General features: G+C 42.8%; 1 protein-coding gene across 2 annotated transcripts; it reads left to right on the top strand.

The window, feature by feature from the left end:
* Positions 1 to 21367: 21367 nt before the first annotated feature.
* On the top strand, positions 21368 to 64805 carry enpp1 (ectonucleotide pyrophosphatase/phosphodiesterase 1). 2 transcript variants are annotated; one of them, XM_024419722.2, is made up of 25 exons: positions 21479 to 21901; positions 36289 to 36364; positions 36878 to 37003; positions 42230 to 42355; positions 43536 to 43599; positions 44884 to 44981; positions 46574 to 46653; positions 47213 to 47332; positions 48597 to 48706; positions 48935 to 49000; positions 49133 to 49205; positions 49364 to 49472; positions 52967 to 53098; positions 53730 to 53761; positions 53907 to 54034; positions 55285 to 55354; positions 58118 to 58205; positions 58692 to 58876; positions 59126 to 59165; positions 59298 to 59452; positions 60136 to 60271; positions 60474 to 60548; positions 63389 to 63524; positions 63617 to 63761; positions 64160 to 64805. In XM_024419722.2, the coding sequence occupies exons 1-25, from the start codon at positions 21764 to 21766 to the stop codon at positions 64310 to 64312; spliced, it is 2661 nt and encodes an 886-aa protein (XP_024275490.2). In that variant the 5' UTR covers positions 21479 to 21763; the 3' UTR covers positions 64313 to 64805. The 2 variants fall into 2 exon arrangements, with proteins under 2 accessions (XP_042177449.1, XP_024275490.2); XM_042321515.1 differs by lacking the exons at positions 63389 to 63524; positions 63617 to 63761; positions 64160 to 64805 and adding an exon at positions 61063 to 61997 and having other exon boundaries at positions 21368 to 21901.
* Positions 64806 to 65104: the final 299 nt, after the last annotated feature.

Genomic DNA, 65104 nt, shown 5'->3' with positions numbered 1-65104 from the left:
GAAAAGCTCCCCCGACATAATCAGTGTCACACTGTATTTGTAGTGTTGCGTGTTCCTGTGATTTACTATGGAGTGATTGGGCAAGTTTGATTTGCACGGCCCAGTGCCCCGGTGGGTGGCGATTTGACCAATGGGCCATGCAAAACAAATTTGTCCATTCATTTCCCTTTCACATGAGCAGGCCTTCAGTTTGATGGCACACACTTTGAAGCATATCGTTTGAGATATGTAAAAGCGCCTCAGCCACTGGCGGGTGAGTTTAAGGGGCTCGCATGTGACCCCATGTGAAGTTTGTGTTTGTGTGGGTTGTGACCTCACAACAATGTTGTAAGACTTTGCTTCATAAACGGCTTGGTCATAAGGCACTATAAATGCAATCATAGTTGTTTATAGGCCATTACTAGCACCTATGTCATGCATTGTAATGCATTTTGCATAGCTCACAAGGCATTATAAATGTGTTAACGAAGCATTATAAAAGTAACTATTGCATTGAAGAGGGTATTCATACCCAGTGTTCAGCCCATTACCTATGTTTTCCTAAGCGTATATACACTATGTTTCCTCTCTCTTGTGGTTCATATCCTGGAAGCAACAACAACAACCTGTACTTGTTGTAACCTGCAATTTGAGATGTGATTCTGTCTGTGTCCCATGGGTTGTAAAAACACTCAACCCAGTCAGTTTTGCGAGTTGCAGTGACATGCTCACAGCCCACAATTAGTATCTTTGATGCTCACAGCCCATGATTAGTCTCTTTGATGTCCACAGCCCACGATTAGTATCTTTGATACACACAGCCCATGATTAGTCTCTTTGATGCCCACAGCCGACAGTCTCTTTGATGCCCACAGACAGCAATACAGTCTCTTTGATGTTCACAGCACATGATCAATCTATTTGATGCTCAAAGCCCACAATCAGTCTCTTTGATGCCCACAGACAGCAGATCAGTCTCTTTGATGCCCACAGACAGCAGATCAGTCTCGTTGATGCCCATAGACAGCAGATCAGTCTCGTTGATGCCCACAGACAGCAGATCAGTCTCTTTGATGCCCACATACAGCAGATCAGTCTCTCTGATGCCCACATACAGCAGATCAGTCTCTCTGATGCCCATAGACAGCAGATCAGTCTCTCTGATGTCCACAGACAGCAGATCAGTCTCTCTGATGCCCACAGACAGCAGATCAGTCTCTCTGATGTCCACAGACAGCAGATCAGTCTCTCTGATGTCCACAGACAGCAGATCAGTCTCTCTGATGCCCACATACAGCAGATCAGTCTCTCTGATACCCACAGACAGCAGATCAGTCTCATTAAATCCCACAGACAGCAGATCAGTCTCTTTGATGCCCACATACAGCAGATCAGTCTCTCTGATGCCCACATACAGCAGATTAGTCTCTTCGATACCCACAGACAGCAGATCAGTCTCTCTGATGCCCACATACAGCAGATCAGTCTCATTGATGCCCACAGAGAGCAGATCAGTCTCTCTGATGCCCACATACAGCAGATCTAAGAGAACCAATAAACATCATGGATTCTAAGCTCCTTTTAACTCTCATCTTGACATACTAAAGCTGTGTGGGGAAGTCAATCAACCTGGCAACTCAATGGCAATGCCTTTTTGCTTTTAAATCTTTTATTTCCGTTTAATGGTCTTCATATGCATACATTTGATTGAATACATATATTTTCATATATTGTGCGCCATGTAAAAAATAACTAAACGATCCTCATTGTCCCATTCACACAACCTAGTTGGGTCTTAAAAGGGTATTGGGTTAGAGGGCACAAGTCCATATCGTCTCCTGAAGGGATAATGCATTTAGATTTTGTGCCCATTCAGACAAAACACCTACATCTCTGAGACCCCCCCTCCCCCCTATTACCCCGTGAAATGTGTCAATTATTGAAACTGATAAGCTCGTTCTAGGGGTTAGCAGGCATTTGATTTCTAATGAAGTATTTTATTGAATGATTAAACACTTTATCCATAAAATGAAATCCTTGAAATAGATTTAACTTTGGAATCAATACTGTTGGAAACTGTTGGCACCTTTATATTTAGGGTGACACAAAATACACATATTCAAAGGAGTATGTCTGTGTGGTTATATTGCAGTCATAACAACAAGCATGCATTTTCCAAAAGTCTGGTACATCCAACTGACCCTTTCCAACACCATGTAAATGCTCTCCAAATTACCATGCACTTGCCATTAAAAGAGACATTACTTAAAGAGACATTACACTCCAAAATCAAAGTTTGTCAGATGTTTTCAGACCTCAACAACCAGGTTTCCACCCAACCATTTCATGCGGATGAATTACCTGAGACAAGAAAAAAGTCAAGACCGGGCTGATGGAAACAGGAAATTCCGGTACAATTTTATAATTGTTAAAAACATGTTGTGTCTGTAAAAACAATTATGCAAGAAACGGCAGTGGAAACGCCTTCATGTGCAAATATTTCTATAATAACCATCCTATCAAAGTACATTTGGAATCACGTGGTGTGTGGTCCTCCCACTATGACTTGTCAGGAAACCATGCAGTTTGTTAGGCTACAGATGAAATAAGTTATGATGAACTTCACAGAGGGTTGAAAGTGCAAGGAGATGAGCTTGATGCTCTGTCTTATTCTGTTGACATGATGATCGATGCTTGGCTGCAAACCGCCCTTGCTGTCCTTGCTGTCCTTGCTGTCTCTGCCTGGCCGGTTCCCCTCTCTCACTGAGATTCTCTGCCTCTAACCCTATTACGGGGCCTGAGTCACTGGCTTACTGGTGCTCTTCCTTGCCGTCCCTAGGAGGGGTGTGTCACTTGAGTGGGTTGAGTCACTGACGTGATCTTCCTGTCCGGGTTGGCGCCCCCCTCAGGTTTGTGCCGTGGGGGAGATCTTTGTGGGCTATACTCAGCCATTTCTCAGGGTAGTAAGTTGGTGGTTGAAGATATCCCTCTAGTGGTGTGGGGGCTGTGCTTTGGGAAAGTGGGTGGGGTTATTTCCTGCCTGGTTGGCCCTGTCCAGGAGCATCATCTGACGGGGCCACAGTGTCTCCCGATTCCTCCTGTCTCAGCCTCCAGTATTTATGCTGCAATAGTTTATGTGTCGGGGTGTTATGGATGCGAAATGACGGCGGAGAAGTCAGACGCAGGAGAGAAATAATTGTGTTTCCAACGGCGCAGTTTATTTACAAAACCCACCGGAAAACAGAATAATAAAAAAAATGGGTCCATAACCCAACACACACCAGGACAGACTTGCACAAGCACTTACAACAAACAATCACCGACCAGGACATGAAGGGGAACAGAGGGTTAAATACACAACATGTAATTGATGGGATTGGAACCAGGTGTGATGGAAGACAAGACAAAACCAAAGGAAAATGAAAAGAGGATCAGCGATGGCTAGAGGGTCGGTGACTTCGACCGCCGACCGCCGCCCGAACAAGGAGAGGGACCAACTTTGGCGGAAGTCGTGACACGGGGGGCTAGGGTCAGACTGTTATATCAAATAAATTTCTTGTTAACAAACTATAGTTTTGGCAAGTCGGTTAGGACATCTACTTTGTGCATGATACAAGGAATTTTTCCAACAATTGTTTACAGACAGATTATTTCACTTATAATTCACTGTATCACAATTCCAGTGGGTCAGAAGTTTACATACACTAAGTTGACTGTGCCTTTAAACAGCTTGGACAATAGCACGCAAGTAAAAACACCATGGGACCATGCAGCCGTCATAGAGATTAACGTACTTTGGTGCGAAAAGTGCAAATATATCCCAGAACAACAGCAAAGGATCTTGTGAAGATGCTAGAGGAAACAGGTACAAAAGTATCTATATCCACAGTAAAACGAGTCATATATCGACATAACCTGAAAGGCTGCTCAGCAAGGAAGAGGCCACTGATCCAAAATCGCCATAAAATAGCCAGACTACGGTTTGCAACTGCACATGGGGACAAAGATCATACTTTTGGAGAAATGTCCTCTGGTCCGATGAAACAAAAATAGAACTGTTTGGCCATAATGACAATTGTTATGTTTGGAGGAAAAAGGGGGAGGCTTGCAAGCCGAAGAACACCATCCCAACCGTGAAGCACGGGGGTGGCAGCATCATGTGGGGGTGCTTTGCTGCAGGAGGGACTGGTGCACTTCACAAAATAGATGGCATCATGAGGCAGGAAAATTATTTGGCTATATTGAAGCAACATCTCAAAACATCAGTCAGGAAGTTGAAGCTTGGTCGCAAATGGGTCTTCCAAATCAACAATGACCCCAAGCATACTTCCAAAGTTGTGGCAAAATGGCTTAAGGACAACAAAGTCAAGGTGTTGGAGTAGCCATCTCAAAATCCTGACCTCAATCCTATCGAAAATTTGTGGGCAGAACTGAAAAAGCGTGTTTAAATGTATTTGGCTAAAGTGTATGTAAACTTCCGACTTCAACTGTATATACATTTGATTGATTGATTATTTGGGCACATTCGCTATACAACACAGGTTTTTGTGACAAAATCATCAGCAGTGTTGAAAATGCGATGGAAACCCATTGACAGTGCCTTCAGAAATTGTTCATACCATTTGTCATATTATTCAAAATGTTGTTGTGTTAGAGGCTGAATTAAAACAAACAAAATCTCAATTATCTACACACAATACCACATAATGATGATGATGTTTTGAGAAATGTAAGAATTTGGGGGGGAAATTAAATACAAAAATATAAATTTACCTAAGTTTTTCACACTCCTGAGTCAATACATGTTAGAATCACCTTTGAAAGCGATTACAGCTGTGAGTCTTTCTGGGTAAGTGTCTAAGAGCTTTGCACACCTGGATTAAATACTATTTGCCCATTGTTATTTTTTAATTCTTCAAGCTCTGTCAAATTGGTTGTGGATCATTGCTAAACAGCCATTTTCACATTTTGCCATTGATTTTTAAGCCAATTTAAGTCAAAACTGCAACTAGGCCACTCAGGAACATTCAATGGCATCTTGGTAAGCAACTTCAGAGTATATTTGGCCTTGTGATTTAGGTTATTGTCCTACTGAAAAGTGAATTTGTCTCCCAGTGTCTGTTGGAAAAAAGACTGAACCAGGTTTTCCTCTAGGATTTTGTCTGTGCTTGGCTCTATTCCAATTATTGTTATCCTAAAAACTCCCTAGTCCTTGCCGATGGCAAGCATACCCATAAATGATGCAGCCACCGCCATGCTTGAAAATATGAAGAGTGGTACTCAGTGATGTGTTCGATTTTGCCACAAACATAATGCTTTGTATTTTGCAGTTTTACATTACCTTTGACTTAATGCAAACATTATTTTGAATATTTTTATTCTGCACAGGCTTGCTTATTTTCACTCTGTCATTTAGGTTAGTATTGTGGAGTAACTACAATTGTGTTGATCCATTCTCTGTTTGCTCCTAGCACAGCTATTAAACTATGTAACTGTTTTCATGATGAAATCCCTCAGTGGTTTCCTTCCTTTTAGGCAAACAGAGTTGGGAAGGACACCTGTACCTTTGTAGTGACTGGGTATACTGATGCACCATTCAAAGTGTAATGAATAACTTCACCATGCTCAAAGGGTAGGTGCCTAAGGGACCTTACAGATAATTGTATACGTGGAGGTTACAGAGATGAGGTAATCATTCAAAAATCATGTTAATCACTATTATTGCACACAGAGTGAGTCCATGCAACTTATTATGACACTTTTTAATGACATTTTTACTCCTGAACTTATTTAGGCGTGCCATAACAAAGAGGTTGAATACTTATTGACGTAACACATTTAGCTACATTTAGCTTTTCATTGTTAATTCATAAGTCCACTTTGACATTATGTGGTATTGTCTGTAGATCAACAAATTGTGGAAAAAGTCAAGGGGTGTGAATACTTTCTGAAGGCACTGTATTTTTTATTCGATACATGGGAATTTAACCGCAAAAGTAATTTTTAGGTGCACTACGTCATCACGTACATCCTTTTATCTGCAATAAGTATGTTTGATGGAAACACAGGCAGACAGACAGACAGACAGACAGACAGACAGACAGACAGACAGACAGACAGACAGACAGACAGACAGACAGACAGACAGACAGACAGACAGACAGACACATCTCTGTTGAGTAAAGGTGCATATTGTTTTATGCAGATTTTATATAATATCCGCAATAAAATCTGTCGCCAATTGGATGGAAACCTAGCTACTGTGGTCTCATGTTGAGATAAATCCATGTCTCAGGCCATCTATTTTGTAGATTCACCTGTATTCCACAACTCTAATTGAATCAAAAACATTAGCACCATATCATGTTACATTTGAATTCTATGCAATGCTTGTGTTGTTCATTCAGTTAGGGTTGAGGCATAAGGCTGAGGAACGTAGCTGGATCACACCATCGATGGCATGGGATGGGGATTCATCTTGACATTAGACAACTTTATGTCTTAAAACGTTAGACAAACTTACATTTTGGATGTCCCTTTTAATCATCAAGTGGCCTGCAATAGAACACACTATGTCAAATATCATATTAGCCTATGCCATCTGCCTATGTGAATTGTTTCTCCACATCTCTACATCCGGTACTTTTCCATGAGTGCCAAATCATTTGAATAAGCATGGACAGCAGGAACTTAATTAGTCTGTTTGGTGGAAAGGTTAGCTAATTTGTCCTGTGGCTTTAGGCAGCAGATCGTTGTTTGCTTAGATTGATTTATCTGTAATAAGAAAGCCATACAGTGGGGAGAACAAGTATTTGATACACTGCCAATTTTGCATGTTTTCCTACTTACAAAGCATGTAGAGGTCTGTAATTTTTTATCATAGGTACACTTCAACTGTGAGAGACGGAATCTAATACAAAAATCCAGAAAATCACATTGTATGATTTTTAAGTAATTCATTTGCATTTTATTGCATGACATAAGTATTTGATCACCTACCAACCAGTAAGAATTCCGGCTCTCACAGACCTGTTAGTTTTTCTTTAAGAAACCCTCCTGTTCTCCACTCATTACCTGTATTAACTGCACCTGTTTGAACTCATTACCTGTATAAAAGTCACCTGTCCACACACTCAATCAAACAGACACCAACCTCTCCACAATGGCCAAGACTCAGAGAGCTGTGTAAGGACATCAGGGATAAAATTGTAGACCTGCACAAGGCTGGGATGGGATACAGGACAATAGGCAAGCAGCTTGGTGAGAAGGCAACAACTGTTGGCGCAATTATTAGAAAATGGAAGAAGTTCAAGATGATGGTCAATCACCCTCAGTCTGGGGCTCCATGCAAGATCTCACCTCGTGGGGCATCAATGATCATGAGGAAGGTGAGGGATCAGCCCAGAACTACACGGCAGGACCTGGTCAATGACCTGAAGAGAGCTGGGACCACAGTCTCAAAGAAAACCATTGGTAACACACTAGGCCTTCATGGATTAAAATCCTGCAGTCCATGCAAGGTCCCACTGCTCAAGCCAGCGCATGTCCAGGCCCGTCTGAAGTTTGCCAATGACCATCTGGATGATCCAGAGGAGGAATGGGAGAAGGTTGTGTGGTCTGATGAGAAAAAAATAGAGCTTTTTGGTCTAAACTCCACTCGCCGTGTTTGGAGGAAGAAGAAGGATGAGTACAACCCCAGGAACACCATCCCAACCGTGAAGCATGGAGGTGGAAACATCATTCTTTGGGGATGTTTTTCTGCAAAGGGGACAGGACGACTGCACCGTATTGAGGGGAGAATGGATGGGGTCATGTATCGCGAGATCTTGGCCAGCAACCCCCTTCCCTCAGTAAGAGCATTGAAGATGGGTTGTGGCTGGGTCTTCCAGCATGACAATGACCCAAAACACACAGCCAGGGCAACTAAGGAGTGGTTCCGTAAGAAGCATCTCAAGGTCCTGGAGTGGCCTAGCCAGTCACCAGACCTGAACCCAATAGAAAATCTTTGGAGGGAGCTGAAAGTCCGTATTGCCCAGCGACAGCCCTGAAACCTGAAGGATCTGGAGAAGGTCTGTATGGAGGAGTGGGCCAAAATCCCTGCTGCAGTGTGTGCAAACCTGGTCAAGAACTACAGGAAACGTATGATCTCTGTAATTGCAAACAAAGGTTTGCTTTTCTGATGTATCAAATACTTATGTCATGCAATAAAATGCAAATTAATTACTTAAAAATCATACATGTGATTTTCTGGATTTTTGTTATAGATTCCGTCTCTCACAGTTGAAGTATTCCCATGATAAAAATTACAGACCTCTACATGCTTTGTAAGTAGGAAAACCTGCAAAATTGGCTGTGTATCAAATACTTGTTCTCCCCACTGTATGTGAAGAGAAATGTATGAATAATGAAAGCAAAATAGAGTGGGACTGGGGAACATGGCAGTTGTTGAAAATACTCACAAAACAAGTAAGTCTGAATAAGGATATTGGCCAAATCCTGGAAAACATGGCCAGATTTTTTTCCAGACCTGCACATTTCATACATAAGGCCTTTTGTAGAGAGGAAAATGGACAAAAGCAACAATCTTGATAAAAATCAATTGTGATTCATATTGTTTTTCCCACCAAACCGTATCCGTGAATGCAAGTCATATACTGGCATGTGTACCCAACTACTAAAGGTTAGACATGACAGCTGATGTAAAAAGGGCTTTATAAATACATTTGATTGATAGTTTAGCTGTTCTCAGAATTTTTCTATGTGTTGTAATGTCAAAGTTTGAGTAGGGGAGAGTGGGGTAAGCTGAGTTATAGGGGTAAGTTGAGCCGAAGGGGTAAGTTGAGCCGCCCTTTTGTCTAGGAAACCATACACAAAATGTATCATTTGACCAAATATTTAGGAAGAGGTCATCATTTCATGGAGTCTGTGAAGGAAGAAACCACATGGAAAAAGTGGTAAGCAAGTTAGCTCCCAAAAACAGAACACAGGGTGTGGTTTCAAATGACACCAGGACTAGCTTTGTAGCATCTACAGGATAATCATTTTACTCTCTAAAATAAGACGTGTTTAAAGCCAAAATGTCACACATTTCTCAACTTTAATCTTTAATCTCAATAATCAAATCAAATTGTATTTGTGCCGAATACAACAAGTGTAGATAGACCTTACCGTGAAATGCTTTCTTAGAAACCCTTAACCAACATTGCAGTTGAGAAAATAGAGTTAAGCTTTATTTACTAAATATTATTTACTAAATAAATTAAAGTAAAAGTTCAAATCAAATCAAATTTTATTTGTTCCAACCACATGGTTAGCAGATATTAATGCGAGTGTAGCGAAATGCTTGTGCTTCTAGTTCGGACAATGCAGTAATAACCAACAAGTAATCTAGCTAACAATTCCAAAACTACTACCTTATAGACACAAGTGTAAGGGGATAAAGAATATGTACATAAAGATATATGAATGAGTGATGGTACAGAGCGGCATAGGCAAGATACAGTAGATGGTATCGAGTACAGTACATACATATGAGATGAGTATGTAAACAAAGTGGCATAGTTAAATTGGCTAGTGATACATGTATTACATAAAGATGCAGTAGATGATATAGAGTACAGTATATACGTATACATATGAGATGAATAATGTAGGGTATGTAAACATTATATTAGGTAGCATTGTTTAAAGTGGCTAGTGATATATTTTACATCATTTCCCATCAATTCCCATTATTAAAGTGGCTGGAGTTGAGTCAGTGTGTTGGCAGCAGCCACTCAATGTTAGTGGTGGCTGTTTAACAGTCTGATGGCCTTGAGATAGAAGCTGTTTTTCAGTCTCTCGGTCCCAGCTTTGATGCACCTGTAAACTTGGAGCTCCGGTACCGCTTGCCTTGCAGTAGCAGAGAGAACAGTCTATCACTTGGGTGACTGGAGTTTTTTACAATTTTTTGGGCCTTCCTCTGACACCGCCTGATATAGATGTCCTGGATGGCAGGAAGCTTGGCCCCGGTGATGTACTGGGCCATACGCACTACCCTCTGTAGCGCCTTATGGTCGGATGCCGAGCAGTTGCCATACCAAGCAGTGATGCAATCGGTGAGGATGCTCTCATTTTGTATACAAGACAAACATCCTTCCCCGAAAAATACCTTCCTTAGGATTTCATTTCAGGAAGATCCAAAGCACCATAAATATCTTTGGACCAATCTCTTGTGGAATTGCTCTAATGTTGGATATTTGTGCCACATCTCTCCTGCTACAAAGTGATAAGGCTTTTCAATGTGTGAGAGGTCAAAGGTCATATTCAGAGGTTAAACCAGGCACACTACCATGGACATGCTATGGGAAGGCCTTTATGCTTTTTAAATGGTGAACACAATGTGGAAATATCATAGCCTTCATTCATCACATTTGGCAGGAGGAAAAGCAGGTTCCATACAAGGTCGTTGAATATAACTGTCAATTTAAAGGCACACCTTATAAAAGGCACAATCTGCAAGATGTCCTGCTGTTCAATGGCCATTTCAATCTGTGATATTCTTGACTTTATTGTAATATAATGGTAATATTGATGGTTATTAGTGACTGACAGCTAGAGTAAGCTCAGAACAACTGCGCCAGCTTTAGTAAAGGTATCGCGCTTTGACATGTCTGACACACATTGATGAAGCACTCCACACATCTTTAGCACTACAGCTGTGTCTCACACAGTTTAACCCCCTGCCTGCCTATCTGTTTGCCTGTCCATCTGTCTGTTCATCTGTCTGGTGTCTGACTGTTGTCTGTCAGTCTGTCTGTCTCACAGTTTACCCTGTCTGTGTGTGTGTGTGTGTGTGTCTGTCTGTCTGTCTGAACATAGGCCTGTCTGTCTGTCTGTACATAGGCCTGTTTGTTTATCAGTTTGTCTGTCTGGCTGTGCCTTATGGCCAATATCCTTCACTTAACAAATCAAGGTTATTCTCCACAAGGAGTTTTTAGTTGAGGTTTACCAATGGTCCTTGCAGGATATATATTTGGTTGAGGTTAGCCAGCAAGGTTCTTGGCCGTTGTCTATATCAAACACAGTTGTATTAAAAGCTTTTGTAATATGCTCCTAAACCCCAAAAGACTCATCTTACTTTCATAAGCAACTTGAAAGAGAAGAAAATGCTTCTGTTGAATTTGTATGTGTTGTTCTTAGTTTCCTACAGACTACAGTGAAGACGTGAGCCGTATCCTTAAAAAAAGACACTGAGTTACACAAAATCTTACACAAGTGAAAGCAAAAAAGCAGTGACATAACACATACGTCCAAAACAATTAGACTTATATACTGTATGGAGTATCCTTATGGCTCTGTCAGGCAGACCTATACACAGAACACACCACAATGCTTAAATGAAGCGAATAACAGGTTTTTTGTTTTATGACCCTTAACAAATGCACTGATTGGAATGGAGTGATCTGCAGAAATCATGCAGACTGTGCTCCATGATTGGGAGAATCCGAGAGGATGAGAGAGAGAGAGAGAGAGAGAGAGAGAGAGAGAGAGAGAGAAATACAGACAGAGCGACAGAGAGAGCGGCAGAGAGAGAGGGAGAGGCGGGAAGAGAGAGAGAGAAAGAGAGGGAGAGGAGGGAGAGAGAGAAATAGAGGGAGAGGAGGGAGAGAGAGGGGGAGGATAACCAGGGGGGAACACATTACTCATAATGAGAGAGGAGGGGGTGAAGTGGGCTATATGATCAAATCCTTCCAAACCCAGAGCTGAAAAATAGAAGTGAGCTCTCTCCCCTTCTCCTTTTTCAGCCCCAGCCTAGCTGCCTCCACAACTTTAAAAACCCTGGCACAGCCACCATGGATGAGCGGCTTCAAACAAGACCCTCCAGCATTGTACTATGTTTCTGTAGTGACAGTTGGAGGGCCCACTCTGTATGTTCACAACATTGTTAACAAGAACAATGCTACCAGCGGTCTCTTTCATACACACAAATGGAGCCAATCAAGTTTCTAGTTATCTAAGGCTGTCCTCCTCCAGGACATAAATACTGTGAGCAACCAGGTTGGCTTAGCTTGTCAATCAACCACTCATCTGTTCAGATAGTCTTGATGGCTGATGTACAGTACATGACATCTGGGACGGATATTGCTGAGACGAAGGACGATTTCAATATGGCAACGTTTTGAGGAGCATGTCGCACATCCAATGAATAATTCACCCGAGCATTACATTTTTACCTCGATTTTATAAGTGGCCTACGTTCTCTCCAAGGGCAGACGAGAGTCGCGCTCATAACTGTCAGCTGATGAATTCTTAAACTAAAGAACGACTCCCACCACTTCATATTACATTATTCAAGTGTCATTGTTCGCCTGGGACGGAGCTGGAGAAGCCACTCGACGTCCCCTCAAGTACCACTGAGGCGGTTTGATTTTTCAAACACGGTGATGACATGTGGTGCAGCTAAGCTAATAAACCCCAAAGCCTCAACAGCAACAGCCTTTGGAAAAGTTAGGGCATTCTGACGTTATTAGCATTACCCATGAATCCCTGTGGGATTAGCAGTAAGAGACCAGGGAAAGTTATGCTGTCACTTGTTGGACATCTAATTCTGCTCCTGGGCATAAATGCCTGATGGATCTAACTGGTATGTTTGGTATGTCAATATGCGTCCCAAATGGCACCCTATTCCATAGGGCCCTGGTCAAAAGTAGTGCACTACACACAATATGGGCATGGTAAACACATTTAAATCCTGGTGTAAACGCATGATGTGTTCGGAATTCCATTATCAGAACTCCATGATGCATGGAGTTCAACAATGCATTAACTGTCAAAACAATGCATTAACTGTCAAGTGTAGACACAGCCATTGAGCCATTATGTCAAAACAACTATCTCAAACACAGAGGCCTCCAGTGAACTAGACCGGGCATACTTTCCGTGACTCAAGGACATAAGAAAACACAACTACCTGACAGAAAGGCAGCCCAATTCTGAAATGTGTTTCACTAATTGGATTTTTGACCAATCAGATCTGCTCTGAAGAAAATCTGACGTGAAAAGATCTGTTAAGAAATCATATGGTAAGTAAAGATCGCAATTAATGGTGAAAATACTGCAATTTTATTTTATTTATCTAAATCGCGCAACCCTATCAAATAAAAAACTCTTAAGTATGCCTTGACCCCTGAGGGAAAGAGAGGGAGAGAAGCAGAGAGAGAACACATGGTAGATTCATACTGTATATTAATACAGTATATACTGTAGGGAATAGGGTGCCATTCGGGGCATAGCCATTGAACCCAGATAGCAATTGATTTGTACTTATAGACCTTACCCATCACCATCAAATTGACAATATAGGCCTTTTCAAGAGCAAAATGTGAGAGAAGATTCTAAGAACAAGGGAGAATGTGCGACGGAGACAATAAGTGCTGAATGTGAGGGTCACAGATAAGGTCATATTCTAATGGCCAGCTGGGTTGAGGACAGCTGTAGGCTCTCTGCTGAGACACACTGCTGCGGCAAAACTAGTTCACTGAGCATAGGACACTGCACATCACTCACTCACAGTAAACAAACAGAGAAAGAAAGATAAACACGCAGCACTAGAAACAGTAAGTCCCAGGCATGTTGTAAATCCTGAGTGTCACACAAGGGAGAGGTCAGAGGTCGCGTGTTCCTGCCCCAGTGCTGGCAATGTGATCGCCATCATGACATCATGAGCACTACGTTTCTCAGAGGGACAGTGGAACACCCTAACCTCAACCCCAAATGCTGTAAAAACATACAATGTACAATGCTATGGAAAACGTGTTGGAAATAAATAAATATGCCGTCGTGAGAAAAATTGCTGTAAAAATAGGTGCTGTCCACTGTCAAAGTCAAGCCTCAGCCATTATGGCTCTAGTAATGACAGTTACAACACTACCACCTTGTGGGTGTAGATGGAAGTTAACACTGTGTATTTGAACGGCTTCCACCTGAATACGGTAAATAGGCCTAGCCCTGGAGACCGTGATGCATTTCCTAGACAATTAAGGAAGACTCAACCCACTATAATTGCTTTGCATATGGCTACACTGCAAGAGAGGATGGTTTAATGGCCTAAATTCGTTCATGGTGGTAAAAAACGTTGAATGTTTTGGTAGCTACCTTTATTGAGGGGTAGTACATATGACAGTCATTCACTGAGTAGGTGGTGAAGTGAGGCCTCACCTCACTTTAGAATTTACAACGTATACCTCGATGGTATGGCCATGAACTATGATGACATAGTAGTAACCAGTGCTTAATTTGAGCCGGATCCTGGCACCTCTCCGTTTTGGACTGTTTTGTTCCGAAACTATTTGGTCAGATCCAGTAACTTTCGTGGCATGAAAAACAATGTTTTTGCAATGTAACAATTCTAATAAAATCAATCAAAGTTCAATCGAGTTGCCTCTTCATTAATTATCCTGTCCCCCACGAAAAAAACGTAATGTCAAAAAGTAGATTTTCAGCACGGGGCTAATATTCTCAGTTGTTTTGGGTTCGGTCGGTTTTATGGTTTGCGCAACATTGTAACCTCTGTTTGAAACCAACGCTTGGCCGCGGCTGTGTAAGAAGAGCGCCAGTATCTCTCACATAACTAGAATGACATTCACTTTTTATAATATCTCTCCCTCTTTGCTCTGATATACATGAGCCTGCAACTCTCATCTATCCAGTGTTGCACTTCATCATTTCAAATCAAATCAAATTTTATTTGTCACATACACATGGTTAGCAGATGTTAATGCGAGTGTAGCGAAATGCTTGTGCTTCTAGTTCCGACAATGCAGTAATAACGAACAAGTAATCTAACTAACAATTCCAAAAAAACTACTGTCTTATAACACAGTGTAAGGGGATAAAGAATATGTACATAAGGATATATGAATGAGTGATGGTACAGAGCAGCATAGGCAAGATACAGTAGATGATATCGAGTACAGTATATACATATGAGATAAGTATGTAAACCAAGTGGCATAGTTAAAGTGGCTAGTGATACATGTATTACATAAGGATGCAGTCGATGATATAGAGTACAGTATCAACGTATGCATATGAGATGAACAATGTAGGGTAAGTAACATTATATAAGGTAGCATTGTTTAAAGTGGCTAGTGATATATTTACATCATTTCCCATCAATTCCCATGATTAAAGTGGCTGGAGTAGAGTCAGTGTCATTGACAGTGTGTTGGCAGTAGCCACTCAATGTTAGTGGTGGCTGTTTAACAGTCTGATGGCCTTGAGATAGAAGCTGTTTTTCAGTCTCTCGGTCCCAGCTTTGATGCACCTGTACTGACCTCGCCTTCTGGATGACAGCGGGGTGAACAGGCAGTGGCTCGGGTGGTTGATGTCCTTGATGATCTTTATGGCCTTCCTGTAGCATCGGGTGGTGTAGGTGTCCTGGAGGGCAGGTAGTTTGCCCCCGGTGATGCGTTGTGCAGATCTCACTACCCTCTGGAGAGCCTTACGGTTGAGGGCGGTGCAGTTGCCATACCAGGCGGTGATACAGCCCGCCAGGATGCTCTCGATTGTGCATCTGTAGAAGTTTGTGAGTGCTTTTGGTGACAAGCCGAATTTCTTCAGCCTCCTGAGGTTGAAGAGGCGCTGCTGCGCCTTCCTCACGATGCTGTCTGTGTGAGTGGACCAATTCAGTTTGTCTGTGATGTGTATGCCGAGGAACTTAAAACTTGCTACCCTCTCCACTACTGTTCCATCGATGTGGATGGGGGTGTTCCCTCTGCTGTTTCCTGAAGTCCACAATCATCTCCTTAGTTTTGTTGACGTTGAGTGTGAGGTTATTTTCCTGACACCACACTCCGAGGGCCCTCACCTCCTCCCTGTAGGCCGTCTCGTCGTTGTTGGTAATCAAGCCTACCACTGTTGTGTCGTCCGCAAACTTGATGATTGAGTTGGAGGCGTGCATGGCCACGCAGTCGTGGGTGAACAGGGAGTACAGGAGAGGGCTCAGAACGCACCCTTGTGGGGCCCCAGTGTTGAGGATCAGCGGGGAGGAGATGTTGTTGCCTACCCTCACCACCTGGGGGCGGCCCGTCAGGAAGTCCAGTACCCAGTTGCACAGGGCGGGGTCGAGACCCAGGGTCTCGAGCTTGATGACGAGCTTGGAAGGTACTATGGTGTTGAATGCCGAGCTGTAGTCGATGAACAGCACTCACATAGTCGGACCAGCGTTGGACAGACCTCAGCGTGGGAGCTTCTTGTTTTAGTTTCTGTCTGTAGGCAGGGATCAACAAAATCGTGGTCAGCTTTTCCGAAAGGGAGGCGGGGCAGGGCCTTATATGCGTCGCGGAAGTTAGAGTAACAATGATCCAGGATCTTTCCACCCCTGGTTGCGCAATCGATATGCTGATAAAATTTAGGGAGTCTTGTTTTCAGATTAGCCTTGTTAAAATCCCCAGCTACAATGAATGCAGCCTCCGGATAAATCGTTTCCAGTTGGCAGAGAGTTAAATAAAGTTCGTTCAGAGCCATCGATGTGTCTGCTTGGGGGGGGATATATACGGCTGTGATTATAATCGAAGAGAATTCTCTTGGTAGATAATGCGGTCTACATTTGATTGTGAGGAATTCTAAATCAGGTGAACAGAAGGATTTGAGTTCCTGTATGTTTCTTTCATCACACCATGTCACGTTGGCCATAAGGCATACGCCCCGCCCGTCTTCTTACCAGAAAGATGTTTGTTTCTGTCGGCGCGATGCGTGGAGAAACCCGCTGGCTGCACCGCTTCGGATTGCGTCTCTCCAGTTAGCCATGTTTCCGTGAAGCAGAGAACGTTACAGTCTCTGATGTCCCTCTGGAATGCTACCCTTGCTCGGATTTCATCAACCTTGTTGTCAAGAGACTGGACATTGGCAAGAAGAATGCTAGGGAGTGGTGCACGATGTGCCCGTCTCCGGAGTCTGACCAGAAGACCGCTTCGTTTCCCTCTTTTTCTGAGTCGTTTTTTTTTTTTTGGTCGCTGCATGTGATCCACTCGGTTACACTGGTTGTAAGGCAGAACACAGGATCCGCATCGCGAAAAACATATTCTTGGTCGTACTGATGGTGAGTTGACGCTGATCTTATATTCAGTAGTTCTTCTCGGCTGTATGTAATGAAACCTAAGATGACCTGGGGTACTAGTGTAAGAAATAACACGTAAAAAAACAAAAAACTGCATAGTTTCCTAGGAACGCGAAGCGAGGCGGCCATCTCTGTCGGCGCCGGAAGGTGTTTGCGTTTATTTCCGCATGAAGGGTTCTGAAGGAACTGCAGCACCCCTGATCAATTGAAATACATTTGTCAAAGTTATAGAATGACTGCAGTCTCTTCAGAAATAAATGAAATCATTCAGAATAGCCTACTACACCATGAAAAGGCCTACAATTTAGCCACAGAGGACCAATAGCTTTAAAAAATAAAATAAAAAAGCCTAGCTGTGGAATGTAGCCCAATAACAAAGAATAGCCTACAGTCGGGAACGTGCGGCAAATATGTCACTGAAAAAAACAGCACACAAACCAAACAGGTCTTTGCAATATTTAAAATACAATCGAGGGAAAACAAAGTTTGGAAAGAAAATGGCTCCTGCTGAAAAGAGAACACTCTATGCTGTAAGCTACCAACATATTTGATCAACTTCCCAATATTGTTTTCAGTGGGCAGGTGGGGCCCACCTGTGTTGAGCCCCACCTATTTAGCCAAAAATATATATATATTTAAAGTACCAGTCGAACGTTTGAACACACCTACAAGTTTTTTCCCCACAATTTTCTACATTGTAGAATAATAGTAAAGACATCAAAACTATGAAATAACACATATGGAATCATGTAGTAACCAAAAAAGTGTTAAACAAATAAAAAATATGTTATATATGAGATTCTTCAAAGTATATATGAGATTCTTCAAAGTAGCCACCCTTTCCTTGATGACAGCTTTGCATACTCTTGGCATTCTCTCAACCAGCTTCATGAGTTAGTCACCTGGAATGCATTTCAATTAACAGGTGTGCCTTTTTAATGCATTTGGGCCAATCAGTTTTGTTGACAAGGTAGGGATGGTATACAGAAGATAGCCCTATTTGGTAAACGGCCAAGTCCATAGTATGGCAAGAACAGCTCAAATAAGTAAAGAGAAACAACAGTCCATCATTATTTTAAAACATGAAGGTCAGTCAATCTGGAAAATTTCAAGAACATTGAAAGTTTCTTCAAGTGCAGTCGCAAAAACCATCAAGTGCTTTGATGAAACTGGCTCTCATGAGGACTGCCACAGGAAAGGAAGACCCAGAGTTACCTCTGCTGCAGAGGATAAGTTCATTAGAGTTACCAGCCTCAGAAATTGCAGCCAAAATAAATGCTTCACAGAGTTCAGGTTACAGACACATCTCAACGTCAACTGTTCAGAGGAGACTACGTGAAAATAGTACAAATTAAGAAAAACACTTGAATGAGTAGGTCTGTCCAAACTTCTGACTGGTACTGTATGCATTTGTTGTTGTTGTCACGTGTACTCCCTCTCCGGCCTCTAGGTCACCAGGCTGCTCATTATGGTGGACACCTGTCACCATCATTACGCGCATCAGCACATAATGACACTCACCTGGACTCCATCACCTCCTTGATTACCTGCCCTATATGGTTCCTTCCCAGGCGTCATTGTTTTTGTGCCAGTTTCATGTCTGTGTTTGTTGTTTTGTATTATGTTTTCATTTATTTATTAAATTATTCACTCCCTGAAATTGCTTCCCGACGCCCAGCGCACACATTGCAGTGTTGCCTGTTTTGCATGTTATTTTGGCATTAATACGTGTCACATATCAGTTTGCAAACAATGTAAATGCAAACAATGTAAAAATATCGTTGAGTTAATAAAGCCGCATACAAACATAGTCTCTTTTTTGCTTTCTTGAGTAAGACAGCTCCAAAATACAGGTGTTTAAGCCTAGCTCAGTGCTTTCTGTCAGTGGTGGGGCAACCAGCGGAAAATACAGAGTGTAGGGGTTGGTAATGTTCTCTAGTTGCGCCGTAATTGGCTCAGTGATCTGTCACTCATGGGGACACTACGTCAGTGCAAAATCTACAGGGGAGAGCTCAAAAATTCAAGCCCCTTGGGTGTTGCCATAGATTTACATTAGAAGTGCCCATCTAAGAAGGCTCAAGGTAATTGGCCACAGATAAAATTTCAAATCACGTTATATCTACTGTAGCTTTGATTGGAATGATCATGTCAACATAATACTGTCAAAATCTTAGCTAGCTAGACAAGCATTCATTATTGTGAATCAAGTTGACAATCTACTGGCAAATTCTTTTCAAACCTTGTCATATAAATAAATTATAGATTAAATGTATCGGTGCTCATCGGCCATTGGACAAACATTACACAACAAGTTGGAAATCTCAAATTCAACGAGTGGTTTGGAAGGAATCAGTGGCTAACTGCAAGCATTGCAAAGCAATTCAATGGAGATGATGTGTGGGCCAAGTCTGGGTTTAAGGGTCTCTTTTCCAAGCTTAAATGGAAAAATATTGACATGCAACACCATGGGCCAGAAAAGGTTGAATACATTGGCCATACCGTCAATCCAGCATGACTTCTTCCATGTTCAAGACAACTGAGAACTCTGAAAAAAAACTAGCTCCAACTGGGAAAAATCCTTTTTGAAAGGTCATCCAACTCAGAATTCCAAGTCAGGAACTTGGGCCTCTTTCTAGAGCTCCAAACTGAAGATCACTGACATCGTGATTTGACCTTGTTTTTTTCAGAGTTCACAGTTTTATTGAAAGCACTATACATCCAGAGAATGCCAGACTTTGATGACTAAGTTTGATTACAAAATTTGCCCACAAGGACCACCGTTTTAGCCAGCCGGCTCATTTTCAACCGCAGTCCCTGGGCAGGTTATTAAAAACAATTACAATATAGACAATAGCAACATAGGACAAGTAAGACATAGCATACAGACAGAGCAACATAGGACAAGCAAGACGTAGCATACAGACAGAGCAACATAGAACAAAAAGCAGCAAGACAAAATTCATAAAAGCAACAAAGTGTTTCCACACCTCACAAGTTACAGACAACAGACATGGAAAGCGGCAACACACAGCTATGTAGCCTATAGCCTGTTTTAGAGAAATGTCATCATTGAATATTGCAAGAGCTTTCATTGTCTGCTGTAAGAACAGCCCATGTTCTGAATTCTGTCGCTACACTTTTAAAAAGTGCTGAACAAATAGTTATACTGAGTACGTCCGCCTTAGCTCGCTCATTAATGTCTTAATAAAAATGACAGATTACCCCATATCCATTCATCGTTCCTTTATGCTATAGTTTGTACATCTCAATTGTCAGTAGAAACCACATTAATTTTCTCTAAGCAGGTCAGCCATATCAGCTATGTTTTTTTAAAGCAGTTAATGAGGCTGAATGAACTGTTTCGCTGCCAGACAAGGCTCTGCTGATATCCAGGTGTAGCGGTGGTAAGGATTCACTTCATGGTGCTGAAAGTAAGCTCTGCTGTTGGGACAGCTTTATGTAGGTCCTAACAGTTTGTTGCCACTGTTATAGTGCAATTAATGTATTGTTTAGTGTCGTGTTGTGGCTTTGCTAACATGCATTAAAAAAATGTTGAGTTTGTCCCACTAAGATTTACATGCTAATATCGCCATTGATTGTTTTACAAGAGAGAGAGAGCGAAATAGGCTTTGGCACGAGCGCATCTGCCAGCCAGTCAGTGAGCTGCGCATCAGTGTTAGTCATTTTTAGGACTATAATTTCCTCCTCATATTGTAGCCTACAATGTCTCCACCTAGGCCTAGGCTATAGATGGATTCAAGACAAGGCCGTTTTATTGATCTCAGCTGGTCGTTTTGTGCGGTATTTTAAAAAGATGCTGCCAAAGTCTCCAGTCATGTAAAATGAAAATATAATTGCACGAAATGTGTTTATAAAAGGCAAACATTTTCCCGGATAATAGACTACAACAATGTTTTCCCGTGTGCAACTTCTGTAAGTGCTTTTATTCTACTGCTCTATGCCACAACGCAAATGCGATGATATGCATGCAATGCCTTCTGGTACCTCAGAACTCCTCAGGTCAGCCAACTCTCGCTCTCACTTTTTGTTCCGGCACCTCCCAATCTACAAATTAAGCACTCGTATTAGCCATAGTCTTGAAGGTTATGAGGTTGGCGGTTGCAAGCTTCATGATCACCAAAAGGTGGCGGCAGTGATGCATTATCTGACTTGTAGAATCTTTCCTTGAGCGATGTTGAGTTGTGTAGCCTAAACAGTATACCACCTTGAAACTGAAGTTTAGCTGTCTTTATACATGTCCGAGGTAGTCTATTGTAATAATTACTGTGAGTAGTTATTGTACATAAAGCGAATGTTGGCTAATTACAAATATCCTCTCAACATAATTACAAACGTCCAACTCTAGCTCTCCATACCTATTGTGGCGTCTATTTTCGATGTTTCCTCTGCCATTCGTGAGGGTGGTGTGGCAGTACTTGGTCGCGGTAGTCTTGTAATTTACTTTTTAATGGTACTACTCATACTGTACTTCACCCTGACTCAGCTGACTGCACATGTTGTATAAGGATTAGGCTACAACGCTAACTTCGAGACGTCAACACTAAAAGAAGGCGGTTCTTCATTGAGCCCTACAAAATCCAAAGGCAAAAGAGACCAGACTGTTTTCTCTCAAGTCTGCAAAAACTTTCTGTTACAAACCCCCTGGGAAAAACTTCCTGCAGAATGGAAATATCCAAAGCAGATGACCTTTCGACTGAGCAGGCTGCCAATTTACTAGGTTCACCTGGTCGAGACAATCAGATGAGACAGAGTGGACAGGTCCATAAAAAGAGGTCGAAGAACCGCATGGTCATCGTTGCGGTGAGTGGAATTACTTTAACTTTTCGGGCTTGGTAGGCTATGGTAAAACTAGGATCAAGGGTACCTGCGCTGTCTGCACTCTTGGTGATGTTATATCGCATGATGATACAATGTAACCTAGCCAAACTTTAAAGCCAATTACCAGCATGCATAGCCTACATTTCAATTCATTTGTGGGCATGTTATCTTTTGGATGGCACACATTCAATGATTCGTTCATAGGCTATTGCAGGCGAACAGGTGTTTATGTTATCGAATTTGATAGGCTATTGAATTACATAAAGGAGCAATGACATTGTTTACAAACAGTTGAGTAGGCTAAAACGATCTTATATTTTGGGTTCTGATTGGGTAAGACAGTTAAACTAAGCTGATGAGTTATTTTTACATTGTATATCTTTTAAACGTTATTTTACCAGGTAAGTTGACTGAGAAAATGTTTTTATTTACAGCAACAACCTAGGGAATAGTTACAGGGGAGAGAGGGTGAATGAGCCAACTGGAAGTTGTGGATGATTAGGTGGCCATGATGGTATGAGGGCCAGGACACCGGGGTTAACACCCCTACTCTTATGATTAAGTGCCACGTAATCTTAAGTGACACAGAGAGTCAGGACACCCGTTTAACGTCCCATCCAAAAGATGGCACCCTAAACAGGGCAATGTCCCATATCACTGCCCTGGGGCAATGATGTTCAATCATTAATGGCGATATAGTAGCGATCCTCCATATATGAGCCACGTTACAATTCTCACCTAGCGGATTAATCCGATTGGCACGATTCGTAGGGTGTTTGCATTTCACACCAGGGACCTGGGTTTACTTCCTTGCCCGGCTGTTTTACTACAGTGGTGTCAGAAGTGAGATGGCGGCCATGAGGCCATCAGAACGCACTACAGGACATGTGAGGGGGCCATGCTAGGTCAAAGCACAAGGACCTGCCTTCCCATTTGGAGGGGCCGTTTAGCGATCCTCACCAATTCCCACCAAGCCAGTTAACCTTTTTCGTGTGACGGGTAGGGTGTTTGCCAGCGACCTGAGTTCACTTCCCTACTTGCCTGTGTCAGCCATTGACGTTGTGGTTGTCTGAACCTGCAATTACTATATCCTTAAGTTCAAGAATGTCTCAGTAGCCTACGTGCGCTACTTACAGCGCAATGTCTCAGCAATCAGCTTGCGGGCACTTGGGCAATATGTCCTGTCAGACATGAGTCAACTCTCTTCAGGAATCATTCTGCAAACATCGGTTTAGAGTTGTGAAATATTACAACAGATGGCAATATTAGAGCTTGTTGCCATACAGACTGGTCTCATAGACTAAACATAACATAGTAAACGTAATGCCGGGACACTCAACTTAGTATGAAATGTTACATTTGGTATGGTTGCATAAGATTACTTAAGGCAAAAACATAAGGAGGGGTGGTTGGTCTGAGTGGATGGGCAGGTGTATAACGTGAACGCCTAGCAACCCGAAGGTTGCTTGTTTGAAACTCATCACGGGGACCTTAGCTAATTAACTTTGCAAATACTTACTACTGTTTAGTTACTTTGCAACAACTTAGCATGTTAGCTAACCCTTCACCTAACCTTAACCCTTTTAGCGAACCCTTTAACCCCAAATCCTAACCTTAACCCCTAGAGCTAGCTAACATTAGCCACCTAGCTAGCATTAGCCACAACAAATTGGAATTGTAACTGTATCATACATTTGCAAATTCATAACATAATGTACATTTTGCAAATTCGTAACATGTCATACGAAAGGGATGATCGACATCCGCAAATGAATACATCTCATACGGTACCAGTCAAAGATTTGGTCATTCAAGGGTTTTTCTTTATTTGTATTATTTTCTACATTGTAGAATAATAGTGAAGACATCACAACTGTGAAATAACACATATGGAATCATGTCGTAGCCAAAAAAGTGTTAACAAATCAAAATATATTTTATGTTTGAGATTCTTCAAAGTAGCCACCCTTTGCCTTGATGACAGCTTTGCACACTTGGCATTCTCTCAACTAGCTTCATGCTTTCCCAACAGTCTTGAAGGAGTTTCCACATATGCTGAGCACTTTTTGGCTGCTTTTATTTCATTCTGCGGTCCAACTCATCGCAAACCATCTCAATTGGGTCAGGTGATTGTGGAGGCCTGGTCATCTGATGCAGCACTCCATCACTCTCCTTCTTGGTCAAATGGCCCTTACACAGCCTGGAGGTGTGTTGAGTAGGGATGTACAATATATCGGTGAACATATCGGAATCGGACAATATTAGCTAAAAATGCCAACATCGGTATAGGCCTGATGTCTAGTTTGACGCCGATTTTAAAATATCGATGTCAAAGCTGACATGCATACCTATATAACGTAGGTACATGACATAAGGACGCCACGTAAAATGTTGCACTACACGTGCAATACAGCATCCCTAATCTAGCCCACAATGTCTGCTGTGTGGATTGAGCAGTCAACAAGTCAAGCAGTCATTTGAAAGAGTAAGAACATTTCAGCAAGACAACTCAAAAGCGAAATCCATTAAAACCAAGATAATGGAATCCATTGCCCTTGACAATCAACCGTTCTCTGTCGTGGGTGATGTTGGCTTTCGCCGACTGGTCGAGCACCGGTACACACTATCAAGTGCGCTATTTTTCAGATGTTGCCCTACCAGAGTTACACAGTAATTTATTTTTTTATTTCACCTTTATTTAACCAGGTAGGCTAGTTGAGAACAAGTTCTCATTTGCAACTGCGACCTGGCCAAGATAAAGCATAGCAGTGTGAACAGACAACACAGAGTTACACATGGAGTAAACAATTAACTGTGTGTACATTGTGTGAAAAAAAGGCATAGACATTGTGCAAAAAGGCATGAGGAGGTAGGCGAATAATTAAAATTTTGCAGATTAACACTGGAGTGATAAATGATCAGATGGTCATGTACAGGTAGAGATATTGGTGTGCAAAAGAGCAGAAAAGTAAATAAATAAAAACAGTATGGGGATGAGGTAGGTAAAAATGGGTGGGCTATTTACCGATAGACTATGTACAGCTGCAGCGATCGGTTAGCTGCTCAGATAGCGTCACTGCTATTAGCTTCACGACATGCATACTATGGAACGCCGTTTGGGTCTTTGCGTATCAAAACATCCACAGGGGGCACCTCCCAGGTGAGTCCTCCGAGTCACATGTTTGTCTTAACTTTTTCCCCAGTGCTTATGAGGTGGACTCGCATCGCGTCACTCGGCCTTTAGTTGCCACTGAGTTTCCCTTCCCCGTGAGCGCTTCAGGGATAGTAGCATTGTCAAAGCTGTACAAAGAAGTCTGTAAACACCAGCCACGAACAATGTGTTTTCAATACCGCATTGGTAATAAAGTATCATTTGTTCGACCGCAACTTCAGGGGTAGCTAGCTTTAGCTTGGTACCAAGCTAGCACCAATACAACCAGCGTGAAAACAATGACCAGTAGAAACTGCAGTCATTTTCATTATTCTTAGCAATGATTTAGGAATCCTTGAATCCCAAGTATTGTTGTTCGCCTATTGAAATTAAACTTCAGTTCATGAAAATAAACTCAGCAAAATAAGAAATGTCCTCTCACTGTCAACTGCATTTATTTTCAGCAAACTTAACATGTGTAAATATTTGTATGAACATAACAAGATTCAGCAACTGAAACAAACTGAACAAGTTCCACAGACATGTGACTAACAGAATTTGACTAATGTGTCCCTGAACAAAGGGAGGGTCAAAAGTAACAGTCCGTATCTGGTGTGGCCACCAGCTGCATTAAGTACTGCAGTGCGTCTCCTCATGGACTGCACCAGATTTGCCAGTTCTTGCTGTGAGATGTTACCCCACTCTTCCATCAAGGCACCTGCAAGTTCCTGGACATTTCTGGGGAGAATGGCCCTAGCCCTCCGCGCCAACAGGTCCCAGACGTGCTCAATGAGATTGAGATCCGGGTTCTTCGCTGGCCATGGCAGAACGGACATACTTGTCTTACAGGAAATCACACACACAACGAGTAGTATGGCTGGTGGCATTGTCATACTGGAGGGTCATGTCAGGATGAGCTTGCAGGAAGGGTACCACATGAAGGAGGAAGATATCTTTCCTGTAATGCACAGCTTTGAGATTGCCTGCAATGGCAACAAGCTCAGTCCGATGATGCTGTGACACACCGCCCCCAGACCATGACAGATCCACACTGATCCTCAACACTGGAGTCTTCAAGGGTGCGTGCTCAGTCCCCTCCTGTACTCCCTGTTCACCCATGACTGCATGGCCAGGCACGACTCCAACACCATCATTAAGTTTGCAGACGACAAAACAGTGGTAGGCCTGATCACTGACAACGACGACACAGCCTATAGGGAGGAGGTCAGAGACCTGGCTGGGTGGTGCCAGAATAATAACCTATCCCTCAACGTAACCAAGACTAAGGAGATGATTGTGGACTACAGGAAAAGGAGGACCGAGCACGCCCCCATTCTCATTGACGAGGCTGTTATGAAGAGTTATGAAGAGGGCACGACAGCCTATTTCCCCTCAGGAAACTAAAAGGATTTGGCATGGGTCCTGAGATACTCAAAAGGTTCTACAGCTGCAACATCGAGAGCATCACTGCCTGATACGGCAATTGCTCGGCCTCTGACCGCAAGGCACTACAGAGGGTAGTGCATACGGCCCAGTACATCACTGGGGCTAAGCTGCCTGCCATCCAGGACCTCTACACCAGGCGGTGTCAGAGGAAGGCCCTAAAAATTGTCTAAGACCCCAGCCACCCCAGTCATAGACTGTTCTCTCTACTACCGCATGGCAAGTGGTACCGGAGTGCCAAGTCTAGGACAAAAAGGCTTCAACAGTTTTTACCCCCAAGCCATGTTCGTCCTGTCTCCCTGTAGCGCTGTCTTAGGCATACTTCTCTGTTTATCATGTATGCATAGTCACTTTAACCATACATTCATATACATACTACCTCAATTGGTCCGACCAACCAGTGCTCCCGAGCAATCTACATTGTGTCCCACCACCCGCAAACCCCTCTGTTACGCTACTGCTACTCTCTGTTCATCATATATGCATAGTCACTTTAACCATATCTACATGTACTTACTACCTCAATCAGCCTGACTAACCGGTGTCTGTATGTAGCCTCGCTACTGTATATAGGCTGTTTACTGACCTAATTGTTCATCTAATACTTTTTTTGCACTATTGGTTAGAGCCTGTAAGTAAGCCTTTCACTGTAAGGTCTACCTGTTGTATTCGGCGCACGTGACAAATAAACTTTGATTTGATCCTCCACCTCTAAATCAATCCCTCTCCAGAGTACAGGCCTCGATGATAAAAGCGAATCCGACCATCACCCATGGTGAGACAAAACCGCGACTCGGAGGGTGAAGAGCAATTTTTGTCAGTCCTGTCTGATCCAGCGATGGTGGGTTTGTGCCCATAGGAGACGTTGTTGCCGGTGATGTCTGGGGAGGACCTGCCTTACAACAGGCCTACAAGCCCTCAGTCCAGCCTCTCTCAGCTTTTTGCGGACAGTTTGAGCACTGGTGGGGGGATTGTACGTTCGTGGTTTAACTCGAGCCGTTGTTGCCATCCTGTACCTGTCCCGCAGGTGTGATGTTCGGATGTACCGATCCTGTGCAGGTGTTGTTACACGTGGTCTGTCACTGTGAGGACAATCAGCTGTTTGTCCTGTCTCCCTGTAGCCCTGTCTCAGGCATCTCACAGTACAGACGTTGCAATTTTTTGCCCTGGCCACATCTGCAGTCCTCATGCCTCATTGCAGCATGCCTAAGGCACGTTCACGCAGATGAGCAGGGTCCCTGGCCATTTTCCTTTTGGTGTTTTTCAGTCAGTAGAAAGGCTTCTTTTAGTATCCTAAGTTTTCATAACTCACCTTAGTAGCCTACCGTCTGTAAGCTGTTAGTGTCTTAACGACCGTTCCACAGGTGCATGTTCATTAATTGTTTATGGTTCAGTGAACAAGTATGGGAAACAGTGTTTATACCCTTTACAATGAAGACCTGTGAAGTTATTTGGATTTTTACAAATGATCTTTGAAAGACAGGGTCCTGGAAAAGGGACGTATCTTTTTTTGCTGAGTTTAAATAGCTAGCCAGCTACTTAATCCTGTTGCCCAAATCCAACATTATAAGCAACCAGCTAGCTTCATCTGGCTAGTGAGGCTCGACCGGACCAGGTTATGTATTATGTAACGTGCAGTCCCATTCAGATCCTGATTGGTCAACAAGCTTATGACACGTCAAATAGTGTTATTTGACACACAAGGACCCAAACGGCGTTCCATAGATATCCTGGTTGAGAATGAAAAGAACAATGAAACAGCCCAGCAAGTAAGTGAAATAAATCGTTTTTGATTATGTTTTACTGGTAATGGGGATGTATAAATGCCAACAAAATAATTTTTTGATCAGTGTGTGTAACCTTTTTTTTAAACTAGGCAAGTTAGTTAAGAACAAATTCTTATTTACAATGACTACTTCCCCGGCCAATCCCGGACAACGCTGTGCCAAATGTGCGCCGCCCTATGGGACTCCCAATCACGGCCGGATATGATAGAGCCTGGATTCGAACCAGGGACTAGTGACGCCTCTTGCACTGAGATGCAGTGTCTTAGATCGCTGCGTCCTTGTGTGTGTTAACTATTTAACTGTACTAGAATGCTTAAAAGGCCGCAGATTTAAAAAAAAAATATTGGTTAAATGACACCAATGAGAAGAAGAGACTTGCTTGGGCCAAGAAACACGAGCAATGGATGTTACACTGGTGGAAATCTGTCCATTGGTCTGATAACTCTAATGAACTTATCCTCTGCAGCAGAGGTAACTCTGGGTCTTCCTTTCCTGTGGCGGTCCTCATGAGATCCAGTTTCATTATAGCATTTGATGTTTTTTGCTACTGCACTTGAATAAACTTTCAAAGTTCTTGAAATTTTCTGGATTGAATGACCATGTCTTAAAATAATGATGGACTGTCATTTCTCTTTGCTTATTTGAGCTGTTCTTACCATAATATGGACTTGGCCTTTTACCGAATAGGGCTATCTGTATACCACTCTTACCTTGTCACAACACAACTGATTGGCTCAAATGCATTAAGAAGGAAAGAAATTCTATAAATGTACTTTTAACAAGACACACCTGTTAATTGAAATGCATTCCAGGTGACTAACTCATGAAACTGGTTGAGATAATGCTAAGAGTGTGCAAAGCTGTCAAGGCAAAGGGTGACTACTTTGAAGAATCTAAAATATATTTTTTATTTGTTTAACACTTTTTTTTCTGACTACACAATCCCATATGTTATTTCACAGTTTGTCTTCACTATTATTCTACAATGTAGGAAAAAAAAAACCTTGAATGTCTTGGATTTACATACAGAATAAAAATACAAAAAGTCAACCAATAACAGGAATCCTTCATGATTACATGCAGCAAATTGACATTTTTGAGTAGTCTTGCTCAATTAACCTGGGGTGTGTATAGCTACTCCCAACATTTGGGTTGTGAAATGTGTATTCTGTTTAGTGTCCTGAGGCGCTTGCTGTAGGTTTCCACCAGACCGGGTGTTTACTTTCACTGGACCTCGATACTTTACCCGTGGCTTTCCCTGGACACCAGCCAGGTTTCTCAAACACCACACACACTATTACGCACATGTACACACACACACTCTTGCAAACATAAACACATCTACACACACACACACACACACACACACATATACATACTTGCACAATATTTCGTTCTAATATGGCTTTTCCAGTAAGCCGTATACGACATCACACATGTACAGCATATGATTCCTGAAACAAAGCCCTCAGAGTTTTCAAAGCACTCCAAGATTAGGACCTGAGTTGTCTTTTATGCTCTTTACTATAGGTTCTTGGTTTTAACCCACAATGAGAACACGCCATACTGATTAGAACCCAGTTCTAATCCTGACAGGTCCTGCTAGCCTCTAATGAGACTCTTGACTCTCTTCAAGCCTTGATTATTAAACTTCTGTATATCCCTCCCTTTTAACATGGCTGACTCAGTTGAAACTTTAAACCATTGAGAACCACAGTCTTTGAACCACCCACTAATTAAACATGTGGCCAGCCATGCACCCTTCCATGGCCAGAAGAGCCAGTCAGAGCAGACCACCAGGCAGCCAGGAGGAGGGGAGTTGTCTTACGACCAGCATTTACTTCTCAGTTAGAGGGCCAACACCCAGATGTGGAGAATTACTGACTTTTTATTTGTACCCAGAAGAGAGGTATACATTTGAATGGGAAAGATTAAAGTGTCATACGACACATTTTCAAGAAGATTAATTTGGGTATGGTCTTTAGTATTTCATTTATTGTTTTGGTTGATTATTATTCTAGGATGTGTCTATTTAAAAAAATATATATAATTTAAAAAAAGTTTGCTTTCTCTCGATTATAAACGACTAGATGTTTTCCTTATACACAAGTTACAATAATATTTCTCAAGGTCACAGCAGGAAAGACTGCTGCCAAACGTCTCTTCATCATTTTTCTGAGACAATACTTTTCTGTGGTATGCGATGTCACTTGGCAGTCTCGATTTACTGGCCTTACTAACAGTGAAAGTGATTTAAAATCTCATGTACACAATATAAAAAAAGCCACAAAACAATCCCCAGAAGATTGAATACTGGGATAAAGCAGAGAAAGAAGTACTCTGGTTTAACCAGAGTGAGTGCTACGTAGCGTCACAATGGGGATAATAGTTCGGATCGGATGAGAAGAGATCCAAGATGGTTTTTCAGGACTCAATGCTTCCATAACATTATATACCCATGATATGTACTGTGCTGGCCTTGTACCTGTCCAACATACAGTGCATTTGGAAACTATTCAGACCCCTTTTTCCACATTTTGTTACGTTACAGCCTTATCCTAAAATTGAGGAAAATTATTTATTTAATTCATCTACACACAATACCCTACATTGGCAAAGGGAAAACTGATTTAAAAACAGAAATACCTTATTTACATAGGTATTCAGATGCTTTGCTATGAGACTTGAAATGGAGCTCTGGTGCATCCTGTTTCCATTGATCATCATCCTTGATGTTTCTACAACTTGATTGGAGTCCACTTGAAGTGAATTTAATTGATTGGACATGATTTGGAAAGGCACACACCTGTCTATGTAAGGTCCCACAGTTGACAGTGCATGTCACAGCAAAAACCAAGCCATGAGGTCAAAGGAATTGTCCGTTGAGCTCAGAGACAGGATTGTGTCGAGGCACATATTTGGGAAAGGTACCAAAAAAATTCTGCTGTATTGAAGGTCCCCACAAGACCGTGGCCTCCATCATTCTTAAATGACAGAAGTTTGGACTGTTCGTAGAGCTGACCGCCAGGCCAAACTGAGCAATCAGGGGAGAAGGGCCTTGGTTAGGGAGGTGACCAAGAACCCGATGGTCACTGTGACAGAGCTCCAGAGTTCCTCTGTGGAGATGAGAGAACTTACCAGAAGGACAACCATTTCTGCAGCACTCCACCAATCAGGCCTTTATGGTAGAGTAGCCAAACGGAAGCCATTCCTCAGTAAAAGGCACATGACAGCCCGCTTGGAGTTTGCTAAAAAGCACTTAAAGGACTCTCAGCCATGAGAAACAAGATTCTCTGGTCTGATGAAACCAAGATGTGATGCTTGGCATTCAGGCCAAAGAGTTCAATCTGGCAGCATCCCTACGGTGAAGCATGGTGGTGGCAGCATCATGCTGTGGGGATGTTTTTAAGCGGCATGGACTGGGAGACTAGTCAGGATCGAGGGAAAGATGAACAGAGCAAAGTACAGAGATTGATGAACACTCCTGAGTGCTCTGGAGCAGGTTATGGTTCACTCTACCTTGGGAGCACCATTCACATAACCTCCACCGTGACCATGGCCTATGGACATGTTGCACCATTAAGTCAATGTTTTTACCTTGTCGTTATGGATTATCATAGTCTTCATCAGACATGTAATCAGGCATAGGAAATATCTGGTAAATAGGGTTCTGAGGTGTCTCCTTCAGGGGTCAGTAATGACATGGCAAGAAATGTCAACAACTTAGCCGCACAATTTTTAACACAAATGATTTTTTATTTAACCTTTTTATTTAATATTTAACTAGGCAAGTCAGTTAAGAACAAATTCTTATTTACAATGGCGGCCAAACCCGGACGGCGCTGGGCCGATTGTGCGCCGCCCTATGGGACTCCCAATCACGTCCAGATGTGATACAGCCTGGAATCGAACCAGGGACTGTAGTAATGCCTCTTGCACTGAGATGCAGTGCATTAGACAGTTATATGTATTTATTGAAAAAACACATTTCCAAGACATAAATCAATCAAATAAACATTGTAGTTCCCATAACACCAAATAAGAACTGAACCCTTCAAAACGGATTCCAATCGTTGTCTGGTTGGTGTTAGTTTGCGAGATCACTGCTGAGCTCTTTCAGATGTTCCACTACAATAGTCAAGTTATCCTCACCCAGGATATGAATGTACAGCAATGGTCACCTGTAATTTTGGATAAGGCTAAATCAATTACAGGCATGGTTGACCACACCCTATTTCCCGGCACTCACGCCAGAAGGATGTCTTCATGTTCTTCTTCAGATAGTGTTTCAGTTCGTCCTTCCAAATGGCACATGTTCACTGTCCTTTACAGTCTGTTATGTATTGTCCATTTTCCTACCAGTACACTAGCAGCATGAAGGAAGTTGACAGGATCTCTCTCCATGCTCACTCTACGTGGACTCATGTCGCACAGCGTGAGAGAAGACATGAGAGAAAAGGCAGTTGATGGCTTTGACTGGATGCTGTGTACAGGTTGCTGGCTCGGACTCAAGTCTCACGGTAGCAGTGGTGCAGGACCATACTGAATGCCATTGTCACCATTGCTTCAGACGGTTGAGGTTCTGACTGTTCTTGGTCAAATTATATAACAATTTCATGTATCTAGATAGCATCTGTAGTCAACTTCGCCATAACCTCGAGAGGCTTGACCAGAACAGCAGTTTAGTTTAGGGCATTTCTGATTCAGAAAATCCAGACAAATGATTTACTGTATGACAAATGATAACTACTAGCAATATTCTGAATACAAATTTCTAAAACAAATGTCAAAGAGAATAAAAAATAAACAGTTTAAACCATTTTTCCCCAAATTGGCTTATAGTCCCCTATCATCTTGGCGATCTCACTGCAAAGTTACAGGGTCAGGGAGTTAGAGGTCCAACCCTTAGGGAAATATCCCGACCATACAGCAGACCCAATCTGTTGAGATTTGTTATGGAAGCAAGACGACAGCAAACAAACCACAGCAACACACTTCATATTAAACTAGAGGTGGGAAAAACTTTTCTTCCTTTTGAAAAGGCAGACGTGAGGATTTAATTTTTTTTATTTCACCTTTATTTAACCAGGTAGGCAAGTTGAGAACAAGTTCTCATTTATAATTGCGACCTGGCCAAGATAAAGCAAAGCAGTTCGACACATACAACAACAGAGTTACACATGGAGTAAAATAAACATACAGTCAATAATACAGTAGAAAAATATATACACTGCTCAAAAAAATAAAGGGAACACTAAAATAACACATCCTAGATCTAAATTAATTTTTTATTTTAATTTTACTAGGCAAGTCAGTTAAGAACAAATTCTTATTTTCAATGACGGCCTAGGAACAGTGGATTAACTGCCTGTTCAGGGGCAGAACGACAGGTTTGTACCTTGTCAGCTCGGGGATTTGAACTTGCAACCTTTCGAATGAAATATTCTTTATTAAATACTTTTTTCTTTACATAGTTGAATGTGCTAACAACAAAATCCCACAAAAATTATCAATGGAAATCAAATTTATCAACCCATGGAGGTCTGGATTTGGAGTCACACTCGAAATTAAAGTGGAAAACCACACTACAGGCTGATCCAACTTTGATGTAATGTCCTTAAAACAAGTCAAAATGAGGCTCAGTAGTGTGTGTGGCCTCCACGTGCCTGTATGACCTCCCTACAACGCCTGGGCATGCTCCCGATGAGGTGGCGGATGGTCTCCTGAGGGATCTCCTCCCAGACCTGGACTAAAGCATCCAACATCTCCTGGACAGTCTGTGGTGCAACGTGGCGTTGGTGGATGGAGCGAGACACATGTCCCAGATGTGCTCAATTGGATTCAGGTCTGGGGAACGGGCGGGCCAGTCCATAGCATCAATGCCTTCCTCTTGCAGGAACTGCTGACACACTACAGTCACATGAGGTCTAGCATTGTCTTTCATTAGGAGGAACCCAGGGCCAACCACACCAGCATATGGTCTCACAAGGTGTCTGAGGATCTCATCTCGGTACCTAATGGCAGTCAGGCTACCTCTGGCGAGCACATGGATGGCTGTGCAGCCCCCCAAAGAAATGCCACCCCACACCATGACTGACCCACCGCCAAACCGGTTATGCTGGAGGATGTTGCAGGCAGCAGAACGTTCTCCACGGCGCCTCCTGACTCTGTCACGTGCTCAGTGTGAACCTGCTTTCATCTGTGAAGAGCACAGGGCGCCAGTGGCAAATTTGCCAATCTTGGTGTTCTCTGGCAAATGCCAAACGTCCTGCACGGTGTTGGGCTGTAAGCACAACCCCCACCTGTGGATGTCGGGCCCTCATACCACCCTCATGGAGTCTGTTTCTGACCGTTTGAGCAGACACATGCACATTTGTGGCCTGCTGGAGGTCATTTTGCTCCTCCTGCTCCTCCTTGCACAAAGGATGAGGTAGCGGTCCTGCTGCTGGGTTGATGCCCTCCTTCGGCCTCCACATCTCCTGATGTACTGGCCTGTCTCCAGGTAGCGCCTCCATGCTCTGGACACTACGCTGACAGACACAGCAAACCTTCTTGCCACAGCTCGCATTGATGTGTCATCCTGGATGAGCTGCACTACCTGAGCCACTTGTGTGGGTTGTAGACTCCGTCTCATGCCTACCACTAGAGTGAAAGCACCGCCAGCATTCAAAAGTGACCAAAACATCAGCCAGGAAGCATAGGAACTGAGAAGTGGTCTGTGGTCACCACCTGCAGAACCACTCCTTTATTGGGGGTGTCTTGCTAATTGCCTATAATTTCCACCTGTTGTCTATTCCATTTGCACAACAGCATGTGAATTGTATTGTCAATCAGTGTTGCTTCCTAAGTGGACAGTTTGATTTCACAGAAGTGTGATTGACTTGGAGTTACATGGCCCTCGCTACATATTCGTCGCCAGACCCACTGGCTCCAGGTCATCTACAAGTCCATGCTAGGTAAAGCTCCGCCTTATCTCAGTTCATTGGTCACGATGGCAACACCCATCCGTAGCACGCGCTCCAGCAGGTGTATCTCACTGATCAACCCCAAAGCCAACACCTCATTTGGCCGCCTTTCGTTCCAGTTCTCTGCTGCCTGTGACTGGAACGAATTGCAAAAATCGCTGAAGTTGGAGACTTTTATCTCCCTCACCAACTTCAAACATCTGCTATCTGAGCAGCTAACCGATCGCTGCAGCTGTACTTAGTCTATCGGTAAATAGCCCACACATTTTTACCTACCTCATCTCCATACTGTTTTTATTTATTTACTTTTCTGCTCTTTTGCACACCAATATCTCTACCTGTACATGACCATCTGATCATTTATCACTCCAGTGTTAATCTGCAAAATTATAATTATTTGCCTACCTCCTCATGCCTTTTGCACAATGTATTGCCTTTTGCACACAATGTACACACAGTTAATTGTTTACTCCATGTGTAACTCTGTGTTGTCTGTTCACACTGCTATATATATATATATATATACAAATACAAATGTTGCTAAAAATTATAACCGGTTTTTGCTTTGTCATCATGGGGTATTGTGTGTAGATTGATGGAGAAAAACAAAACAGTTTAATCCATTTTTAGAGAAGGTTGTAATGTAACAAAATATGGAAAAAGTCAAAGGGTCTGAATACTTTCCGAATGCACTGTAGGTACTGGAACCGTGCTGGAAAGATAATGTGACAGTAAAATATCCAAGCCAGCACTGTATGGTTTGAGTCGGCAGAATACTGTGAAAATGGTAATAGTGAACTATACAGGATACAAGATGCTAAATGTATCTCTTTTCCTTTCCAGATGTTTTACTTGTAGGAACCTTTTCCTGCTTCTGCGTTTCTTCCTCTGAGTTCTAGGCCAGGATTACTGTGAAGCACTTTGTGATAACTGCTGATATAAAAGGACTTTAGAAATATTTGATTGCTTGGACTCCTACACTTGGGGAATTTTATCATATTTTTTATCTCGTCTCGCCAATAGGTACTGTTGCTCTGCTTGCTGATGATCACTGTCATCGTGGTCGTATTTGCCTTGAAGCAGCGCTGCGATGTTAAAGGTACGGTTTAGTTAACGAGCCATCTTTGTCTACGGACCTTTTTTGTGCTTGGCAGCTGTGCAAAACTGACCATTTGTAAACACAGAAACAAAACCCGCCATTGTCTTTATGAGCTCGCCCACTGAATAGACGCTTTTCAGTAAAAATAGAAATCCTGTTCTAGTCTAATTTAATGCATTGAATGTCCAGTTTAAATGGTTCAATATTTTATTTTGAGAAAAGGCAAAAAACAGCCAAGGGTCAGCATTAACATCCATGTTAAGCACAGCATTCAATGTGTTGTCAGCCATAACTAACCAATCATATGTACTTTTTCCAGCTTTTTGTAATCTGTCAAATGTTACCAATTATTCTGAGGAATGTAAATAACATTCTGAGTAACGTATTTGACGTTCTGAGTAATATAAATGTAATTCTGTGTAACAAGTCACATTCTGAATAACAAATGACATTCTGATTAGCGTAGTTGACATCCTGAGTAACACAATGACATATTTTCCTCATCCCCTGTAGTGACAAGCTGTAAAAACAGGTGTGTGATGGGCAGCAGGGACAAGTCTGCATCGTGCCACTGTGACCTGTCCTGTGAGAAAGAGGGAAACTGCTGTCTGGATTACACTGAGGTGTGCGTGGAGCCTGGTAAGTCCCTAGACTACCTCAAGTGTTACTGCAACACTACACTACCAGAGGTATGTAGAGCAGGAGAGAATGGGCCAGGTTACCCACCAGCTACCCACCATCTATTAGCCCATAATGACAAAGGAAAAAACGGAAATATCGCATTTATATAAGTATTCAGACCTCAGTACTTTGTTGAAGCACCTTTGGCAGCAACTACAGCCTTGAGTCTTCTTCTGTCTTCTTCTTCTACAAGCTCGACACACCTGTATTTGGGGAGTTTCTCCCATTCCTCTCTGCTGATCCTCTCAATCTCTGTCAGGTTGGATGGGGAGTGTCGCTGCACAGCTATTTTCAGGTCTCTCCAGAGATGCTCGATTGGGTTCAAGCCCGGGCTCTGGCTGGGACACTGAAGGACGTTCAGAGACTTGTCCCGAAGCCACTCCTGCATTGTCTTGGCTGTGTGCTTAGGGTCGCTGTCCTGTTGGAAGGTGAACCTTCGCTCCCAGTCTGAGGTCCTGGACGCTCTGGAGCAGGTTTTTATCAAGGATCTCTCTCCAATTTGCTCCGTTCATCTTTCCCTCGATCTTGACTTGTCTCCCAGTCCCTGCCGTTGAAAAACATCCCCACAGCATGATGCTGCCACCACCATGCTTCACTGTAGGGATGGTGCCAGGTTTCCTCCAGATGCGATGCTTGGCATTCAGGCCAAAGAGTTCAATCTTGTTTTCATCAGACCAGAGAATCTTGTTTCTCATGGTCTGAGAGTTCTTTAGGTGTCTTTTGGCAAACTCCAAGTGGGCTGTCATGTGCCTTTTACTGAGAGAGGAGTGGCTTCTGTCGGCCAATCTTAAAAGCCTGATTGGCGGAGTGCTGCAATCAGGCCTTCTAGAAGGTTCTCCCATCTCCACAGTGGAACTGGAGCTCTGTCAGAGTGACCATCTGGTTCTTGGTCACCTCCCTGACCAAGGCCCTTCTCCCCTGATTGCTCAGTTTGGCCGGACGGCCAGCTCAAGGAAGAGTCTTGGTGGTTCCAAACTTCTACAATTGAAGAATGATGGAGGCCACTGTGTTCTTAGGGACCTTCAATGCTGCAGACATTTTTTGGTACCCTTCCCCAGATGTGTGCCTTGACAATCCTGTCTCAGAGCTCTACGGACAATTCCTTTGACCTCATGGCTTGATTTTTTTTCTCTTACATGCACTCTCAACTGTGGGACCTTACATAAACCGGTGTGTGCCTTTCCAAATCATGTCCAATCAATTAAATTTCCCACAGGTGGACTCCAATCAAGTTGTAGAAACATCAAGGATGATCAATTGAAACAGGATGCACCTGAGCTCAATTTCGAGTCTCATAGCAAAAGGTCTGAATACTTATGTAAATAAAGTTTGTTTTTATTTTTAATACATTTTTTTAAATTTCAAAAAATCTTTTCGCTTTGTCATTATAGGGTATTGTGTGTAGATTGTAAATGTAATCCATTTTAGAATAAGGCTGTAATGTAACAAAATGTGGAAAAAGTCAAAGGATCTGAATACTTTCCGTGTGTGTTTGTGTGTGTGCGTGTGTGGACTTAAAGATGAATGCTTTCTCCTGTACAGAATAAATTATTAACACTATTATAAAACACATTTTTTTTTAGGTGAACTGGAATGTTCACTGCAGATGGCAGGCATGTGGACTCTGAGATAAGGCAGAGCATGACAGAACCCATGTGGTCAATTGTGTGCAACATCATCCCATATGAAACCCACAGTGCCAAGTCTTCCCTTTTAGGGTCCTTTCTGGTGTAACAGTACTGCTTCCAACACTCTCCTCACCTCGAACCAGGGACCCTCTGAACACATCGATAACTGCCTCCCACGAAGCATCGTTACCTATCGCTCCACAAAAGCCGCAGCCCTTGGGAAACAACGTCATCATGGTCTCAGAGCTAGTGATGTCAACACTAACTAGCTAGCCATTTCACACCGGTTACACTGGTCACTGTGGCCAGCGGTCCCCTAGCTTCCATGTGGTATTCTCGGCAGTGTGGTTTCCCCACACATGGTTTTATATTTTACATGACATTTTAGTCATTTAGCAGATGCTCTTATTCAGAGTGACTTACAGTAGTGAGCTCATACATTTTTCGTACTTGTCCTATGTGGAAATCGAACACACAACCCTGGTGTTGCAAATGCCATGCGCTACCAACTGAGCCTCACAGGAACATGTTGGTTTTTCCCCTTGATTATTGTAACATGGATGCATGTCTCCTAAGACTAACTGAGCTTAGCATCCCCCTGTCAGACCTTCCACTTGACCAGTAGGGAGGAAGGTAGAGCGAGACCATCGCGAGTTGAGTCGGCACTTCTGGTTCAGTCTGTGAGGAGATGTTCTGTAGACTCACATGTCAGTATCTGCTGTTGCTAGCTAAACAGCAACACTTACAGTAAGCTGGCTCTTAGTTTAATATCTTTGCACCAAAGAAAACAAGTGATGTGTGAGTTGGCTGCCCAAGGGCTTATATGAAAGCCACACCACCAAAAAATATATACAATAGCCAGTTTGCGTAGGATGCATGCTAGCAAAGCCACTACACAACACAACGCTAAACAATACATGAATTGCACTATACCACTGCTACACCTGTTTGGCAGCTACTGACTTTAAAAAAACATAGCTGATGTGGCTGACTTGCTTAAACAAATGTGGTTTCTACTGACAATTGAGATGTACAAACTATGGCATAACACCGAACCCAAACCGGCTGCGCGCGTGCGATAACGTGCATAAGTTTATTTTGTCCGAATACACCAAACGCGATCACGACACGCATGTTAAAATATCAAAACAAACTCTGAACCAATGACATTAAATTTGGGGACCGGTCGAAAAGCATTAAACATGTATGGCAATTTAGTCAGTTAGCTTGCACTTGCGAGCGAATTTGTCCTATTTAGCTAGCTTGCTGTTGCTAGCTAATTTGTCCTGGGATATAAACATTGAGTTGTTAATTTACCTGAAATGCACAAGGTCCTCTACTCTGACAATTAATCCACACCATAAAACGGCCAACTGAATAGTTTCTAGTCATCTCTCCTCCTTCCAGGCTTTTTTAATCGTTTAACTGATATGGCGATTGGCATCTAAACTTTCATAGTTTTACTACGACAACCGGCAACAGTTAGTCCTTCATTCACCCAGGAGGGTATAACCAATGAGGAGATGGCACGTGGGTACCTGCTTCTATAAACCAATGAGGAGATGGGAGAGGCAGAACTTTCAGCGCTATCTACGTCAGAAATAGAAAGGAGTTCTATTTTAGCCCTTGGCATCGCAGACGCTCGTTGGTGCGCTTGAGCGGTGTGGGTGCAATAATTGAGTAACATGGATTTCTAAATATATTTTGCGATGCACGCGACGTGTCCGGTCTGGTCAGCATGTGCGGGGACGACAAGCGAATATGAGGCAAGCTGTAATTTTGATTAAGACATTAAGCGAGCTAGGACAGACGTAGTCAATATAACTATTTGTACAGCACTTTTGAAATGTACAGCGACAGAATTCTGTCGGTGTACATTAGTGTTCTCTCTGTATACCAAGTCAGAACCATAGGATAAATAAAGTGCGTGTATAAGCAGACAATGAAAACTCTTAAAATATTTGATGATTACATTTCCCTAAAACAGGTTATAGGCTGTGTGCACCACCAAGTCAGAACAGTAGGCACATTTTAAGAGGGGTAAATAGACCAAATTATTAGGGTGAGGCACAAGGGCTAAACAGCCTACTACACAACATACACTTAGTATTACTTTCTTAACTACATTATACATTTATTAGCTACAGTATGCATATCTCCCAGGCATATTACATTATTTATGCAGCAGCATACATTACATGTTTGGACTCACCTTGTTGTGCTGTGCTCACTTGAAGAGGAAGATGGCGCGGCAGTCCTTCGTGAGCAAATTTTGTAATCAAAGTCTGGCTCTAGAAAGAGGCCGGAGTTCCCGATGTTTACAATTTGTTGGATCAAAGTTCAAAACGTATTTTCTCAGTCGTAGTCAGTCGTAGTCAGTCGTAGTCATTTTACCGGAGTTCCCAGTTGTCTTGAACTCACTAAAGTCAGATTTTGCAGTTCCGAGTTAAGTTATTTTGAGGACGGCACAAATCATGCTTCATTGACAGCATGGCCAATGTTTATAAACACTAGGAAAAGAGAACCTTAATTTTAGACTTGGGACCACACAGCCACTCCACTGAATATCAGGCTAATGATTGCTTTACAATGCTTGCAGTTAGCCACTGATTCCTTCCGAACCACTCATTGTTGAATTTGTGATTTCCAACTTGTTAATGTTTATGTCCAATGACCGATGAGCACCGATACGTTTTATCTAGAATTTCTCGTAATTATTTATCTTCACATGACAAGGATTTGCCAGTAGATTGTCGACTTGATTCATGATGATGACTGCTAGCTAAGATTTTATAAGTATAATGTTGACATGCTCAGTCCAATCAAAGCTACTGTATTGATTTGACGTCATTTTATCTGTGGCCAATGACCTTGAGCCATCTTGGATGGGCACTCCTAATGTAACTCTATGGAAGCACCCAAAGGGCTAGAATTTTAGAGCTCTACCTTTAGACTTGGTGGTGACGTAGTGTCCCCATGAGTGACAGAACACTGAGTCAATCATGGCATAACGCTCCGTATTTTCTGCTGGCTTGCCACACCACCACAGAAAGCACTGAGCTAGGCCGAAACGCCTGCAGTTTGGAGCTGCCTTTCTCAAGAAAACAAAAAAAGACACCATGTTTGTATGCTGCTTTATGAACTCAATGATATATATTTGTTCGCAAACTGATATGTGACACGTATTAATGCAAGAATAACATGCAAAACACAAGCCTGTTTGTTGCTAATAATATGGGCTCAAAACAGGTAGTGCTCTGTCTCTGTCTGTTCTAATGGGTAATACTCACTTGCTTTACTGTAGTGCTTTGTGAGAAGCAGACAGCGGTAGGAGAGATGACAGATTCTTCAAATGCTGCTCTCTGAGTTTGTCCTTAAGTTGCTCTCCTACAAACAAACACACGCTCACACACACACACGTATTCGCTCTCTTCCTCTCTTTCTTCATCTTCCTCTTTCCTTCTCTCTCTCTCGCGCTCTCCCCTCTCTGTCCTTCTCTCTCACATTCTCCCTAATTTTTCTGTCATAAAATCTGTTTCTCTCTCTCTCCTCTCAGGTCAGCGTTGGACCTGTTCCAGATTCCGCTGTGGTGAGGAGAGGTTGGCCAATGGCCTGTGCTCCTGCTCTGATGACTGTGTGAAAGCAGGGGACTGCTGTGCAAATTACTACAGCTCCTGCAAAGGTAAAACCATAGACTAAACTGTCCTTGCATGGATTGCATTCCCAAACAACATCAATTTTTGCAACAGACCTTGGTCAAATACATTTATCATATAGATTCAAATATTTAAATATGCTTGTTTTAAGGCTATATCAAGTGCACCTCAAAAACTTTCAAGTATTTTGCCCAGGTCTGTTACGTAAAGGCCTATACTCAGACAGTTTACAGTTGGTTGTTGACCGTTAGAGTGGGTGGTTGGTTGTTTAGAGTGGGTGGTTGGTTGTTTAGAGTGGGTGGTTGGTTGTTTAGAGTGGGTGGTTGGTTGTTTAGAGTGGGTGGTTGGTTGTTTAGAGTGGGTGGTTGGTTGTTTAGAGTGGGTGGTTGGTTGTTTAGAGTGGGTGGTTGGTTGTTTAGAGTGGGTGGTTGGTTGTTTAGAGTGGGTGGTTGGTTGTTTAGAGTGGGTGGTTGTTCACAGTTGGTTGTTGACGGTTGGTAGAGTTGTATTCCAAAGGAAAGTAAGGCTCACCAGATATTAGGACATTGTGTCAAGGGATTTTAGGATTTAACACATTTGCAGCTGAATATAAACTGAATTCCACCTTTGATTGTAAAAACATCTTCCTATAGTTCCAATGCACTCAGTCCCACAGATAGACTTGTGTGTGTTGATTTCTGATTGATGTTGGTCTCTCTCTTTTCTAGCTCTTCCAGTGTGGTGGAATGAATTCCACAACATAAGGCCCTCTCAATCTTTCACTATCCCTGACCATCTTATAAGTGCTTAGACCAGTGTTTCTCAACCTTATTTGTACCAGGGACCAGCAAGCTAGGGCCTTCCTATTTGGACACCCACTTACACTAGCACTTCTAGAACTGAATAAATGTCAGAGAATTGAGGTTGAGAAACACTGGCTTAGACTATACAGGATCTCATATCTACATTTTAGAGCTGTTTTAGAGTCATCCAGTTGGCTTCATACTTATCACTCTTAACTACCCTAATAAAGCTTTAACTCATGGTCATTTCAGCTAGTATTCACCATTACTTGGCTTGCTTTAGCCTAAATATATATTAGATGTGGTTAGATGTGGTTTAAGTGTAATGTGATTTTAGTCTAGTAGATAGATGTACTGTCGATGTGTTTGGTAGTTTGCCACAAATGAGTGACGATAGTATGGTTGATTTTATAATACTTTCCAGTGGGAGTGAAGTCTTGGATAGAAGAGGAGTGTGAGGACATTCAAACACCACAATGTCCTGCCAGGTAAGTCATTTTCCACAACTGCAGTACTTTCTCTGTGAGAAACACTTTCATACACCACAGTCTGAAGATAGTATCTACTGTTGAATGTGGAGGTCCCACTGTGCTTTAAGGCACAGCACAGTCCTTGATTTAAACTGCTTGATAGTGTATACACACAATGTGCTGTTGTTACTTAGTCACACTACAATCTGTGCGTACTACAGACAAAAACAGAGCACATTATGACGCAAATGCATTGTGTACAAGTTGAGGCCATTTGCTCTACTTGTGAGACTAAAACAGGATTAACACAAATGTTATTCCTGGCTTTTATGATGGAGAAGTTGGAGTGAAGATGTTCAGTGTCTATATGGAAACTTAGCTAATGGGGCTGTGTATTGAGTGTGTGTGTGGCATGTTGTGCGAAAAGGGTGGGACCACAGACTTGTTGGACTATGGAAAAGTTAACAGCTGGTTGTCTTGAAGCCATTTTTAGTCTGAAAGACCTTCCCAAAGGTCTAATTAATGTTTTTCTTTTGAATGTTTTTTCTTCTTCTTAATGACTGACGTCACTCATTCTTGTCTTTTCTCTTTTGGGGAAGGGAAGGATTTGTATTGGCTATAACTTCAAATTAGGGTTTATTTTATGAGTTGTTAGCCTTTACAGGAAAACACAAATCTCCTCTGGTGCGGCCCTCTCTGTCATGATGAATAGATAAGACGCCTATTACTGAACCACAGAGAGCCTTAAATAACTTTAACATACATCACTTACCTCTGTTATCCCTCATATTGGAGAAAAGAGAGGGAGAGTGGAAGAAGGAGTAAAAAAGGAAGGAGAGAGAAAAAAAGCAACTGTTGTGTTCGACTGAAATCTGTCTTTACCCTGCATTGCATTTCAGTTGAAAAGGGGAAGGGGAAAGTTTTTTTTTTTTTTTTTTTTTTTTTTTTTTTTTTAATTCTCAGGGAAATGGGAACATTTTTAAGCCACAGGCCTTAGAAACATCTGACTCATCTTGGATGCAGCCATCCAGCCCCAGACCTCTTCCTGCCCTTCCCCTCCTCTCTGTGTGGGCTGAATCCATCCTGCCTATCCGTCTCATCTAGTCAGCTCATGTCAGTTCCCCACAGTCAAAGGGCTTGCTTTGTGTTCCTCCACACAAACCCACAGCACAACTACTGTAACGGTGGAACTGTGCCATCCACACTGTGCCAGACTCAGACAGTTTTAGATTCATGCTTTCCAGGAAAAATGTATGTTCTGTTTTAACCTCAATACAGCTCATTCTCTGTTTCTATCCCCAGTTTTTCCAAACCCCCACTGATCCTGGTGTCTATGGATGGCTTCCAGGCAGGTTATTTAAAGGCCTATGGCAGTCTTCTTCCAGTCATCAGCAAATTACGTAAGCACACCATTGTTTTCTGGTGCTTAGGGCAACATTTGGCATGAAACATTCTAAAGAAGTTATTTGGTTTCTGGTTGAAACGACATCAGATTACAATCAAGTAAAGACGTTGTGGAGGAAATTATCCTGTTTCAGGAAACTATTGTTTATTTGGCCACATATGTCCGCACCATCGCAAAAGACGTCAGTGGTGAGGGTAGGCAACAACATCTCCTCCCCGCTGATCCTCAACACTGGGGCCCCACAAGGGTGCGTTCTGAGCCCTCTCCTGTACTCCCTGTTCACCCACGACTGCGTGGCCACGCACGCCTCCAACTCAATCATCAAGTTTGCGGACGACACAACAGTGGTAGGCTTGATTACCAACAACGACGAGACGGCCTACAGGGAGGAGGTGAGGGCCCTCGGAGTGTGTTGTCAGGAAAATAACCTCACACTCAACGTCAACAAAACTAAGGAGATGATTGTGGACTTCAGGAAACAGCAGAGGGAACACCCCCCTATCCACATCGATGGAACAGTAGTGGAGAGGGTAGCAAGTTTTAAGTTCCTCGGCATACACATCACAGACAAACTGAATTGGTCCACTCACACAGACAGCATCGTGAAGAAGGCGCAGCAGCGCCTCCAACCTCAGGAGGCTGAAGAAATTCGGCTTGTCACCAAAAGCACTCACAAACTTCTACAGATGCACAATCGAGAGCATCCTGGCGGGCTGTATCACCGCCTGGTACGGCAACTGCTCCGCCCTCAACCGTAAGGCTCTCCAGAGGGTAGTGAGGTCTGCACAACGCATCACCAGGGGCAAACTACCTGCCCTCCAGGACACCTACACCACCCGATGTTACAGGAAGGCCATAAAGATCATCAAGGACATCAACCACCCGAGCCACTGCCTGTTCACCCCGCTATCATCCAGAAGGCAGGGTCAGTACAGGTGCATCAAAGCTGGGACCGAGAGACAGCTTCTATCTCAAGGCCATCAGACTGTTAAACAGCCACCACTAACATTGAGTGGCTGCTGCCAACACACTGACACTGACTCAACTCCAGCCACTTTAATAATGGGAATTGATGGGAAATGATGTAAATATATCACTAGCCACTTTAAACAATGCTACCTTATATAATGTTTACATACCCTACATTATTCATCTCATATGCATACGTATATACTGTACTCTATATCATCGACTGCATCCTTATGTAATACATGTATCACTAGCCACTAACTATGCCACTTTGTTTACATACTCATCTCATATGTATATACTGTACTCGATATCAGCTACTGTATCTTGCCTATGCTGCTCTGTACTATCACTCATTCATATATCCTTATGTACATATTCTTTATCCCCTTACACTGTGTATAAGACAGTAGTTTTGGAATTGTTAGTTAGATTACTTGTTGGTTATTACTGCATTGTCTAGAAGCACAAGCATTTCGCTACACTCGCATTAACATCTGCTAACCATGTGTATGTGACAAATAAAATTTGATTTGATTTTAAAACCATTATCCACATGGTGAAATGATCCATTTACTTTGGCAGCTTTTAACTATTTTTCGTCTCCATCTATTTCAGGCAACTGTGGCACTTCTACGTCATACATGAGACCTGTCTACCCCACCAAGACCTTCCCCAACCACTACACCATTGTGACTGTAAGTGTTGATGCTCGTCTTAGTTGCTCTAATATGGAACCAGTTGCTCTGCAGAATTGTATACACAACTGGCCTATTTGTTTTTTTGAAAATGGAATTCACTTAAAAGAAAGATGACTCTTTAAAATCACCTTATCCATCAAATTGTCACTTATGACTAATGATAACAAATTACCTCCTGTTGTGGCTGGATGGCTAGGACATGCTGCACCTCAGGAGAAACTGTGTTGGAGGTGTGCAACCGTAGGCGGTGATTTCAGATCTACTGGATTAACCCACACCTTCCATTTAGCCTCCAGAATTCTTTCAACACAGTGGGTTAACCGGTGGCTCCAGTGGGTTAACCAGTGGGTTAACCGGTGGCTCCAGTGGGTTAACCGGTGGCTCCAGTGGGTTAACCGGTGGCTCCAGTGGGTTAACCGGTGGCTCCAGTAGCTCTCTGTGATGAAGTGGTTTAGATGTAAAGTTACAGATGATAAGTCCACTTAGTCGTGCAGCTGTCAAAGCACTGGTGTGTGTTACTCCCACAGGGCCTCACTGGTGTGTGTTACTCCCACAGGGCCTCTATCCAGAGTCCCATGGGATTGTTGACAACAAGATGTATGACGTGACCCGCAACGCCTCCTTCAGTTTGAAAGTTCCCGAAAAATTCAATGCCAAATGGTACCAAGGAGAACCAGTGAGTGGATGCATTGGAATACACAACAGTGCAAATACCGCACCTTCATTCAATGTTAGTTTACTGCTAGAACTTATTGGTTTGAGGATAATATGGCCCTAGTGTTAGGAGAAATGTAAGTTGACTGGTAGCCTGAAACGGAGAACCTGTTTTGCTAACATTCCACTCCTTGTGTCATGTTAAGAATGACAAGGAGTGTAATGATAACTCAAACAGACTGGTACCCAGGCTAGAAGAGTGGTGCTTGGGAAGACATAAGGGGCCCTGTTGTTGTTAGAACAAGTCACAGATGGCACTTTGAGAAGATTACCTCCTGAAACATTTAGCTGGAAAAATGCATGAGGAATAATAACATGAATGTTGTTGAGGAAATTCATTTGAACTGTGTTTACTAAAACAACCCAACTATGAGACATAATGACATTACAGAACAATGTTTACTAAAACGAGTTCCATAGGGCATCGCACAGCGTCGTCCGGGTTAGGGGAGGGTTTGGCCTGGGGGCTTTACTTGGCTCATCGCGCTCTAGAGACTCCTTATGGCTGGCCGGGTGCCTGCAGGCTGACTCCGGTCGTCAGTTGAACGGTGTTTCCTCCGACACATTGGTGCAGCAGGCTTCCGGGTTAAGCAGGCGGGTGTTAAGGAACGCGGTTTGGGAGGACACATGATTCGACCTTCGCCTCTCCCGAGCCCGTTAGGGAGTTAGGGTTAACCCATTGGGAGGGGATTGTAATGTGGCTCATATCGTGAGGAGCTGAGGATCATTACACTGGGCCCTCCAAACGGGAAGGCACGTCCCTGTGCATCAACTTTCTTTCAAGCCTCTTCACACGTCCGCCAGGCTTTCTGGTGGCCTCACGGCCGCCATCCCACTTCTGAAACCAATTTGGGGGGGTAGCCCCAACTGCGACTCAGACCTGGGTCCAACGACTGTCAAGCCAACACCTTAACCATTACACCAAGAGGTCTGAACCTCTTGATGAGGTTTCTAGGTGTTAATGTCGCTACATTACCCCCTTCCTTCGGGAGAGCGTGCCCCTCACGTGTACATGCCTCTCCAATAGCCTAACAGGCACCATCTCACTTCTGACAACCAATGTAGCGAACGGAGGGAGCAGGAAGCAAACCCGGGTGGCTGGAGTGAAAGGCAAACAGCGTATAGGGTCAGTTTTGATGAATTTATTGAGCTATTAGGGTAGCTCTTTCTAGTGGTCTGTGGTTGTTTTGATGATCAGAGCACCTCCACTGTCTCTCTCTCTCTAGGTTTGGTTCACTGCCATGGACAATAACCTGAAGTCAGCCACATTCTTCTGGCCGGGCTCTGATGTGGCAGTCAATGGAAGATTACCTGACTTTTATAAGAAGTATGACAAGTAAGAGACATGTGTAATGGTCTTTCTTATCCATGTTTGTTTGTCATAATAAAGAGGAGTAGGTAATTATCCGATAGTGAATACCCCATCTTTTTGTTTTGTAGGATATAAAGTATGAATGTGTTATTTGGAGGTGACCAGCATTTGCTGTAGTGTACTGTAGCAGTGTGTAAGCTATCCATAGTGATGCTTTCTAAAGTAAGAAATAAAGCAGTATCTTTGTTTTAGGAACATCTCATTTGAGGAGAGAATCTCAACCATATTTCAATGGCTGAACTTGCCTCAAGGGGAAAGGTATGGTAATATGCTTCTTATAACCTTTAAATGAGCATCATTTTGAAGGACAGTCCAAACACTGTCGTCATCTCTTTCATTTGATCGGACCTCACTATGTAATCAGAGTCCTTTCATTTTGTTTTCATGTAGGCCAGATTTTTACACTCTGTACATGGAGGAACCAGACTCTGCCGGCCACCAATACGGACCAATGAGCAGCCAGGTCAGATCCATCTCTATTCATTCAACCCACCAATCAGGTGGGGGGGTAATTTATAACCAATCAAAGCAGGCCCAGCAAAGACCACAAAGTAGTCAGGCAGAACTCCTGGGCCTTGTAGAACATGTGGTGTTATGAATGACTATATAATGTATTTGCAGGTGATTGAGGCCCTGCTGAACGTGGACAGGTTGTTAGGACTTCTAATGGACGGCTTGAAACAGAAGAACCTTCACCGCTGTGTCAACCTGGTGCTTCTGTCTGACCACGGTGAGCAGCATGTTGCCACAACACACAGCCGGATTGTCCTGTACACACAGTGGTCTCTGCGATCAACCAAGGAATCAGTAGCCTTGTTTTCTACACAACATTCAGATGAAACAGTAGATTGGAAAGTGACTTGTTGTTTTAGCTCCTACTGGAGCAAAGGGCCTCGAGGGGAAATGTACAGTACAAGAGAAACAATGTTTCTCAGAGATAAGCACTAAGAAAGTCAATGTGAAAGCAGGGGAGGCGGAGGTAACACATTTAGTGTTTTTTGGCAAATGAAAAAAGACAAGTGGTTTACTTTATGGGTCTGCTGTAAATCATAAGGTGATGCGATAGTGAGCATCCACTACTACTCAACATGAAAGAGGAGTTGGTCTAGGGGGGAAAAGGGATGAAAATAAAAAGAGGAAGTATCTGCTTTTCCTACATCCCTAAATATTAGTGACTCATCAAAGAAAAAGAGCTCATATCGAGTCAGTATCTGGCAGCTAAATGATGGCTAACGTCCCTTAGCTGTTGTATAATGGCTGCATAGCTCCTGCCTAACCTCCCTTAGCTGTTGTATAATGGCTGCATAGCTCCTGCCTAACCTCCCTTAGCTGTTGTATAACTGCTGCATAGCTCCGGGCTAACGTTGTATAACTGCTGCATAGCTCCGGGCTAACGTTGTATAACTGCTGCATAGCTCCGGGCTAACGTTGTATAACTGCTGCATAGCTCCGGGCTAACGTTGTATAACTGCTGCATAGCTCCGGGCTAACGTTGTATAACTGCTGCATAGCTCCGGGCTAACGTTGTATAACTGCTGCATAGCTCCGGGCTAACGTTGTATAACTGCTGCATAGCTCCGGGCTAACGTTGTATAACTGCTGCATAGCTCCGGGCTAACGTTGTATAACTGCTGCATAGCTCCGGGCTAACGTTGTATAACTGCTGCATAGCTCCGGGCTAACGTTGTATAACTGCTGCATAGCTCCGGGCTAACGTTGTATAACTGCTGCATAGCTCCGGGCTAACGTTGTATAACGGCTGCATAGCTCCGGGCTAACGTTGTATAACTGCTGCATAGCTCCGGGCTAACGTTGTATAACTGCTGCATAGCTCCGGGCTAACGTTGTATAACAGCTGCATAGCTCCGGGCTAACGTTGTATAACTGCTGCATAGCTCCGGGCTAACGTTGTATAACTGCTGCATAGCTCCGGGCTAACGTTGTATAACTGCTGCATAGCTCCGGGCTAACGTTGTATAACGGCTGCATAGCTCCGGGCTAACGTTGTATAACTGCTGCATAGCGCCGGGCTAACGTTGTATAACTGCTGCATAGCTCCGGGCTAACGTTGTATAACGGCTGCATAGCTCCGGGCTAACGTTGTATAACTGCTGCATAGCTCCGGGCTAACGTTGTATAACTGCTGCATAGCTCCGGGCTAACGTTGTATAACGCTGCATAATGCCTGGCTAACGTTGTATAACGGCTGCATAGCGCCTGGCTAACGTTGTATAACGCTGCATAACGCCTGGCTAACGTTGTATAACGCTGCATAACGCCTGGCTAACGTTGTATAACGGCTGCATAGCGCCTGGCTAACGTTGTATAACGCTGCATAACGCCTGGCTAACGTTGTATAACGCTGCATAATGCCTGGCTAACGTTGTATAACGCTGCATAATGCCTGGCTAACGTTGTATAACTGCTGCATAGCTCCGGGCTAACGTTGTATAACTGCTGCATAGCTCCGGGCTAACGTTGTATAACGCTGCATAACGCCTGGCTAACGTTGTATAACTGCTGCATAATGCCTGGCTAACGTTGTATAACGCTGCATAATGCCTGGCTAACGTTGTATAACGGCTGCATAGCGCCTGGCTAATGTTGTATAACGGCTGCATAATGCCTGGCTAACGTTGTATAACGGCTGCATAGCGCCTGGCTAACGTTGTATAACGCTGCATAACGCCTGGCTAACGTTGTATAACGCTGCATAACGCCTGGCTAACGTTGTATAACGCTGCATAATGCCTGGCTAACGTTGTATAACGCTGCATAATGCCTGGCTAACGTTGTATAACGCTGCATAACGCCTGGCTAACGTTGTATAACAGCTGCATAGCTCCGGGCTAACGTTGTATAACAGCTGCATAGCCCGGCTAACGTTGTATAACAGCTGCATAGCCCGGGCTAACGTTGTATAACTGCTGCATAGCCCGGGCTAACGTTGTATAACTGCTGCATAGCTCCGGGCTAACGTTGTATAACAGCTGCATAGCTCCGGGCTAACGTTGTATAACAGCTGCATAGCTCCGGGCTAACGTTGTATAACAGCTGCATAGCTCCGGGCTAACGTTGTATAACAGCTGCATAGCTCCGGGCTAACGTTGTATAACAGCTGCATAGCTCCTGCCTTAACACATAATCCACTATCAAACTCAATCATTAAGTTATTGTCTACAGATTTTATTGTACAAGTAGCAATTCAGAAATAAAACATAACAATTAACAATGTAGCCATAGTGTATAAACAACATATTGTTTTGTTTAAATGTTATAGTTCCTCTATTGAGTAACTTTTCAATTGTCTTCCAGCCTCTGGCCTGTACTCTGGGGTCTGCCATTGTGGGGGCATTTGAATGCTTACTGTCAGCCACACGTACTGTTTGTTTTGGCTGAGACAATGGATGGTTCCAAAATGGCTCCCTATTCCTTATTTAGTTCCATACTTTTGACCAGGTCCCAGAAGGCTGGTTCAGAAGTAGTGCACTATATAAGAAATAGGGACGCTGCCCTAGCACCTGTTGTGGGGGAATCACATGGCAGAGCGAAAACTTTTGTAAAACAAGGTCAGATTGAATGCTGAAACAGCTGTGAAAGATTTAGCAAAACGAGGATGTGGGAGCCAGGGAGGTTTACAGAGGAGAGGTCTGTAAAGAAGAGATGCTCGCAACATCTGCATAGCATTTGACATGTGTCTAGTCTTGTAATTATGTCATTATGCGTGTAAAGGATTAACGAAATGAAATTAATTTGGTGGCACCGACCGATGGCTGCTCAACTGGCCTTGTAATAAGCTCCACGCTGCAGGGTTGTAATTTTGATGTCAAGTTTTTATAATAACAAATGTCATATGGGAATCTTTTTTTATTTAGCCTATAACAATCATTGCTCTTGGGTTATTTTTTGTCAATGTTATTGATGTGATTGTTTTGATGTTTTGATTGATTGGGAAATGGAGGATATAATCCTAGTAACAATAATCTGTTTATAATTTCAAGTTAACAGTTTGTTCAGTAAAAAAAAAAAAAGATTCTCTGAAATCTGGTACAGATTAGACCACTTAATTATGGTGCTGTTGAAGTCTTATACTGTCTTTTCTCATTCTCCATTTCTCTGCTCTAACTTCTCCTATTGCTCTGACTGCCCAGTTGCCAGGAACAACAATACAAACAATGGCAATTGTTTTTTTAAATGATGTGTGTGTGTTTACTGTAATTGCAGGAATGGAGGAAGCTTCCTGCAAAAAGGCTGCATTTGTAAGCTCGTACCAGGACAACATTGACGACTTCACTGTCATCCAAGGCCCCGCTGCGCGAATCCGACCCAAGAACCTCCCAGAAGACTTCTTCTCCTGTGAGTAACTGTTGATGATGTCAACGTGTCACTTCCAGCTGTTTTCCTCCCTCTTCCTGGCCTTATGTTGAAACACCATTCAGTGTTACAGCTGGTCTCAATTCCCTCCTTCCCCCTTAGATTTTTGTCAGATTTAGTAATGTGTAAGCATTAATTAAGGTAGAAGCTTCACCACTTCACTGGGGCAGCAGGTAGCCTAGCGGTTAGAGTGAGCTGGCAACTGAAGGGTTGCTCCTATCAAATCCTAGATGCCATTGCCTACCATTATGCCGTTGAGCAAGGCACTTAACCCCTCACAACAACGGCTTTCTGGGTGTGGCAGCCCCCCGTACATCTCCAAAAACCTGTTTATATATGTGGGTGTGTGTCTTTCGCAGGGGCTGGGTTAAAGTATTCGGTTGGACTATGTGTACAATTGACTAAAGTGATTTTAATCTTAATCGCACTGTACCTATGCAGACCATCCAGATCTGCAAACATAACGGGAGGGATACAGCATTTGGGGCCAAGTGGTTGGGGGCCAAGTGGTTGGGGGCCAAGTGGTTGGGGGCCAAGGGGGAAAAGGGTCAAGAGTGATTTGGGAAGGTCATGACCCTTGAGTTACCAACTATGTCTGTTTTTATTCCCCCAGTCGACTATGAAGGCCTGGTGAAGAATCTGTCGGTATGTGAAGTATTTGTGCCCAGTTGACTTCTGTGTTAATAAGATGAATTGAAAAATGATTTGCTTGCCTTAGCTTATGTCAAACAGGCCTCTCCCTCTGTCCCTTCATTGACTCTCTGCTCTTCTCTTGCTGTGTGTTTTGAAGTGCAGGATCCCTGACCAGCCCATGAGGCCCTACCTCAAAGAGCACCTTCCCAAACGGATGCACTTTGCTAACAACGTGCGCATTGAGAAGGCCCATCTCTACATGAAGCCTGGCTGGCAAGCAGCTCTGTATGTCATAACATAACTCTTGTTTGCTTTTTTTTTCATAACACATTTTGTGTTTTTACATCTTTATTCATACAGATGTGGGATCTTAATTTGAACATGAGTAAAATAATCCTGCAAATGGGAAATTAGCTTTGATAGGCTATAGTTTAGTTGTTAGATCTACTGAGAGAAAGATAATTCTGGGTTTTCAATGAAGGTATGTAAATCACAAGGCTCATTCTCTGTGACAACCGGTCAAATTAAGATATGACATCTGTAGGAACCGTATACAGTATGAACCATAACCCTAAATGTAATTTCTTTGAAAACGCAACACTTTGTTTTATCACATAACCTAAGCTGCACTTTTGGCTTTACTCTGGCATTAAGCCAAAGTATCTGTTGTGGAATAACCTAAGTAAATAAGTACCGTTTTAAATATTTAATAGTTAGCCTACTCATCACGGTTCACTCCTTTTTCAAGTCATCAGTTCCAGGCAAAACTAAATCCACACCGGTTAGAACTACACATTATCCATTGACATTCACTTTAAACGTTGTGCCTACATGCACTTGTCCCTATATGCATTTCTCCCTACATGCACTTTGAAAGCAGTTACAGGTACTTGCAAAAGGTGATCCCACTTTATATTTATACGGAAAAGTACAAAAATGTATGCACTCACTACTGTGGGTCGCTCTGGATAAGAGCGTCTGCTAAATGATTGAAAAGTAAATGTTTAACTCTCGTTATGTTTGTCTGTTGCAATGAGACATTATTCGACAAGACTACTCACTAGCCCTAACTTGACCGCTGAAATTCTCAACAGCTGCCACATATGAAAAGTGATAGTTGGTCTCCGGTTAACAGAAAGCCTATTAACATACCAACAGACATTTTGTTTTGCCCATGTTTGGGCATGTTTTTTACGGATGTCTTTAATGGGTGCTGAAAGCTGTTCCTTGTTGTTATGGTTGCCACAGTTGAGGATGTGAGCTATTATTAGTTGGGCTGGTTTATACAGCTGTTCAATTGAAAACCCCTCAATTTTAGTGTTGTATAAATATATATAAAATACAGAACTCTGTGTCATGTCATTAGTAAAGATTGAAAAAAGTAAGGGGCCTAGACACCTGCCCTGAGGAATCCATGATTCTACCTGGATTATTTTGGAGAGACTTCCATTAAAGAACACCCTCTGTGTTCTTTTGGAGGGGTGATGTTTTTTCTAGGAATGGAATAATGTTTTTTCATCTCTGTTCATCCACAGACAACCTACGGAAGTCAAGTACTGCACTGGTGGATTCCACGGCTCGGATAACGTCTTCAAAAACATGCAGGTCAGGGAAGGGTGAGAGGGATGATGCTGTACTTCCGTTGATACTCTGTGATATTACAGTATGGACACGTGGTTATGCACACATCCAGGGAAACCCATCCGAACATACTGTCTCTAACTAAAAAACAGCTAACGCTAATAGCTACATTACACTTGAATCACATGGAGATTAGCTAAAAAACACAACTCATTTTTTATTTTGATGTGAAGTTCTATGATGAAAGCACTACAGAGAGGTAGCCTGAGTCCCAGATCTGATTGTGCCATCTCCTACAGATATAGCATCTTAATTTGATCACCCTTTTGTTGCTGATTTGTCACATGCGCCGACTACAGCAGGTGTAGGTAGACCTTACCGTGAAATGCTTACTTACAAGCCCTTAACCAACAATGCAGTTCAAGAAAGAGTTTAGTTTATATAGTAAATATTTTTTTAAGAAAAAAAAATCTAATCAAAAGTAACAAATTACATAACAATAACGAGTCAATGTGTGGGGGTACAGGTTAGTCGATGTATTTTGTACATGTAGGTAGGGGTAAATGCATAGATAATAAACAGCGAGTAGCAGCATTGTAAAAACAAAGTGGGTGTGGGTGTCAATGTAAATAGGTCTGGTGGCCTTTGGATTAATTGTTCAGCAGGCTTATGGCTTGGGGGTAGAAGCTGTTAAGGACCAAGACTTGGTGCTCCGGTACCGCTTGCCGTGCGATAGCAGAGAGTACAGTCTGTCTTGGGTTACTGGAGTCTTTGACCATTTTTTGGATCTTACTAGGTGACACCACCTAGTATATAGGTTCTGGGTGGTAGGAAAAGCAAACTTAGTGTATTTGAGTTTTTAAAAGGCTTCTAACGTTTGTAATTTTCTTAATTTTTTTGTGGTATCCAATTGTTAGGAGCTACTATCTTGTCTCATCGCTACAACTCCCGTACGGGCTCGGGAGAGACGAAGGTCGAAAGTCATGGGTCCTCTAATACACAACCCAACCAAGCCGCACTGCTTCTTAACACAGCGAGCATCCAACCCGGAAGCCAGCCGCACCAATGTGTCGGAGAAAACACCGTGCACCTGGCAACCTTGGTTAGCGCGCACTGCGCCCGGCCCGCCACAGGAGTCAAGGATATCCCTACCGGCCAAACCCTCCCTAACACTGATGACGCTAGGCCAATTGTGCGTCGCCCCACGAACCTCCCGGTCGCGGCCAATTATGACAGAGCCTGGGCGCCAACCCAGAGTCTCTGGTGGCACTGCAGAGACTGGTGCCCTAAACCACTGCGCCACCCGGGAGGCCCTTACGTTTGTAATTTTCACTTAAACATTTCAGACTTGATTTGCAGAAAAATGTATCAACTCCTACAAAAAAGTCCATTATAATCCACATTTCCTGTAGCTGCAGGATTATTTTCCTGCTGTAGCAAACTGACTCAAATTAAGATCCTACACCTGTATGGCCATTCTCAGGCCAAATGTCCCAAACAGATCTGGGAGCAGGCCACTCCAAAGGAGCCCCAGTTTGTTAAATCATGCCTGACATTCTTTAGGTTAAATCAAGCTGTGTCCTCCGAGAGAGTCAAGTCTCTCCCAAAGTAAACCCACTGCAATACCATCACCTACAACAGTACAATGTCCTCCCATTTGGAGTTGTTGTTTTCCCATGTACATTTTTACTAGGTTTTACTAGATTTCTCCCCGTCTCCATGTTAGTCTTTATGTGTATGTTTCCGGCCTTAGTAAATCTCTCCCAAAATAAGCCTGCTGAAATACCATCCCCTATAACAGTATGCTTTGTTCCCATTTGTGTTGTGTTTTCTCATGGCTATGTTTACTATAGTTTACTAGACGTCTCCCTGGCATCTCCCTGTTAGTCTTTATGTTTATAATAGGTCTGTGTATCTTTCTAGACGTGGTCACACCTGGAATGTGTTGCTATAATTATCCCTGCGACTTTACTCGCTAACCTAAATAAAACAGGTGCATGAGTCAAATGAAAGTCTGCTGAAAATATCTTCTGTGTGTGTTGCTGCAGACCGGAAGAAAAGCAGACATAGCTAGCAAGTAGCAACATCACCTATTTAATTTAGTAGCCACCCACGTTTTAAAGGGGCAATCAGCAGTTACTACATACATTTTTGGACTTATAAATGAATTATGTGCCCATTGACTCATGAAGAATACAAGTTAAGAATGCCTCGTCAACTGTCATACCCCATCAGAACCCAAAATATACTGTAAGTTTGTTTTACTTAAATGTTTGTAAACTAAGTAAATGTGACCAAACACTATACAGCCGCAACATGGTTAAAACTATCATTTTGATTTCATGGATGGTTAGTCCTTGCATCAATAGCTCTGAATTTGAGAGTGGTCGATTTCTCCAGCCCCATCTCTCAGCTTTTTACTTAAACAAGGGCTGGGAGTCCCCTTGTTATTGTTTCTACTGCTGATTGCCGCTTTAAGGCTCATCTTATGATTATTTCAAAATGTTAATTGCTTTTCAACCCACCTTTTTGGAAGGTCATTTAAGTACTTAAACTCCCACACGGTTTACTTTGAGCTATTCTGATGTTTACACATGGTCTATTTGTGGTTTTGACTCCTTCGTAGGTGTAGGGAAATTTTAACTAAATGAGATGAAATTGTGGTTACTTTGTTCTTCTCTCCATATCTAACATGTCTACTCCACTGTCATGAATAGCGTGTCTCTATCTATTCATGTGTCAGTTATTCTTGTGAAAATGAATTAAGTTTGTTTTTGTATTTTTCAGGCCATTTTTATCAGTTATGGACCAGGGCTGAAATACAAGACCCAAGTTGCACCTTTTGAAAACATTGAAGTGTACAACCTCCTGTGTGGTAAGCCTGTTACTCAATGGACCATTTAACATGGGGACAATGTCCTGTTGCATAACTAGAAAGGATTAGCCTGGGTGCCAGTCTGTTTCCGCTCTCTTGCCAACTCCTGATGGAATTGTCATGCCAAAGGAGTGGAATGATATCTAAACAGACTGGTACCCAGGCTAAGTAATACTTCTCTAAAGTGAAATTATTTCAGCAGGCCGAACTGGCTTTACATTCATTATAGCATCATTTCAACCACTTCTATACAGAACTCCCAGGACTATTTCTCAACATTGTGATACGTTTCAAAGAGGATGTGCCAGTTGAGAAGGCCACAGCACCACCACTGGAAACTAAGTCTATAGTCACACAGCAATTCTGTACAGTTAGCCCATTAGATCAAATCTAGTCAGTTAAAGAAAATACCTTTTCAACTCTCTACTTTCACTTTATTTCTCCCCCCCCCGTCTCTATCTATCATCCTCTCTCTTTGTCTGTCAGATTTGTTGGACGTTCCCCCTGCTCCTAACAACGGGACCCATGGGAGTCTGAACCACCTCCTGAAGAACCCTCCCCACCGCCCCGTGTACCCAGCTGAGCTCTCCTCTAACTCCACCTGTAAGGCCAGTGGCCTTGCCCCCTCTGACCACCTGGGCTGTAGCTGCAGCACCCGCACCAAAGCAGTGGTATGACCAGGGGGTACAATCAGGGAGGGGGGTGTATCCTCAAACTCGCACATCCATCCCCAGAGAGCAGGACTGGGAGGGGAGGGGTAGACAGAGGGTCTGTCCTGTCCATAACACTCTAAATCCTCAATGTTTGAAAGGTGCTTCATTGAAAACTAATATTTATCCTCACTTTATGATTGATAACCCAGAAGCACTCAGAGGGAGAAAAGTTGACAGACACACTAACATGCTGAAAATATGTTTCAGGAGAAGACTATGAACAGGCAACTCATCAAAGACAATTCCAGTGAGTATACACTTCATGGGGTCTCTTTGTAATGCCTTAGTAGTAAAAACTTTGCCAAACACTCCAGTTAGCGTAACCATGGCTCTATTTTGTCTATGATTATGTTTTTTATCACACCCTCCCCTCTCTCAGTTTCCGGAACCAAGGCTCTTCACCTACCATATGGAATCCCTCGAGTTCTCCAGGAGAATTCAGAGTACTGTGTCCTGCACCACGCCGACTACATCAACGGTTACAGCAAAGATACTCTCATGCCCTTATGGGTCGCCTACACAATTAACCCACTGGTGAGTCTTTATGTGCTTGTGTGAACGACCAGGTTTCATACCCAGGTATGTGTTAGTCTGCTTAGCTAAAGCCGAGGCATTTGCTTGGGGGAGTTAACGCAAGTCTTCAGAATCTTAGGAAATGTTACCCTTCACGCGTGGTTCTAAACCACCTCCATTACACTCTGGCTCTCTTTAATGTCTACAGATAGATAGTATGTTGTGTTGGAGATGCACTGTTGTATTATGTTTCTCTGGTTAGTGTTTCTCTGGTTAGTGTTTCTCTGGTTAGTGTTTTTGGCTAGGATATGAAAAAAGATGTGAAGTGCTGAGAGCTGAGCTGCTGCCTGGCCCTGCTAGCTGGCTGTAGATCTTCCTAACTCGTGCTGGCTTTCATAGCTTCTTATGTTTGTCATTATGTGGTGAAAACCTCAATGTAAATCAGGATGTCTCTCTACAGTATATCTATCCCTGGCTTTCGTTCTCTCAACATTCTCCTTTTATTCCATTACTTTCTGTCTAAAAGCTATTAAGAGGATCGAAAGTAGATGATTCATGGTTTTATTTTATCTGAAGAGAAGGTAACGGGAAAAGCACTATCCTAATGTATATATTGAGTCAACCCTGCAATAAGGAATGAAACCAGGTTCACATAACTAATACCAGAGCTCAAGAACTGGAATCATCTCTCTCGTCCCCATCAGAACAATGTCCAGCCACTGAGTCCAGTAGCGGAGGCCTGTGTCCGTGCAGACGTCCGTGTGGCGCCGCTCTTCAGCCAGAACTGTGTCAGATACAAGGACAACCCTGCGCTGTCCTACGGCCTGCTGCATCCACCCAGTGAGTACATGGGAGATTACACCCCAAAACCTTTTGTTAAATACCTACTCCATATTACTGTACATGCATATAGCCAGCGGTGCATCAGATTCTAACACTAAATCAGGACAGTTCTTATACAACTTTTGAAGACCAGTTGATGATTTAAATGAAGTGTTTAGTGTGTGTGTGTTTAAGTGATTAATTCATGTTGATGTTTCAGATCTGGGTGCCAATGGAACAGAGGCAGAGTCACTACTCACCAGCAACATTGCGCCCATGTACCCTGCTTTTAAAGGTGAGCAGGTCAAGCTAGCTGGCTAAGAGACAGATAAATCTCAGGTACTGTGCAATAATAGCTCAAACACTCAACCAGGTATGTGTGATTTATTATGGACATGCAGCTTCAGGAAATTACTTCTTAGGACACAGTGCGTCTTTGCATGATGTATGTATAGGCCTACTATAAGATTTTTCTCACTGGACTAATGGGTTTGTTTTATACTGATCAAACATTTAAAAAAAATACTATGTAAAGTGTTAATTTCATGTTTCATGAGCTGAAATAAAAGCTCCCAGAAATTGTTCATATTGTTCATATTCAAAATATTATTTCTCTCAAATTTTGTGCAGAAATATGTTTGCATCCTTGTGAGTGAGCATTTTTCCTTTGCCAAGATAATCAAGCTACCTGAAAGTTGTGGCATATCAAGATGCTGATTAAACAACATAATTGCACAGGTGCTCCTTGTGCTGGTGACAGTAAAAGACCACTCTAAAATGCAGTTTTGTCTCTCAACACAATCCCACAGATGATTTGAAGGAGTGAGCAATTGGCATGTTGACTCCAGGAATGTCCACCAGAGCTGTTGCCAGAGAATTTAATGTTCAATTCTCTACCATACGCCGCTTTAGAGAATTTGGCAGTACATCCAACCGGCCTCAGAACCGCAGACCACGTGTAACCACGCCAGCCCAGGAGATTCTTCACCTGCGGGATAGTCTGAGACCAGCAACCAGGATCTTGACCTGATTGTAGTTCGACTGTTGTAACCGACTTCAGTGGGCAAATGTTCACCTTTGAAGGCCCCTGCCACACTGGAGAAGTGTGCTCTTCACAGATAAATCCCGGTTTCAATTGTACTTGGCAGATGGCTGACGTGGCGTCGTGTGGGCGAGTTGTTTGCTGATGTTAACGTTGTGAACTGCGTGCCCCATGGTGGCGGTGGGGTTATGGTATGGGCAGGTGTAAGCTATGGACAACGAACACAATAGCATTTTATACATAGAGATACCATGATGAGATCCTGAGGCCCATTGTCCTGCCATTCATCCATCACCTCATTTCAGCATGATAATACACGGCCCCATGTCGCAAGGATCTGCACACAATTCCTGGAAGTTCAAATGTCCCAGTTCTTGCATGGCCTGCATACTCACCAAGGACGCTCTAGATTGGAGTGTACTACAGCATGTTCCAGTTCCCGACAATATCCAGCAACTTCGCACAGCCATTGAAGAGGAGTGGGACAACATTCCACAGGCCACATTCAACAGCAGCCTGATTAACTCTATGTGAAGGAGATGTGTAGCACTGCATGGTTGGTTGGTTGACTGGTTTTCTGTTCCACACCCCTACTTGTTTTTTGAACGGTATCTGTGACCAATAGATGCATATCTGTATTCCCAGTCATGTGAAACCCATAGATTAGGGCCTAATGAATTTATTTCAATTGACTGATTTCCTTATATGAACTGTACCTCAGTAAAATCTTTGAAATTGTTGCATGTTGTGTTTTTGTATTTTTGTTCAGTGTAGTTTCTATCAGTTTTACTTTTACTCTTAGGCTTATTCTTACAGCATGTAACACTCCCAGCCTGCAACTCTATTCTATTTTGAACTAGCCTTGGCCAATTAGGTATACATTTCAGCCCAAAGATCCAACTGCTGAGATAACGTACTAGGACGGTTTTTCCCCCCCTTGTATTTCCTGTTAGATCGTACCATTTTTCCTAGGATATAAGGTTCTAGTTGAATAGTGGAAAAAAGCTGACTCCATAGTAAATATTTAACTCTTAACAACAAGCTGTAGATTTAGGAGCAGGGTTTAAAACTCACACCAACTGAGAAATCTCAGATTGGTCTGTCAACATAAAAGCTTCCCTGTGAATTAACATGGTAATCTGACCATGGTCATAGTGAGCCATATTTATTCAGTAGACATAGGATCTCTGTTACATTTTGTCTAGGGGACAGTAGTGTACAGTAGTGGTGCAGCAGGGCGTTACCATATCAGGCAGTGGTCACGGTAAAAATCCAGCCCACTCCCTAAGCTCTCTTTTTAGTGTTTTATTGTTCACTTTCCATTCTGTGTAACTGGCTTGACAAAAGTGATTGCTTGCTATGCTATTCTAAAGAAGGGGAGTTTGTTACGTTTAAAATCCCACCCCATTTTGTACTCTCTGCTTGGCACGTAATGTCATTTGTGAGAACATGAGCACTCCTGATGCAACATTCCGATAACAACTTGTGGTATAGTTACTCATAGACCGTCAATGTGTTGGTAGTAGACCTAAAGGTGTGTTCCTGACTTTCCCAGACAGACAATGATGCTAATGTGGTGTGGGGTCATGTCTACTCTGATGGAAAATAATAGCACAGAGTTTTAAACACTGGGCTGTAGGATACTGTTTGGGACTTGGTTATGGGATAGCGGTTAGGATGGTACAATATGATGCCACCTTGTGGGTTCCATATTGATGAAAGGGAGATGCAAATGGTTGTTACTTTTGTTGATGCCCGTGGACAAAGGTAATCCATCATAAAAGGGGTTTATGAAGTATGATATGTCATGCAAGGGGATTTTGTTTTTTAAATCCATGAACAGAAGCACTTTGTGGATAACTTTACAAACACTCACTGCCCTCTGGTGGCAAATGGTGAAAGTCTACAGAGTAGAAATGCTGATCTAGGATCAGCCCCGAACACTGTCCATTTAATCACATTTATTATGATCTACAGGGCAAAACTGATCCTAGATCAACAGTCATACTATAAGACATTTTTGTGAATACGGGCCCTGAAGACATTGTTCAATGACTTCTTGTTTTAATAAGTATATGATCGTATGTTTGCAGCTGTTTGGACGTACTTCCATGACGTCCTCCTGGTGAAATATTCCCAGCAGCTGAATGGGGTCAACGTTATGAGTGGACCTATCTTTGACCAGCACTACGACGGACACTTTGACACTCCTACAGTTAGCACACCACAGTAAGTGTTCATCATCCATGCGTGTTGTTGCTGCTGGCTTTTTTTGAATTCTCAGTTGTACATGAACATGTTTCCATCTTTCTCTCCTGCAGACATGAGGCTCCCATCCCCACTCACTTCTATGTGATCCTGACCAGCTGTGGAAACTCTTCCTTCTCCCCTGCTGACTGCCAGGGTCCCCTGGAGACCACCTCCTTCACCCTCCCCCATAGACCAGACCACACTGAGACCTGTGCTGTGAGTCACACCTCTCTGGCTGGCTGTCCTACTCTTTCCTACTGGGCCACCTGAAAAGCCTGTTGAGGAAATGTAACATGTCAACAGACCAAAGGATGGCTGAGATAATCAGACCTGGTTTAAATAGATGCTGTATGTCAAATACTTTCAAATACTTGAGCAGCACTTCATTTAGTTAGCCGTGTACAATGCAACCAATTAAATCGTCTCAAATGTGCACATTTCAAGCTAAATCAGCTGCACCCGAAATATTTTCAGGAATTTCAAAGAATTTGATTGTGTATTTGACCTAGGTCTGGAGATCATATGGGATCCTCTCTAGTTTTGCTGTTTGTAAAGATAATCTATGAATATTATTAGTGACTCAGCCCTCCTTTTCCTCCTCCCTGTCTCCTCAGAATGGCTCAGACTTCCAATGGGTCCAGGAGTGGGCCCAGTTCCATGCTTCCCGGGTCCGAGACATAGAGCTCCTGACTGGACTCAGCTTTTACCACAACAGGATATCAGTGGAGGAAACGCTACAGCTCAAGACATTTTTACAGACTTTCTAAGATTTCAAGAAGTTGCCTCCGGCAGGTTTTAGTACCATATTTTGTTATCGCTGTAAGGCCTTATTACACATATGCAAGTAAAAAGGCCAGGGCTAAATGTGTAGCCTTGGATCCCATTAAATTAAAAAAGGTGTAACACTTATATTTAAGTGCATAAAGAGGAAAAAATATATATATTTAAGTGCATAAAGAGGGAAAAAAGCTGTACTGTTTAAGTGAGAAATTGCCTGAAAGTCGCTTGAACCTCAATCATAGACTTTAAACCAGAAAGGCATACACTGAAAGAAGCCAAGTTATGAGACATAATATAATAGACCGTTGTCTGTTTGGACTTGAGCCAGAACACTGAACCAAAGAAGTCATCATTACAGTGCATTTCGAAAGTATTCAGACCCATTTTCTTGTTACAGCCTTATTCTAAAATTGATTAAATAAATCTACACACAATAACCCATAATGACAAATCTAAAAATAAAAAAAAACATTGAAAAACTGATGACATTTACATAAGTATTCAGACCCTTTATTATGAGACTTGAATTTGAGCTCAGGTGCATCCTGTTTCCATTGATCATCCTTGAGATGTTTCTACAACTTGATTGGAGTCCACCTGTTGTAAATTCAATTGATTGGACATGATTTGGAAAGGCACACACCTGTCTATATAAGGTCCCACTTGAACCCAATCGAACATCTCTGGAGAGACCTGATAAAAACTGTGCAGTGACGCTCCACATCCAATCTGACAGAGTTTGAGAGGATCTGCAGAGAAGAATGGGAGAAACTCCCCAA

The sequence above is a fragment of the Oncorhynchus tshawytscha genome, linkage group LG05, assembly GCF_018296145.1.
Source record: "Oncorhynchus tshawytscha isolate Ot180627B linkage group LG05, Otsh_v2.0, whole genome shotgun sequence".
Taxonomy (NCBI): Eukaryota; Metazoa; Chordata; class Actinopteri; order Salmoniformes; family Salmonidae; genus Oncorhynchus; species Oncorhynchus tshawytscha.
The sequence above is the reverse complement of the archived record's forward strand: the minus strand, read 5'-3'. Positions and strand labels throughout refer to the sequence as shown.

Bases quoted from the DNA above. Each gene is read 5' to 3' on its own strand.
- enpp1 (XM_024419722.2), top strand. From the start codon at position 21,764: ATGGAAATATCCAAAGCAGATGACCTTTCGACTGAGCAGGCTGCCAAT. The intron at 36,365-36,877 runs GTACGGTTTAGT...CATCCCCTGTAG, and splicing joins GCAGCGCTGCGATGTTAAAG to TGACAAGCTGTAAAAACAGG. The intron at 48,707-48,934 runs GTAAGAGACATG...TCTTTGTTTTAG, and splicing joins TTTTATAAGAAGTATGACAA to GAACATCTCATTTGAGGAGA.